The following is a 70,464-nucleotide window of genomic DNA, read 5'->3' as shown; positions in this document are numbered from 1 at the left end:
GAAAAGAAAAGAAAAAAAGCAGAGGGTGCTGGTAAGGGTGAAGGACAGCAGAGTAAGAGGAGGAGAAATAAGGGAGAAAAAGCAAGTGTGTGATGAATGGGTTGGTTTCTGCTGTGGTCAAGCGGGGCTTTATCTTGCCAGTCTTCTGAGACCCTGGGATACACGCAGGATGCTTCACCAAAGGAGGGGACGGGGCTGGGCCATTTACCTCCCTATCCTATAGCTGGGATGGAATTCAGAATGAGGGCTTTACTCTTCGGAATGCGCACAACACACATGAACATGCACTCGTGCTTGGCTGCAAGAGAGAGATTGTCTACTTCCAGGATGTCCGCTCAGTGCAGGAGAAGACATGGTAGTTGAGGAAGATGAGACGGCGCCAGCAGTCCTTGCTTGTTACAAAGTCTAGAAGTTCCTGTATTGTAAAGCAGTGTCCTTACATCGCTAAATCTGTCCTTACACTTCCTAGGTGTGTGCATTTCTGAACTCAGTTTGTTTTATCCTGCCTGCATTCAGCTTCCTGAAAGGCATCCAGAGGCATGGCATCTTCAACAATGTCAGTGTGGTAACTCTTCATGAGTCAGAGAGCAAAAAGGAAAGGGGAGGAATGAACAGAAAAGAGAAAGTCAGACACACAAATTGGATGAAGCAGAAAAGGCTACACTGCTACCTTATTGTTCTTAGGGTTTTTGGGTTGTTTTGTTTTGTTTTTTTCAAGACAGGGTTTCTCTGTATAGTCCTGGCTGTCCTGAAACTCACCACGCTGGTATTAGTCTTAATGGAAAGCCACGTAAACAGTTCTGCTGGAACTCCTTAAGCCTTATTGACCTATGACGCGAACTTTTGGCTTAAAGATACTATGAACTTACCGAATGTAAAAATGTTTTTAAAAAAACAAAACACCTTATGATCCTGAGAAGGTATAAAAACTCAGAACAAGCCGGGCCGTGGTGGAGCACACCTGTAATCCCAGCACTCTGGGAGGCAGAGGCAGGCGAATTTCTGAGTTCGAGACCAGCCTGGTCTACAGAGTGAGTTCCAGGACAGCCAGGGCTGTACAGAGAAACCCTGTCTCGAAAAAACCAAATCCAAAAACCAACCAAACAAACAAAAAAAAAGACTAGTACCTGACTAGACATTCATTATCTGTTTTTAGCCCCCATAAGTTTATCAGAAGTTTAAAACAATTTTTCTGTCATAAATTAGCATGGTTTTGTCAAGAAACAAATCATAAGAAAATTTTGCTTTGTGTCTTATTATTTTGGAAGTCTTGTATAGATAAACTAGCCCATCATTTATTTTCTGGCCTTGCATCTACAATAAATTGCCCATTCCAAGTTTATGACAGTAGCCTCATTCCTAACCTAGAAGGAATGTTTTCCTTGATCATAAATTTGTCCCAAGCCTGCTTTCTTTCCCTAGTGCAATTAGCCTGTGTCACATGAAGGTTCACAGAGTTCTATTTGCAGCTTTTATTTTGTAGGGGGCTTGAGATTACTTGTATCAATTTAGGAGTTCTATATAATCGTTACTAGGAATTATGAAGTCATCAATTCATCTATATAGCATGAAAGTACATTGATCTTCAGGAAATCTATCTAATAGCATGGGCTAATGCCCAGGAATCAGTAGGCTTCATAGTGGCAGGAAAGGAATATCAGCACCAAGAAGCAATCCTGGGATGAAGTCTCTGAGGATCCCGCATCCCAGAGTGTACCCACTGCAGCCATGCAGAATGGTTGGCTACCTCCAGAAAACTCGCTTGCCACAGCCTTTCCTAGTGGCTTCTGCCGCCTGTCTGTACAAGTGCCTCGTCACAAGACAGCCGTAGAACAGCAGTGCTACTGGATTGTAAAAGTGGTGAGAATACCAAACACTGTTACTCTTTGCCTCCTTTTCCTCTCTCTAAATGACCACGCCTCTCCCCTAAGAGACTTTAGGGAAATTATCAGAACTCTACCACTAAGGTCAATCCCGGGCTTTGGGGAACAGCCAGTGAGTATCTGCAAGTCTCCCCTGACTTGGTGCCTCCCACCACAGGTCCCTTAATGGGAGATTGTACATGCCCTGCCTCTGGAACTGGAGGCAGCTTTTCCACCTACGGAAAGATACAGTTGTGCTTTTACAGGCTCTGTGGTACCAAAATAGAATTATATGAAACACTATCCTGACTGGTCCGGCCAAGGGCCCCTTTCTGCTTACTTCATGAGGCAGAATAAAGAAAAACATGAATATCCATGGATACAGGAGCAAAGTCTCCATGAGAGACATGATCCTAAGGAATCTACAGCTTAGCATCTTGCTTCACAGCTTCCAGCTCTGACCTGTGACCACTCAGAGGGCTGGCATTCTATTGATAGTAGCAGGATGGATATGGCTACCTAGGATGTTAAGAATCCTTGTCAAGCCAGGAGGAAGAGTACACCTTTAATCCCAGCACTTAGGAGGCAGACGCAGGTAGGTCTCAGTTCCAGGTCAGCCTGGTCTACAGAGTGAGTTCCAGGACAGTCAGGGCTACAAAGAAAAACCTTGTGTCAAAAAACATAAACAAACAAACAAACAACAAAATCCTTGTTAATACACAGCTGAAGTCTGGGGTTTGAATGCTGGCCCCAGGCTCTCTGGTTGTGTAGACACGCCCTCTTCATGTAGAACACATCCTGTGTGAGGACTACTCCCTCTGTCTACCCTCCAACTTCATCTGTGCAATAGCTTTCAGTCTTGACATCTCAGGCCTCTCAGAAACTTTTCTTTAACATCACTAAGTATGAAGCATGTCCACTCTGACTGATTCCATGCCTCGTTCTGAGAGGCACACGCTCTTTCCGTTTTTTGACGACTGTTCTACTGTTTCCTGCATACAGACTACTTTTTTCCCCTTAGATTTGTTGTTTTGTTTTGCAATAGGGTTTCTGTATAGCCACCATTATCCTGAACACACTCTGTACACCAGGCTAGCCTTTAACTCAGAGATCTGCCTGCCTCTGCTTCCAGAGTCCTTGGGTTTAGAGGCATGGACCACCACTATACATAGGGCAGGACACAGACCCTGAAATCACTGTGTTTTGTTTAAGCTCTGGTTGAAGGGAGAGTGAGATTTAATCAGGTACTCACGGAATTTTCCGCTTAAGCTTCCTGGTCATACAGCCTGGCAAGACAGTCGCAGAATGGCTGTGAAGAGACAACCTCCTCGGCCTGGGGTCTGGTTTGCATCTGTGCTACATAGTGGGCCATGAAGAGAATCGTGTCAAGTCATCTGAACCGAAACTGGAAGAGGCTGTTTGTCATTCAGCATGTATGTGTGTCCCAGGCACTGTGCTTGGTGCTGGGAATGCAGATAAAATCTATCCCCTGAAAAGACCTGACCGAGCTTGTGTGGAGAGGCAGCCTGTGAGTAGTGGGGGCACACCATGTCAAGTGTCAGGATACAGGCAAGAATAAAGTGACGTAGGAAAACTCGCTGGAGAGTCAGGGGCAAGGAGAGTAAGAGAAGAGCGAGCGTTTTCTAGAAAGACACAGTGAAGAACACTAGATTCAGCGGTCTACCCACTCATGAGGGGAGCACAGGGAGGAAAGTCACAGTAGCCTAGCAGTCAGCAATGATTTATCTGTAGGGAAAGTATGTGCCAACAAATGATCATAGGTACAGTGGTTCGCAGTCACAGAACCCTTAGTCTCTCGCAGTTCACGGGGTGGAATCTGGGACAGAATCAGGTTTGTAGCAGGACCACGCTCCCTCCATGGGCCCTTCCCTTACTCCACAGCTGCTGGTTGGTGCTGGCATTCTTTGGCTTGTGGCTGTATTTCTCCAAACCCCTACCTCTGGTGTCGCCTTGCTGTGTCTGTCTCCTCTGTCTTTAGCACTGAGCTAAATATGAGACACATCTCTAGTTCTGGCTGCTATTAAAACACTTACACCGGCAGAATCCTTTTATCATTCACAGCTCCCAGGGACAAAGGCATGGATGTCTTTTTTTTTTTTTTTTTAAGATTTATTTATTTATACATAAATGCACGGTAGCTGTCTTCAAACACACCATAAGAGAGCATTAGATCCCATTACAGATGGTTGTGAGCCACTATGTGATTGCAGGGATTCAGGACCTCTGGAAGAGCAGTTGTTGCTCTTAACCACTGAGCCATCTCTCCAGACCAACATGGACGTCTTTAGGGGTCACTTTTCAGTTTACCACACTATGAGAGGGCTTACTTAGTGTGCATGGTATATGTTTGTGTACACGGTATATTAGTGTGTGAGCGTGTGTGTGTAGGCTTCCCCTTCAGAGCTTCTGAAATACTCTGTGATGGTTTGAATGCTTGGCCCATGGGAAGTGGCACTATTAGGAGGTCTGCACTGTGGAGCTGGGCTTTGAAGGCTTCTCTGATGCTCAGGCACCATCCAGTTCAGAAAAGAGCCTCCTCCTGGCTGCCTGCAGAGAACAGAAAACAGTCTCCTGACAGTCATCTGATCAAGATGTAGAACTCTTGGCTCCTCCAGCAACAAGTCTCCCTGCATGAAACCATACTTCCCATCACGATGATAACGGACTGAACCGCTGAACCTCTAAACCAGCCCCCAATTAAACGTTTGCTTTTAGAAGAGTTGCCTTGGTCACCCGAGCGGTGGTGGCACACACCTGTAATCCCAGCACTCTGGGAGGCAGAGGCAGGCAGATTTCTGAGTTTGAGGCCAGCCTGGTCTACAGAGTGAGTTCAGGACAGCCAAGGCTACACAGAGAAACCCTGTCTCCAAAAACCCAAACCCAAAACCAAACAAAACAAAACCCTAAGATGCCCCCCCCCCCCATTGACTTTGGCCTCTTAAACACGCTGCCAATCATTCCTCCCCCCCTCCCTCCAGCCCAGCTCCAGTAAGCAGCCACTGGCCTGCTCACTGTTTTCATAGATTTGCCTATGTTGGACATTCACATAATTGGCCATCAACACAATCTTTTGTTAGGACAGTGCCATCTAAGGCAAAAGAAACTAACCCTTGGTATTTGCCCAAGAGTGAGCCTGATGGGTTTGTTCTGAAGAGGCTGTCCTCTATTAGTTCAACAGCAAATATGGCATGGCTAAGGAATAGGGAACTCTTGCTTAGTGGTCTTTTAAAGGAGTTTCACAATGGAAGAACTTGTTTCTCTGACTCAGAACAGTACACAAAGCCACAGACAGCTGTTCTCAACCCATGCTCACATATTCTCAATTTTAAAGAGAAGGGGGTATTGATTTCAAGCCTTTGCTGTCTACTTACCACAACTTGCACAGTCTCTCTCTCTCTCTCTCTCTCTCTCTCTCACACACACACACACACACACACACACACACACACACACACACACACAGTTTTGAGTCAGGGGCATGCCTGGGCTATGAAGGGGGGGATGAGAAACATGGTAGAAGATCAAAGCTTTGCAACTAGCTAAGCTTGCAAGAGATGATTACACCTCGAGTATAAGCTGTGATAAGATTGATGACCTAGTTTTCCTTAAAGGGCAGTTGATTCTGATCAGTCTGAGTACACAGTATATAAACAAAATGAGCACATGGTTCTAAGAGACCTCAAAGCACACTATGAACTTGGTCCCAGCTGGGCCAAAGGCTGGTTTCTAAAATGCAAGCCACTGCGGGAGGAAAACTCTGAGAGGCATTTCTCAGAAAAATCATCCCCCCATTTGCTTACTGACTTCCTTCTCTTCCTGTGTTTTCAAAAGTCATCCATGTTGCATGGTTGAATATTCCCTTCCTATTGTAGATATGCATGGGTATATTATACTTTGTTTACCCATCACTTACTAGCCACTGGACTATTTATACTTTTTGTCAATTATAAATAAAGTTGCTATGAACATTTGTATACTTTGAAAAATGGATCTATAGTTTTGTTATTGGTAGAAATCTGAGTAGATTGAATTGTCAGGTCATTATGTATTTCTGTTTTTTAACTTTTGGGGACCAGCCAGCCAATTTGGTTTCCCAAGTGGCTTTCTCATTCGATGTTTTTACAAGCAGTATGTGAGGAACTCAAGTCCTCCAGACCTTCAGCAGCAGGTGTTCCAGCTGTCAATCACAGCTAATCTTGGGCGGGCCAGGGAGCTTCCTGATTGTGCTTTGGCTTGCATTCCTGTAATGACTGATGGTGCTGGCACATTTTCATGTGTTTACTGGACATCTGTGTATCTTATCAGATAATGTGTCTATTTATTCAGAGTCTTTTTTATTCAGAGTACTTTGTCTATGTTTTCATTAATTTATTTATGCACTGAGCCTTTGTCTATTTTAAAACTTGGTTGTCTTTTGTTTTAGAAGAAGAGTTTTTCCACATTCTGGACACAAGTCCTTTGAGATGTTTTTACTTTTGTGTTTGTGTGTGTGTGTTCTTTGAGCACATACAGAAACTTTAAATTTTTATGAAGTTCATTGTATTCTCCTTGTCTCTGTCTGTCTCTCTGTCTCTCTGTCTTTGTCTCTCTCTCTCTCTTGAGACAGGGTGTCTGCATAGCCTTGGCTGTCCTGGAACTCCCTATGTAGACTACCTTGGCCTCCACCTCAGAGGTCTATGTGCCTCTTCTCCTGAGTCCTGGGATTAGCGTGCACTACCACTCCAGGCTCACTTTAGCTGCTTGTGGTTTTTTTTTTTGTTGTTGTTGTTTTGCTTTTTTTTTGTTTGTTTTTTGTTTCCTTTTTTTTATTCGATATAATTTTTTATTTACATTTCAAATGATTTCCCCTTTTCTAGCCCCCCACTCCCTGAAAGTCCCATAAGCCCCTTTCTCTTCCCCTGTCCTCCCACCCACCCCTTCCCACTTCCCCGTTCTGGTTTTGCCGAATACTGCTTCACTGAGTCTTTCCAGAACCAGGGGCCACTCCTCCTTTCTTCTTGTACCTCATTTGATGTGTGGATTATGTTTTGGGTATTCCAGTTTTCTAGGTTAATAACCACTTATTAGTGAGTGCATACCATGATTCACCTTTTGAGTCTGGGTTACCTCACTTAGTATGATGTTCTCTAGCTCCATTCATTTGCCTAAGAATTTCATGAATTCATTGTTTCTAATGGCTGAATAGTACTCCATTGTGTATATATACCACATTTTTTGCATCCACTCCTCTGTTGAGGGACACCTGGGTTCTTTCCAGCATCTGGCAATTATAAATAGGGCTGCTATGAACATAGTAGAGCATGTATCCTTATTACATGGTGGGGAATCCTCTGGGTATATACCCAGGAGTGGTATAGCAGGATCTTCCACATAAAGCCAGACACTCTGAAGCTAATAGAAAAGAAACTGGGGAAGACCCTTGAGGACATCGGTACAGGGAGAAAGTTCCTGAACAGAACACCAATAGCATATGCTCCAAGATCAAGAATTGACAAATGGGACCTCATAAAATTACAAAGTTTCTGTAAGGCAAAGGACACCATCAAGAAGACAAATCGGCAACCAACAAATTGGGAAAAGATCTTCACCAATCCTACATCAGATAGAGGGCTAATATCCAATATATATAAAGAACTCAAGAAGTTAGACTCCAGAAAACCAAACAACCCTATTAAAAAATGGGGGTACAGAGTTAAACAAAGAATTCTCACCTGAAGAACTTCGGATGGCGGAGAAGCATCTTAAAAAATGCTCAACTTCATTAGTCATTAGGGAAATGCAAATCAAAACAACCCTGAGATTTCACCTCACACCAGTCAGAATGGCTAAGATTAAAAATTCAGGAGACAGCAGGTGTTGGAGAGGGTGTGGAGAAAGAAGAACACTCCTCCACTGCTGGTGGGGTTGCAAATTGGTACAACCACTCTGGAAATCAGTCTGGCGGTTCCTCCGAAAATTGGGCTGCTTGTGTTTTAAGTATCTTATGTAAAACAGCATTGTCCAACCCAAGGTCAAGATTCATTCTTTTTTTTTTTTTAATTCAATATATTTTTTATCTACATTTCAAATGATTTCCCCTTTTCTAGCCCCCCACTCCCCGAAAGTCCCTGCTTTGTAACCGGCAACTCTTGCTTTTAGGACTAGAGACCATTTGGCTTAGGCTTTGTTTGTTATGAGGGAGGAGCCCAGCTGTGGTGTGAGGGAGGAGTCCTGCTATGGAGTGAGAGAGGAGTCCAGCTGTGGAGGGAGGAGCCCAGTTGTGGAGGGAGGAGCCCGGCTGTGGAGGGAGAAGCCCAGCTGTGGAGTGAGAGAAGAGCCCAGCTGTGGTGTGAGGGAGGAGCCCAGCTGTGGTGTGAGGGAGGAGTCCAACTGTGGAGTGAGGCAGGAGTCCAACTGTGGAGTGAGGGAGGAGTCCAACTGTGGAGTGAGGCAGGAGTCCAGCTGTGGAGTGAGGGAGGAGCCCAGCTGTGGTGTGAGGGAGGAGTCCAACTGTGGAGTGAGGGAGGAGCCCAGCTGTGATGTGAGGGAGGAGCCCAGCTGTGGAGTGAGGGAGGAGTCCAGCTGTGGTATGAGGGAGGAGCTCTGCTGTGGAGTGAGGGAGGAGTCCAGCTGTGGAGTGAGGGAGGAGTCCAGCTGTGGTATGAGGGAGGAGTCCAACTGTGGAGTGAGGGAGGAGTCCAGCTGTGGTATGAGGGAGGAGCCCAGCTGTGGTGTGAGGGAGGAGCCCAGCTGTGGAGTGAGGGAGGAGTCCAGCTGTGGTATGAGGGAGGAACTCAGCTGGGTTCTTTTTCACACGGATATTCAAGTGTTTTAGTACTATTTATTGAAAGAATATGTCAAGCATTTGACACCATCTCTCTCCTTTTCTCCTCATAAAACCCTAAGGATTTATGTTGTTTGCTTTTTTTGTTTGGTTGGTTTTTTTTTGGATTTGGTTTTTTCGAGACAGGGTTTCTTTGTGTAGCCCTGGCTGTTCTGGAACTCACTCTGTAGACCAGGCTGGCCTCGAACTCAGAAATCCGCCTGCCTCTGCCTCCCAGAGTGCTAGGATTGATTACAGGCGTGCGCCACCACCGCCCAGCGTTTGTTTGCTTTGTTTACTTATTCTATACATGTAACTACTGTTGCAGTCTTCAGGTACACCAGAAGAGGGCATCAGATCCCATTACAGATGGTTATAAGCCACCATGTGATTGCTGGGAATTGAACTCAGGACCTCTGGAAGAGCAGTCCATGCTCTTAACAGCTGAGCTATCTCTCCAGCCTGGATTTATGTTCTCATTTCCTGTCACAGATAAAGATACAAAATCATAGAAAGATCAAGGAGCCTGCCTGTGGCCACACAACTGATAAGTGGTTCTTAACTCGTATTAACACTTAACTCGTGGTCCTCTGACCCCAGACACTATTTTATTCTTTAAAAGGTTTTATAAATACTTTGTTCCCCTTTTTAAGAAGGATCAAAGCATTCACACTTTGGTCTTCCTTCTTGAGCTTCATGTGGTCTGTGAATTGTATCTTGGGTATTGTGAGCTTTTGGGCTAATATCCACTAATCAGTGAATGCATACCATGTGTGTTCTTTTGTGATTGGGTTACCTCACTCAGGATGGTATTTTCTAGTTCCATCCATTTTCCTGCAAATTTCAAGAAGTGCTTGCTGACAGGAGCCTGGTATAACTATCTCCTGAGAGGCTATGCCTGAGTTTGACAAATACAGAGGTAAATGCTTGCAGCCAACCATTGGACTGAGCACTGGGTCCCCAATGGAGGACTTTGAGAAAGGACTGAAGGAGCTGAAGGGGTTTGCTTCATAAGAACCCCATAAGAAGAACAACAATATCAACCAACCAGACCCCCTAGAGCTCCCGTGGACCAAACCACCAACCAACGAGTACACATGGAGGGACCCATGGCTCCAGCTGCATATGTAGCAGAGGATGGCCTTGTTGGACATCAATGGGAGGAGAGGCCCTTGGTCCTATGAAGGCTCGATGCCCCATGTAGGGGAATGCCAGGGCAGGGAGGTGGGAGTAGGTGGGTGGGTAGGGGAGCACCCTCATAGGAGCAGGGGGATGGGGGATGGGATAGGGAGGTTTTGGGGATGGGGACCAGGAAAGGGTATAACATTTGAAATGTAAATAAAGAAAATATCCAAATCTTTTTTTTTTAAAAAAAAAAAAGCTTTTATAAATGATAAAGCAACAGTGTAGAATGCCTTACTGAAGAGAATATGCTTTCTAGAAGGAAATGTTTAAAGAGAGAAAACTGATAGGCAAGCACTGAGAAAAAGAATCAACAGAGGCAGAGAAAGGTTGCATGTATCCTTATTGTTTCATAGAAACAGTGGCCTTTAGACAGTCTTATTTTATACACACCGTTTTTTAACTAGGATGACTGATTTCTTGACTTTTGTATATGTAATTCACACAAAATTCCCCATGATAGCACCAAGGACACAGAATTGAGGAAGAATACCAATATTTGGTCTTGGCAAGGAGCTGCGTCCGTTAGCATCGCGTTAGAAAATCATCAGAGATCAAAAGACTCTTTCCAAGAAGTGTGTACACCAATACATTCATTACACAAATTGTCATGTGCTGCATATTATCTGTGTTTTTCACATTGCTACTGTTTTGTTCTTTCCTCATTTCCCAAAAGTGGTGAAAAAAAAAAAAAAAAACTCAGTACAGACCGCCATTGTAACCATCTACTCTGAGAGTAGGAACTGCATATTCCTTTCCCGGTACATAGCTTGCTAATGTTTTTTAGGTGAATAATAAAGAATGAATCAGCAGTCATGGGAACACTCTGGGTAGAAGGTTAGCTTTAAAACAGTTGTGCAGGATTCTCCTAGAATCTCAGGGGACTATTTGAACAAAGGTACAAGAGGCAAATGGACTCTGGTGTAAATGTTCACATATAGCCCTTAAAGCAGCCTCTGAGATCAGCTCTAAACAGTTCCTCTTCTCTCTAGCAGAGGGGCAGCCTGGTCTCAGAAATTCCACCCAGTTGGGCAGTGGTGGCTCACGCCTTTAAGCACTTGGGAGGCAGAGGCAGGTGCACTTCTCAGTTTGAGGTCAACCTAGTCTACAGAGTGAGTTCCAGGACAGCCAGGGCTACACAGAGAAACCCTGTCAACCAGGAGAAGAAGAAGAAGAAGAAGAAGAAGAAGAAGAAGGAGGAGGAGGAGGAGGAGGAGGAGGAGGAGGAGGAGGAGGAGGGGGGGGGGAGGAGGAGGACGGGGAAGGGGAAGGGGAAGGGGAAGGGGAAGGGGAAGGGGAAGGGGAAGGGGAAGGGGAAGGAGAAGAAATAATAATTTAGTTCTACATTTGTCAACGGTGTGGAGCACAGTGTGTGAAAATGTGTAAGTAACTGACTCCATGAGATAAGCAGGCAGGGGACAGAGAAGTTGCCTGAGGATAGAAGAGGGAAAGAAGACTTTGACTTGAAGGCTTTTCTGGAGTAAGAACTGTGTGTGTCAATCCTGTGGCCTGAAAGGCACTTCTCCCCACTGCTGCAGGCTGTACCCCTGCATTTAGAACCTTGTTAGTGGGTGGCTGGCTGGCCACAGGGTCGTTATCTGATTTGGGTCCTACATCAATTCTTGAATAGAAAAACTGCATGAATACATCGACAGGACACTTGTTTTCCTTGTTTTGAAACAAAATTCTCCTGTATATTTAATATCTTGAACAGATTGGTATTTCCTCTGGGATAAATTGGTATCCTCTGCCTGGGTCACTTAGCATGAGTCATAGCCCTAAGAATTTCAGGACCCGGAAGGCCATATGTCATCTTTAAGTATTTAAAAATTAAAAAGGTAGCTAGCTATAATATCAGCAAACACACACAAAGCTTTTACTTGATCAAAAATTGGCAAAGTATCAGAGATGGATGAAATTTGATCAGTACAAATCGTAAAGATAAATTCCATTTCAAAATAAAACATTTTTTTTTTTAATTTTAAGAAATCTTTTGGGCTGGAGAGATGGGTGGCTCAGCGGTTAAGAGCAGCAGCTGCTCTTCCAGAGGTCCTGAGTTCAATTCCCAGCAACCACAGGGTGGCTTCAACCATCTATAATGAGATCTGATGATGCCCTCTTCTGGTGTACAGGTGTACATGCAGATAGAGCATTCATACACATAAAATAAATTTTAAAAAATCCTAACATATTCAAAACTCTCTATGGAAGATAAAGGTAAAAAATGTAACAGATTTAACACATGCTAATAAACTAAATTGCTTAATAATAATAATAATAAAAATAAAACTGAAAGTTGTTTACTTTTTGGAACTGCAATTTTGATTTTTTTTTTTTGTAATTTTGTAATTTTGATGCTTTTTGTAATTCGGTCTGGTGTGTCACGAGTTTTGTGAGTTCTGCCTAAACCTCCACGTTAAGAACAATGTCACACAATCAAATATCCCTCAACATTTGTGTGCTCTGTTGTGAAACACTGCACTGATCTGAGCGTACATCTGGAACCCTAAATGTCAGTGTGACAAGAAGACAGGAAGCAGAGGCTCAGCCCTGCTGCCAAGCACAACACTGCTCTGCAAGGATCCCCTGCATTCGAGGTATCTGAGAGGCAGGACCTGCCAGGGTAGCTTGCCTTTCACCGCTAGTCCCATGCCTAGGTAGTGCCCATATTGGAGGCGGGTGGATATGCCCATGTGGTAGGATGTCTGCAGTATTTGTGGTGCAGGCCTCAGTCTTCAGTGCCCTGGGATGGAGTTGCCTTTGGCCTCAAGACTCTAAGACAGAATCAGTTGTTGGGACCAGTTATTCAAAGCAGGATGCATCGTGTTAGTGGCTGTACCGTCCGGGAGTGGAGTGTGAGATCTCAAGTAACAGGTGAGTTCACGTGTCTATTAAAACATCTGTGGGTATGTGTCTGTGGTTTGCACGTCTCCTAAAGCACTGCCCCTAGCAGAGCCCTGTCCTGCCCTGCCTTTAGGGCTGAGACAAAGGAGACGGCTTTTTAAACCAAACGCTTATTTCAGCGAATACAGCAGATAGAGACGGGAGCGGAGGGTGGTTTATGCTTTTCACTCAGCTAACACCACCAAGCCTTGCCGGTCGTCTGGTCATGGTCGTCTGGAGTGTTAGTCTATTTGCTGGCTATTAAGTTTTGGAGCTGCAGATGATAGAATGAGATTTTCCCTTTGTTTATTCAGTCAATAAGTATTTGTCAAGCATCCTGTTCTCCAGATGTTATTTGTGAAGATCTCACATTGGAGAGGTAACAGATTGGAACGGGTATGATAATATCACGGGGAGTGTGCAGATGTGCTTAATAAAAAAAGTGCTAGGAGCAAGCAGGGCCAGAAAAAAGGGGAAAAAAGTGCTGCCGGCACACAGAGAAAAGAACCACTAATGTTAGTGTCATGTGGTGGTTTTTTGTTTGTTTGTTTTCCAAGACAGGGATTCTCTGTGTAACAGAGCCCTGGCTGTCCTGACGACAGAAAGTCACCTGTTTCTGACTCCTGAGTGCTGGGGTTACAGGTTTGCACCACCATGCCTGGCAGGTGGTGTTTTAGTTGGGGTTTTATTGCTGTGAGAAGACACCAGAACCAAGGTGACTGTTATAAAAGAAAACATTTAATTGGGGCTGGCTTACAGTTCAGAAATTTAGTTCATTATTATCATGCCAGGAAGCATGGCAGCACACAGGCAGATATGGTCCTGGAGCGGGAGCTGAGAGGTCTACATCTTGATCTAAAGACAGCAGAAGACTATATACCATACTGGGCAGAGGTTGAGCATAGACCTCTAAGCCTTCCCCCTAGAAGTAGTGACATACTTCCTCTAGCAAGGCCACACCCACTCCAACAAGGCCACACCTCCTAATAGTGCCATACCCTCTGGGCCAAGCCTTCGCACACGGATCTGTGGGCCCATACCTATTAAACCACCACAGGTGGCTGGAAAAGGCATTGGACTGGGAGAACAAGGACAGCTTCTATTAAATGCTAACTAAATGCGCCACCCCACCCCCTCCAGACCTGTCTACGTAGTCGTGCTCTCTCTCCACAGTTTGGAAACCATTGTGCTCACTTTACAGAGGAAATCAGCTGGGAATCAGAAAGACTAAAGTGCTACTTGCTCAAGGTTATCTAAGTGGCAAACGACAGACCTAGAGTTGCGATTCCCAGATCTTCCTGACTCCAGTGGATGGCTTTTGCACTGGGCTCCGACGTTTGACATGTAAGAACTCACTGGAGAACGGGGCAGGTAAGAGGCATCCCGGCAAAGGCAGCAGCACCTGATCTTAAAGGTCTTATACAAGTGAAGATAATATGTGGATTCTCCCCACAGCATTTCTACTCTCCTGCAAGGAAAAGTGACCTAGTAGGTGTTTCTGAAGTTCCTCTGTGATCTCCTTTCCCTTTTTTTTTTTTAGAAGCAGGGTACTGAATCCAAAGCCTTACTTAATGCTAGGCAAGCATTCTCTCACTGAGCTACACCTCAGACTCAGCGCTTTTTCTGAACCAATTTAATCTTAACATAGGTGTTCCAGATATCTCTGGTAACCAGTGTGCAAGGTGAGCAAATTTCTGTCCTGTCTGGAAGATCTATGACTTCATATGAATTCTGCTCTACAGCCTCAGTAGTGCTACAGACCGAAGCAAAGCTTTATGGAACACAAAAGTATTCATTCTCCTCACCATTCGCCACCTGTTGTCAGGCGTTGTCCCAGTCACACCTCCCAAGCCATTTTCCTTAGGAATTACGTAGAAATTGCTGCTTTTATGAATACACACAGTTATACTGCTACAGCCTGTTGCACGCTGATTGTTCCACTTATTTATTTATAGATCTGCGATGTACATACAACCACCAGCGGATTAACTTCAACATCCGTGAGTAAGTCTGCGAAAGGCCTCCGTTCTTCTAGGCCCTGGCACATGGTGGTGCTGGGCGCTGGAACAGATCTGTGAAGCCCGGGGGCGCAGCCAGTTTTCACCCCAACTCTTCCCGCTCCGCCCCCAGGTGAACCCTAGGAGCTCGTTCAGGGGGCGTGGCTGGCGCGGGGCAAGCGGGCGGGCAGGTGGGCAGGTGCCTGGGCGGGGCGCGCCGTGGTTGGCAGCGGGCGGAGGGGTGGCGGCTGCGCACCCGGAAGAGTGGTCGGACAGTGGAGCGATCGCCAGAGGCGGCGGACCGGGCCCTGACATGGACAAGCTGAAGAAGGTGCTGAGCGGCCAGGACACCGAGGACCGCAGCGGTCTGTCCGAGGTGAGTGCAGCCGGGGACGTTGGCGTTTCTTGGAAAACTGCCGCGCTCTCCTCCCGCCCGTGGTGCCGAGCTCTGCCGGGACACAGCCACAGGTGACAGCGCAGGCTCTTTGTGGAAGGCGTGGCTCCCGAACCCTCCCCAACATTCCTTCTGAAGGGCTTGAGGCTCTGAAGCAAGACCTCAGAAATCTGTGGAGTGGGAGTGTGGCCTCCTGGACCCCGGCCCCGACCCTGCATTCCAGCCGGACCTGCCAGGGAGAGCCCTTTGGAGTTGGGCGAGGCCAGCGGCCTTTGTGGATCCAGGACTAGTTTAGATTGTGGGGTGTGAGATCCAGACCTTATGCATACTGCTTTTGTAATTGTAAAACTCTGTGAACGCCTGATAACAGGGACTTACCCTGTCTCTGAATCTCCAAGGCTACTTCCTAGACTATAGAAACCCAGCCCGCCCCGAGACCGCCAGTGTGTTTGTTTTATTAGTAGGGCTTTAATGGCTTTGAAACTTGCCTACTAAGGCCCTGTGGGCCAGAGCCACTCAGAATGTCATATTTTAGGTGCTTTGGAAGTTTGTTTACATTTCCTTTCTTGAAAACAGAATTATGTTTTACTTGATGTGTCCTTAGCCCCGGTTTCCCCTTCTGAGAAAGAAGATGCTATACCCCTCTCCCCTTGGAAACTAGAGCCTCTTTAATGTTTACTTGTTTCTCTTGTGCTTTTCCCAACATTCTACTCTCACCTCTGTGGCTGATTTTGGTCTGAGTTTTGTCTTTGCAAAACCACAACTGCACCTCGAAGAGAATAAGAAATTATTTTGAAGCCAAATATGAGTGACCATGACCCCAGGACAGATCCAGGTTACTACAAATTCAGTCTTCCAACATAACAGTTTGATAAGTTCTTAGAGTAACAGAACAGACTAATAAATTAAGGTACTTTTCAGATCAGTGGAAGCAGTAAGTAGCGTGAAGGAATCTCAACTGCAGCCGTGAGAGGCTGGCTGATGGCATTTTAAAACTTTGTTGCCGAGCAGTGGGCGGTGGTGGCACACGCCTGTAATCCCAGCACTTGGGAGGCAGAGGCAGGTGGATTTCTGAGTTTGAGGCCAGCCTGGTCTACAGAGTGAGTTCCAGGACAGCTAGGGCTACACAGAGAAACCCTGTCTCGAAAAACAACAAACAAAACAAAACAAAAACCTTGTTAAATTAATACATGCCAAGATTTTTTTTCCCAGTAGTCACAGGTTGGTTACCCTCTGTTACATCAGACACAGGTGGGCAAGAAATGACAGTTTCCGGGGGACTAAGGATAGTCCAAGATTAGTTGCATTAGCCTCTGGAGCTGCAACTTACCTCTGCATATTCATTAAAATTCAAATCCGTGATTTCATGTTTCATTTTTTTTATTAAAAATTCTGGCTTTTTGTAAACTTTCATATGAGAAGAAGCACCCCCACCCCCAAAGCCCCAAAGACTTATCTTTACATTGTCATCTTTACATTGTCATCTTTACAATTCTGGCTTTTTGTAAACTTTCATATGAGAAGAAGCACCCCCACCCCCAAAGCCCCAAAGACTTATCTTTACATTGTCATCTTTACATTGTCAAGCTCTGTGTTACTTCTACAGAGCTTATCTTTACATGACAATAAAATTCCTTCCTTTTATTGTCATGTAAAGATAAGCTCTGTAGAAGTAACACACTGTTGTATAATGTTGGGGTCTTAGGGGAGACTTGTGGTGGGTACAGTGTTGACAGTGAGGTGGTGTTCATCCTGAGCAGTGGGCAGGCCTTCCGGAGTGAATAGTGTAGAGACATTTGAAAACCAATTGCCTAGTCGCCCCTCTCCCATCCTTCTCCTCTTCCTAAAAGGTGAACGCTTGGATACCATGAAGTGCTTTGATCTCCACTTTGTTACATCTATTTTTAAAGATTGTGGCTTCACTCTTGTTTGAAAATATTCTCGGCTTCCTCTTTCCTAGTAAGATTCCTGTTGTTCATCAGTCATTGCAGGCCTTTACAGGTTTTGAACTCCAGGAAATACTTTGTAGCGAATCTGATTCCTCTTGGGCATGTTTTGGCTTGTTAATCACTTACTAGGTCCCACCTCCCTTTAAGTACTCACTAGTGTGGTCACACTTTCTATGGTTTTGAGCCCGGAAAAAACTGAAGGATTCTGTGGTTAAGTTCCCGTTTGTGAGGTTAGCTGGATGGAGACAATTTCAAGTCTTTTCAGTTATATCATCTGGAAGAAGTTACCAGAAAAGTGAAACGTTTTCTAATTTATTTTAACTGCCAACCGAAAGAGTGTGAGTACTTCTGTCTTCTGTCTCTCCTGGGTAGCTGTAAAGTTGGCAGGACCCATACACACAAACAGCCTTATGATCAGAGTCTTCTAACTAACACCCTGTCTTCATAATTACCCCTAAGTATTGGTTTCAGTGGAGTCCTTTCTGAAAGAATAGGCTTTCTGTTTTCTGGAAAGGGTTCTTGGGACGGGGAAGGTCTGAATGGTGTCTGATCATCCCTCCCAGGAATCCCACAGCATTCCTTCCTTACCGGCTGCCTGTCTCACCTCCCTGGGCAGTCAGTCCTTAACTCCAGCTCTCAACGCTAGTCTCTCTTTCTTCGCCATCCTGGAGTCAAAGGGACCTTTGTGCCTGACGGCCAGTCAGACACTCCCTGCACATTCTGTCTAGGTACTGTTTTAGCTGTTTTGATTTTCGAAAAAAGCTCTGTGCTAGCAGGGTTTCCAAAAACAACAGCTTAGAGAGAGATTTTTCCATCAAGTGAATTCGCTTTCTAAAGTTAACAAAAAGTACTTTCCTTTCATGGAGTCTACTTAGAGGAAGTGGGATAAAAGCTTTCTCCTCTTTCCCTGACAGAACACAGTATAGTGGGAAACATGGTGAATTATCTCTGTTCCCTACCCTAGCTCCCTATCCCCAGTAAAGAAAAGGGAGCATTTGGATGAGCATTTGGATGGGGTCATCTTGAGACATTTGTTGAACCAAGTGTTACTCTTGTCTGATGGTAGAAAGCAGAGCCATACTTTTTGGCAGAAATGCTTTCTGTTGCAATCATTTTATTTTATTTTATTTTATTTTATTATTTTATTTTATTTTATATTTTATTTTATTTTATTTTATTTGTTTTGTTTTGTTTTTTTCCAGACAGGGTTTCTCTGTGTAGCCCTAGTTGTTCTGGAACTTGCTCTGTAGAACAGGCTGGCTTTGAACCGAGAGATCAGTCTGCCTCTGCCTCCTGATGGGATTGTTTGCTGCCACCACCTCTAGCACCTCTATTGTCCACTTAAAGGGCCGCTGCTAATCTCCCAGTCAGTTGGGAATCAAACTCTGGTCCCGCCTGACAGGTGGGGATAGTCATCAATATGGTAACAGGATCACTCTTGTCAGTAATTTTAATGTCTTCCAAAGCATGAATCTCAGTGTCTTGCTTAGATTCTGGAGTGTTACGAATACCAAGGCTAATTCAGTGTTGAATCTTTAGAGTTTATCCTCCTAAACAGAAAAAGGTTGAACTCTCGGAGCGCGTGTGTTGGCGCTGGTGACCCTCAGGCGGTTTATTCACTGCTCAGAAACTCCTCTCTTCCTTTCCATGGCGTGGTTGTTTCCACCATGCACAGTTGGGAATAGTGAGAGCTGCTCATGTCCTTCTGCTCTTGGTAGGAAATTAATTACCTGAGTTAGTCAGAAGAGGTCTAACTTGATTGTCTAGGGCCCTGTCAAGCCTGGTAGCAGCATCCATGGCTACTTTAGAGCCTTGTTCAGGTCATGTTTAGGCAGCCTTGTTAGTGAAACTTCAAGGGTGTATGTAGCTCCTGACATTTCTAGAAGACATACTCTTGCAGCAACCTGCATGATCCCCTGGCTTTTAAAGTTTTCTGCCCCTTCTTTCGCAATGACCCCTGAGCCTTAGGTGCTGGAGTTGTGTTGTAGACCTATTAGTTGGGACTGGTCTCTACAACGCTGTAGAGAACTCAGAAATCCGCCAACACTGTTGGTTGTGGTTTTATGTAATGGTGAGGGGTGAGTACTACACTTACCTGTGGGATAAGGACAAATGTTTGGAATGAGTTAGGGAATATGTTGCACACCCCCTTTTTGAGGTTCTAGAGATGGAACCCAAAATCTTGCTTATGCTAGGCAAGTACTGTATCACTAAGCTACACCCTTAGTCCCCCATTCCTAATGTGCCTTCTCTTCAGGGTCCTACTCTGCCAAGTTTCTAGAGATGCTCAGAGGGTGTGTGTGTGGGGGGTTGGGGGGCATTGCAATGTCAGTACCTGCGACTCTATACTCCTTTTTGATGACTTAAATACCTTTCTCCTGGGTGGAGATTAAGCCTTTTGCCTTTCTGCACAGTGCCTGTCACACCTGGGGAGACTCTTCGTCATCTCTTCCAGCTTCTGGTTTGGCAAGTTGGAAATAGGTCATTGAGCCAGGGCCAGTCAGTCAGGGCTGAGGGAGTGGTCCTGCTCACCTGCTCCCTCCCTCAGCTGGGTGATAATGGAGTAGGCAGCTTTACCCCCTTGGTGAGGCTGTGCTGCCTAGGGGAGCTTGGGTGTGTAAATGCTGACCTGGCTCTGGTGAGTAGTTTGATCTCTTAGTTGCCGACTCCCTGTGCCCAGCTGAGGGCAGTGAACCCTCTTGTGTTTTATGGAGAGCCTAGAAAGGCCTCTAGTACAGACCTGTTATCTTCCATATGGAAAAAGGCCATTGAGATCTGCTCTCAAACGTTTCTATTTTAGTAGAGTTCTCTATGAAATTTTGGCTTCCCTTGAACTGGAGCAAGCATTAATCAGGCCAAGAATGGTAGAGAATCGAGAGGAATGGGTAGTGAGTAATTGGCTGGGGGGTGACTGTGGGTGGTTTGGCTATTGCTAGCACAGTGGAAGAAAGATTAACTAACAAGGACGCGTCCTGGTAAGTATGAGGTCCTTCTCTCTCTGAGGTCCTGGAAATGTCGCATGGACTTCAAGGGTGGTAAGAGAGATAAGAGAACATGACCAATGTCCAGTCCTCACCTTCATCTTTCCCATGACCCAGGCCCTGCCTGGCAGAGCCCCGCCCTTCTGTTTGTAGGCTTGTCCTGTAGTAAAGGCTGTGCTAAGGTCAGCCTCTGCCAAGTCTCTGCCAAGGATAGGAGGGAGGGCATAGCTCATTAAGAGCTGTATGCGAAGGCTTCGTGTAGCGGTGAGTGTGTAGGAATCCACACCCCCCTCCTTCATCCTCCCTTTCTTCCTTCCTCCCCTCCTCCTTTCTCTCTCCCTCCCTCCCTCTGTTTTTCTTCTTTCCTTCCTTAGTTTTTTTGTCATGTATGTGTGTGTGTTATGGGGGGCAGCACTCATATGGAGGTCAGGGGTCAACCTGCCTCTCGTACCTTTATGTCGTGTCCAGGGAGGGAACACAGGTCGCCAGGCTTGCCCTCCAAGCCCCTGTCCCCACTGAGCTATCTCACTAGCTCGAAGCACCATATCTATTGGCCATTAAGACCATTTCTAAATTAATCGTGTTTTGTTTGTTTGTTGTTTTCAGTCAGTGTGTGTGGATGTATATAATTGTCGTTTTGAAACTGCAGGTTGTGGAGGCGTCGTCGCTAAGCTGGAGCACCAGAATCAAAGGCTTCATAGCATGCTTTGCTCTGGGAATCTTGTGCTCGGTGCTGGTAAGATTTCCTTCCCTCCGTTGCTTTTATCTAGTTCTCTGCTGTAGCCTTCCCTTTTGCCCAGTTACTTTTCTCTTTGACACTTCATTAAATTGAGTGGCTAAGCGGGAAGGGAGGGAGGAGGCAGGGAGGGCCGCGGTGTGGCTCTGGTGGGAGGGGGTCGCTGTGCTCACGTGCACATGTCCTCTGCTTCCTTCTTAGGGTACTCTCCTGCTGTGGGTGCCCAGGAAGGGACTCCGCCTCTTCGCAGTGTTTTACACCCTGGGTAACATCACATCGATTGGGAGGTAACCTTTTCCTTTTCTCCTTTCTTCAACCGTGCTATTTATTAGAAGATAAAATCTCCTTTGTATTTGAGGGAGGAAGGGAGAAGGATGTTCTGTGTTTTTAAGGATCCGGAAAGAAAGCAGATGTTTGGCATGTATCACATTCCTATCCTCTTATTTCAAAAGCATCTTATGTCGTGTTTATCTGTGACACCCCTGGGAGAAAGCAAAAATGGCGTCAGCAGTGCCTTGTATGAGGGAGCTGTGGCACAGAGCATTGGAATACTTTCTCCCAGGTACACTGTGCGGCCAGCCCTCCCTGTGTGGCTGTCACTGTCCCCAGACTGAGATGCAGCTGCTGCTTCTGAAAGGCCTCCCCAGGCGAGTGGCCGTGAGATTGGCAGCCGGTGGTGAGGCACATGATAGGTACTTTCCAGAGGAGGCCACTCATTCTGCCTTCTTCAGGTGCACGGAGACTGGATTGAGCTCGTTCACTCTGTCACTTCCACTGCACCTGTGCACACAGTGCTTCTCATGGGCAATGCTGGCCTGGCCCTGTCAGAATGCACTTCAGGAACCCAATTGGGCCATCTTTCCTTCCCCTTTCTTCTCCCTCCCCCAGATTTCTATAAATAACTTCAGGGTCCTGTGGGGAAGGGGATCCAGGAGACCAAGTTTTCCCATGTGTCATAATTACTCAGCATAATTATTCCGTAGCTAATGTCTTTTCTTACCTGGCTTTTCCCCTTGTCTCTGTGGTTGTTTGCCCCTGACTGCTTGATTTTGGGCCTACTGGGTAAGCACTGTGACCCGGCTCAGAGACTACAAAAGGCAGGCACAGTGGAACAGACTCACCAGCCACCCTGAGAGACATGAAGCAGTGACACAGCAGATAATGGGAGAGGCACTCTGAGAGGGCTGACTGAGCAGCAGCCAGTCAGGGGCGGTTTCTCACAGAAAAGGAAGATGGACTGCTCTCAGCTCTGTCCGCCTCCTCCTTAAGCAGCTACTCCATCCTTCTCTGTTGGCGCTCTCCACCCCTCTTCTTGCCCCTCTCCAGACTCTTCATCTCTGGCCAGGGAGCCTTTATAGTCCTCTGTGTGACTCCCTGCTCCTTCTCTGCAGATGGAATCCAAATGGTGCTCCTGGAATATCTCCAAGCATCCCTGTGCTGCTTCTCAGGCCGTGCTCTCAGTGTGCCATCCTGCCCACCTCTTTGCTCCCCAGTTTGGTAGATAACTTGCTCATTTGTCAGATCCTGGCTCTAATCTCATCTAGAATATGTGCATGCATGCATACGTGTGCATGTGTGCATCTGCTGACTGCTGCCTCCTTCCTGGAACTGGTACCCTCCCTCTCCTCCTCTGGGGCTCCTTCTGTCCTGTCTACTTATGTGACAGCACAGGTTGCAATGACTTGTTAACACTGTGTAAAACACTTGTCAAGGGCTGCCCACGTGTGTACCTCACCTGTCCTGGTTCTACCCAAACTCCAGCACTGTGCCTACCGGGCAGAGTTAGGTGGGTGGTGGAATGTATGATCTGGCTTTATTTTATTTTATTTTATTTTATTTTTTATTTTATTTTATTTTATTTTATTTTATTTTATTTTATTTTATTTTATTTTTTAATGAGCCAGGGTCTCTACATAGCTTTGTTTGTTCTGGAACTCACTACATAGACTAGACTGGTCTGAAATTCACAGAGATCTGCCCGTCCGTGTGCCACCATACCCAGCTGGTCTTAGCTTCTCCAACCTTGAGTTTTTAGTAAGATGCTGGCCCTCGGTGATGTTGCCCTTGAAGCTTCCTCAGATACTAGCTTTTGTGGGTTTGTTTTGTGCCTACAGTGTGGGTTAAATGTGTAGTCCAGCGTGATTATACATGTATGTTGCCTACTCCAAAAGAGCTTATCGTACTGGGGCAGACCATAGCAGAGCAGAGGGAAGCAGGGAAAGGGCATTATTTTTTGGTGTTACGAGGGGTTTCTGACCTTACACAGATTCTATTTATACATGTGTGCCTTGGGTCTCCTTCTTACTCTGTTAGGTAAGAAAATCTCTGAGCCTGGACACTTGAGCTCAGAAAATAGCTTACCTTCAAAGAGGCAGACATATTGTAAACAACAACAAACTTTTTTGAATGCTCAATAGTTAATGTCATCTGCTGTTGCTTGTATTGCGTGTCACCTGTAAGGAGCTCCCACTGTTTGCTACTTGCACGTTTCTTTGGGCTCCAGGAAGTGTGACTGAAGCCTGGTGCCTGCACTGGGTGTGTTGAGTGTGTGTGCTTTCCCTGTGACCAGTCTTCCATGAGAGAGCTCTCACATTCCCTTCTTACGAATCACACAATCACACTGTGGGGCTTCCTGAGTAGAAGTGGGCGGAGCATTGGCGCTTTGTCTTCCTATGTGATCTTGGATAGGTACAGTAACTGCACTCAGAGTTGTTGAGGGGACGAAATGGGCACTGTGTGTACTGGCACTTAACGGGCACACCAGCAGCCGTAGTGATGTTATTAAACTCCCTGAGCCTGGAAGGCGTGCTCTTTGTTTCTTAAGTCTGAGTCTTGGTTTGCTTCTATGGGTAGGTAGTCAGGGAGGCAAACACCTTTCAGAGAGTGGCGTGCAGTGTGGAGAGTTGTTCTGCAGCAGACTCGTGCACTTGTGCCCTGCTCTTATATAGTCGGGTGGCCTTGGTTATGTAACCCCCTGGGCCTTTTCTTCCTCTCTGACGCGAGTGTACTAATTGTCCCTACTTCAGAGGTCCTTGATGGATTAAATGAGGGCAGTGCACGAAAGGCCTGGAAGCTCAGACTAATGCTGCTCCTGTCACTGCCAGGGGAGCTCCTGGGGAGGTGGCCGCCGTGCTCCTGTGGCTCGTTCGCTCTCTGCGCTGCCCACCTGTAATGGCGTGTGTTTGCCTCTTAGCACCATCTTCCTCATGGGGCCAGTAAAGCAGCTGAAGCGGATGTTTGAACCCACGCGTCTCATTGCCACCATCCTGGTGCTGGTAAGGACGCCGCTTTCCTCCTAGGCTTGTAGGGGACATCGTGTCCTTCCTTTCCCCGGTTTACCCTGGGAGTTAAGCATGGCCTCCTGCATAGTAGGCAAATGCTCTGCCACTGAGCTGCACTCCTTTTAGTTTTTCTGTTTGGGACAGGGCTTCACAGGTTGTTTCGATTCGCCTGGAACTTACTGTCCCCCGCCTCACTCTCCAGAGTGCTAAGACCACAGGCCTGTGCTGCCGTGAATGGCTGGAAGGTTTTATTTCCATCCCGGGAACAGAGACCACATCTTTCTTTTTTTGACCTGATTATCCATATAGCTGTCAAAAGCTTTCCAGACCGCAGTATCTAGATTCCTAGCATAATCATCAGTGTTGTGGGATTTGAACTTGATCAGCTTGAAATACTTTGAATTTTATTTTTTGTGCCTCTCTCATTCATTCATAAAAGAATGTTCTCCAAGGCCATGACTGTATTTGCCGATTACACATGTCCTTTCAGAGAACAGTGATGGGCACGGAGAATCTTAGGGCACACTGATTAAGGGATTATAGGTGAGCAAGCAGAAGGGCACAGTAGGCACCTGGAACACTTATTTTTATTTTCCAGCTTTCAGATATAGATGGCCTAACAAGTGTGTTGTGGAAAAGCTGTCTTTTCCATAAAGGAAAGGACATACACAGTGCAGTGTCGGGTGACAGGTAAACTGATAACAGGCTTCCTGGCTGTGAGGCTGGCATCTCAAGTTGACCTTTGTTCTCAGACACCTTTCCTCAGGAGGCTAGAATTGACAAGGCTTAAATGGCAGAGGTTTGTGGTCAGCTAACTTCTGTCTGGAATGAGAAGGTTGGTGGTTGAACGACCTGTCCAGAAAGGGGCACTCGTTCATAGACACACAGGGAGAACTTAAACATAGAAGCTCAGCTTGCTTTTCTTCAGCCTGAATACATTTTTTATTGTTGAGTTGGATTTCTTTTCCTGACGTGGTGTTTGGATGGGTTAACCGTTTTTTGAACTGCAGTGCATTAATGAGTGTTTTCTGTCTCTTTCTAGTTGTGTTTTGCACTTACCCTGTGCTCTGCCTTTTTGGTAAGTGTGAATTTTAGTCTTCTGTGACCCTTCTGGTTTATAGCCCTTGTCACACACGTTCCAGTAACTGTGCCATTTTTCTCTAGTGGAATAAAGGACTTGCACTCATCTTCTGTATTTTGCAGTCTTTGGCCTTGACGTGGTAAGTGACATCACAAGTGGAAGTGTCCCTTCCTTGTCCCCAGCCCTGCCTCTGGCTCATGGAGGGAAAGGAGGGAGAACCCATGTGTTGTAGGTGGGAGAGTTAGGAACACCCAGAAGCTCTTGAGTTGAAGATCTGTCACTATTGCAGCAGAAGGCAGGGGTGTCAGAAGCCAGCCAGCTGATGCAACCCACCACCAACAGGTGGCGTTAGCGGTCTTGAGTGGTCACCAGAGGCCAGGAGCTCATTTGTGGCCACAACATTTTTGCTGAGCTCACAGTTAGTTGTGAGATGTACAAATAATACTGAGCTACTCATGTCTGTTAAGTGCCTGACAATGAAGTTATTATAAGAACTTCTAAAAAGAGACCAGGAGTCAAACAGACACTACCAGGGGAGGATGCTGGTGAGAAAATCAGTGATTGTGATGGAATGCTTCTGTAGAGAGACACAGAGGGCATTGTCAGCAGGGCCAAGGGAGCGGGAGCTGGCCAGTGAACACCCATGGGGTGTGGCGGCAGCGTGCACAGGAAGCCGGGCTCCGGGGAACTTAAGGTGAAGATCAGGAAGTTGGAACTCAAAGGCCAGTCTAGTTAAAGGGTGACCAGAGACATGGCTTTTTAAAGCCATGAATGGAACTGTCGATTTTTGGTGATTTAAACCTTTGTATAACATCCGGGGGTGGGGAGGGGGGAGGGGTGGTATGTGTCTAATCTGAAGTGTTTCTGTGCTGCTCTGAAAGGTTAATCCAGGAGTAACTGACGTCTGGCAAAGTAGTTTCTGTACAGTGTGATTATTCTATTTGGGATAAAATGTTGCCAGGATACAGAGAAAAGGGAGGCCAGTGGGCATTCTACATAAACTTCTCCTGGTTATCTCGTTAGTAGAAATGGATCTTGAGAGTGCAAACTTGATCTAGTCTTCTTTTTGGAACTTTGAACTTAGAAATAATCTGTCAAACTGCCTTTCAGAATTCCATATTCACAGGTAAATAAGCGTGTGGACTCGGAGAGTGGGAGGGGTCCAGAAAGGTGGCGCCCGGTTTTACTGTGAGACACTTTTGCCGGTAGATGTTAGCAAGGGCCTGGCTTCATGGCTTGCGTTTATACTCTGGCTTTCTTCTGGTGCAGAAATTGGTTTCTACATATACATGGTTCCTTCTCTAGCCAGTCCCAAGGAGTCAGCATTCCTCTGGGCTCAGGAAAATGGTGATTCCCTTTGAGCTGATTATTGCTTGCCTTGTGTCTAACACACAGGGCAGGTGTCTGTTGCCTGCATAGTTTCTCTTAGAGCAGCGTGCCTTGGGTTCTCAGGCACTGGAAGCGTTGTGCCAAGCTATGTTTTCTATTTCTTTGTTTTTAATTAGTGGGAGCAGGATAGAACCCTGCTCACCCGGGCTGAAGTTACATTTCCCTGAGAACTTATAAAGCATTGGAACACAACTATTGAGGGTTTTATTTCTAATTTCTGCAAATAGAACTCTGCTGTCATATGGGCACCTGGAGTCTGCCTGTTTTAGGTGGTCACTACTGGCTCATGTGGTTAGACAGGGCCACTCGCAAGGCTAAGGTCAGAGGGTTATAGTCGTGTGGGCCCCTTATTCCCCTCTGCCACATAGCTACGCACAGGGCGGGCACGTGTTTATGTAAAGGGCGGGCATGCGTGTGAGTGCACCCACGTCGGGATCAGTCACTGGGTGCTTTCAGAGCCTCAGGAGCTTTCCACTGGGGATTTTCCACAGCCTCCGTTCAACTCCATCTTTGGTTTGTTTTTCTTTGTAGGTATAGCCTTTCCTACATACCGTATGCAAGGTAAGACTGTGCATTTGGATATAGAGTTTCTTTGATTTGTGAACCATGATGTGTTTACATGGGGCTCTTAATTTTTTAAAAAGGTTTGTTTATTTATTTTTTAATGTGTATTTTGCTTGCATGTATATCTATTCACCATGTGTGTGCATTTTCTGTGGAGGTCAGAAGAGGGGGTTGTCTCCCTTGGAACTGGAATTAACAGATGGCTATAGGCTGCCATTAGGGGTGCTGGGAATTGAACCTGGGTTCTCTGGAAGAGCAGCAAGTGTTCTTAGCAACTGAACCGTCCCTCCCAGCTCCTGATATTAGTTTGGAGATTTTAGTTTAGTTGCAGAGAATGCATGCTCTTTATTTCTCCTTACTGAAATTCTTTGAGCTAGATAGGCACAGTTCACACATCTGTTTTATAGAGCAGTATGGTAAGAGCCACATGTCCCCTGATCTCATTAGTGATCATGATTCAGCTAGTGATGTGTTGGCCAGACTGAGTTCCTGGTGTTTGGGGCATTCTCCTCTGATGGAAAGTATTCAGATGCACATCAGTGTTCCTTTAATCTGGAGCTTTGAGGTGAGGATTTGAAAGTGACCAATTTAAACAAGAGCTAGGAGGTCCCTAGTGTTTGCCTGTTTTCTTACATGGCCTCACTCTGAAATTTTTTAGAAGAGTCTAAAGGGAAAGTAGGGTCAGGACCCTAGGGGAGCAGTGTTTCCTAGTTAGTGAGCTGGGAGGCCCTAGACCACCGAGACTCAGAGGAGACGTTGATAACTGGAGTGGGTGGGGCTGGCTCATCCCTAGAGGCCTAGGAGTTCGTTACCTAACCACTTTTGATGGTGGGCTTTTCACAGTTAGCCATAGGACCTTTGCCTCTGATTCCATTCTAATGAAACCACTTAATTTCATTCTTGTTGGTCATCTACTAAATAAAAATATTTTCCATAATTGTGTTGAGGAAATGAAAGATTGTGCAGGATCTGGGGAGGAGGTATGGGTACAGTATGTCTTGTACACTCCAGCTCTACTGCTGATTTGAAGGTGTTTTGGAGTGAGGCTAACAAGCTAATAAAGTGTACTTTTGTGCTTGGGTCCCAGGAGTATAACAGTTGTGAAATACTGCCTTTGGGGCAGGGAGAAACTTATTCTGAGAAGAATGCAGGCAGGGATGTCCCAGGAGTTAGCTTGCTATCTGAAAGAAGCCAAGATCTTCTATATCTGAGCATTTAGTGAAGTATTTATCAGTTTGGCAACAGTTTGACCATATTTTGGTGCCTAAGCTACCTACATAATTTACTAGGCCCGGTGAAAATGAAAATGTGGGCTCTTGCTGGGTGTGTGGTTCATGCCTTTAGTCCCAGCACTCAGGAAGTAGAGGCAGATAGAGTTTGAGGCCAGCCTGGTCTTCTGAGCAAGTTCCAGGACAGCCAGGGCTAAGATATGTCATCAAGGCATTAACCAGAGTGGACCTTTCTAAGCACAGAGCCTAGTGTAGTCACAGATACCCACAAAACTGGAGTTATTCGGCGTCTTTCCTCAGGGCTTCTGAGTTGATGAGGATGGACATGTTCATGTGATGGAAAGGATATAATTCTTTTTGAGCTAGTGAGCTTTATTGAGCTGGATAGATGTTTCCGTTAGTAGGGAGGAATCACAAGGGGAGCTAGCTCTAAGTGTGGCTTTTAGAATAGGTCTTCCCAGTGTCCACAGAGCAGATCACACAGCTGTAAAGGTTTAAGACAAAGTGAGTTTGTAAAGTAGGTTAAGCAAAATGAAGTGGGCTCCTCTGCCCAAGTTCCCAGATCTGTGGTGTGCTGGAGGAAGGAACTTGCTTTGGCCATAAGCCCCCTACTTAACTGAATACTCCTGGGACTTTAATATGTAGCAGACCTTAAACAGAGGCTTTCGCTAGAGGCATTTTAGATTAAAAACAAAACATTTATTTTTTAAGACATTCTCTGTGTAGCCCGTGTAGGCCTCAAAATTAGAATCCTTCTACCTGGCTTCGATGCCTTGCGTGTTCAGGCAGTTGGACTCACTCACCTCATGTGAGCCCTGAGTTCACCAAGAACAGTGTCAATCCCGGGTGAGCGTGAGAGCGGAAGTGTCCTTCACAGCCGGGCGTAGTGAAGAGAAGGGCCTGCTGGGACAGAGCAGCTATCCGCTGAGCACCCGGTCTCTGTGTACCTGAGGTACACTGAGTCCCAGGCAGCATGTGGGTACCGCTCAATGCCTGCACACGTCTCCTTGTGCCAGGGGCCTGAAGATGGTCCTTCACAGTCTTCCGCTGCTTGCCAGCAATGAAGAACAGCCCTAGTGACTACACCTTAATGATGTCACTGTGTTCTGTGATTGGCTGCTCTGAAAATGCAGCAGTCTACTTCCTGATTCTCTGATAGTCCATTCTCTCATTATGGTAATAATTGTCATTTGCTACCTGCCTATTCTTTGCCATGTACTAGCCTCTCATGAGCAGTCTGCAGGTTAAATGGCCACACCCCAACTGACAAATGAGGAAATTTAAGAACTCCAGCATGCCCAGCATGCCTAGGAGAAAATTGCTAAGAAATGGTGGTGCTGTAGTTTGGTGGAGCAGGTCCGACCTCACTATTTCCCCTCAGCAGCAGGGTACCCTAGGAAATGCTCAAGAAAAGCCTTTGAGTGTTCATGTCCCATTCATCTTCATGTTTTTCCTTCCTAGGGATGCTGTGAAGAAGTGCTTTGCTGTGTGTCTTACATAACGCTCTGCCAGTGTGCCGGAGCGCTGTGGAGGAGGTTGGTGGACGGTTCTGTAACTGCCCTCTGCACCGCCTCACAGACACGCGCCTTCTACCTGCAGCGTGGTGTGGCTTGCAATTTGGAGGGTTGCCTGTGGGAGCAATCATGAGTCCAAAACCCTAATGTCTGTAACACAACACGAGGTTCTGTGGCTTGTGTAGACAACTCTTCCTGTGACCAGTCTCTGGAAGGTATTCCATCGAGTTCTCACAGAACAGTCTTTGATAGCAGCGGAGCCTCAGGAAGCCAGGAGCCGCTGATTCCCAGGGTGTCAGCAGGGCCTGGAAGGGTTTCTGTCAGAGCAGCAGGAATACAGAGTTTTGAAGATTTGCCCCTCACCAAGAACACCATTGCCACAGCCCCACACAGCGTTTTCCCTGGTGTTTGAGAACAAGTGATTCTGCCTGTCCTAAGACCCTGGAGAGCCTGCCCTGGATACACTGTTCCTTTGTCTTCTGAATTCAGCTGGCTATGAAATGTCTTTTTAGTGTTCAGTGTGGACTCTTTCTCTTGCCCTCACCTCCTATGTCTTGTGACCTTGTGACACTGGTTAATTGAGAGTGAAGTAGTGACCTAAAATGCTATTTCCTTTTGAACAAGAGCCACTAGAAAGTGAAACATTCATGTTCCTTGCTTTGTTTATTTGCCTTCATTATTTATAAATGTTTACTTTCCGTTCTTTGCTGGAGTAGGGATAAGGAAAGTCCATGGAAGAAGACAGATCCCTCGTGGGCCAGCAAGAAGCAGGCATGCCTACCAAGCAACCTAAGTGCCCCAGCACTGGCACGCAGCCCGCATGGACACTGGCAGCCAGCCTGCAGGTGGTCATGCTGCTGTCTAGCGCCTAACCACACACAGCGGTCTTGTGTTGGGATCTTATCTGGTCCTCATGAGAGCTCTGTGAGTTGTCTCACCTGCAGTCAAGGAACTGAGGCTCCGATTAGTTTGTGTATCACCTGGAGCTCCAGCTGTGGCCTGACTCAGGCTCCATTATGATGCTGAATCTCCTGGCATGGCTCTGCTCAAGCCTCTGTCATCTCTCATAACTGTTCCTTTCATCCTCCTGGCCTGTATCTTTTCTGATTTCAGCATCTGTGTCACTTGCACTGTCCCATGCTCTACCATTCTGCTTTTTGGCAGCTTACCTCTGCATCTGTGGGATGGCTAGCATCCCATGGTCCTTTTCAGCTGTTCAGTGAAACATCATCAGTGCCCTGTCTTGACAACTTGAGGTCCTGGCAGTCTAGGTTTGCCCTTTGCTTGGGCCAGCTGTTCTACCTTGACCTCTGTTTTGTCACCACCAGACCACAGGAGGTAAGCACTTGTCTCTGTGGCTGTGTCCGGTTGCTGAACTGTGGCTAATGACTCTCTTTTCTTCTGAGATGGAGAACTGTGGATAGACTGATCAGGATCAGGGCAGGGGGAAGCTCAGTCTTTCCAGATTCCTGCCATGCTGCTGAAGGCATCTATGAGATCTTCAACTTGTCTTCAGTCAGGAAGCAAAATTTTATGCTACCTTCTGGCTGTGTAAGGCACATTCATGTCCCAGGAGCCTTGGAGATCAGTTCAGGTCTCAGAAGGGCTCAGGTGTGAGAAGGGCTGTTGGGGAATTTAGGGACACCTGTGGTTTCTAGCTGACACGAGGGTAGGGTCGTTGCTGCAAGCTCCAGCCACTTTGTAGTCATGCATCTAAAGGGCTGGCCTCCTCCGCCTTTGTGGGTGACTGGGCTTGAGCCCAGATATCTTTTGAAGATGTTAGCAAGGCTGAATAGCATAGCAGTGTGGATGTGGGCTTAGAAAATAAGCAGATCCAGATGTGAGCTGTGGTCCAATCACATCTGGTTGAGTCCTTTGACGTTGCCTAATGTTTGGTTCCTCAGTTTCACTGTTTCACAATAGCTGGCTGGCAGATGCTGCTGGCTCACTGGAGGATGCCAGTGGAGGAGGATGTATCAAGTGCTTGGCACAGCAAGCTGAGTCTCCACAAACTAACTGATGAGTGCAAAGGGTGACAGGATGGGTGCGTGCCCATTAATTTGTTTAGCATATTTATTTCTGTGTCCATTACTATATACGATATGCTGTCTCACTGAATGGTCACAGTGACTGTCAGGCAATGGATAACTGCCTTCATCATCATAAAGTAGTAGTGGCCTCAAACTCTCACCAACAGGGGCATCAGTGAAGAGGCTCTAGGTTGGGATCAAGTCTTAGATAAAAGACTTTGGCCTAATTCCTGCAGCCGGTGGCCAGTTTGCCTCAACAGCTTGAGTCTGGATGACTGTCTTCCAGTATCTTCTAGACTCGCAGAGTTTTCTTCAGTTGCTTTATTCCTTGGTTGTTTCTGACCCTGGCTTTGTAGGACTATGGAAAGAAGAAAGCCACTTCAAATCTGCTAAAGTCTCCTATCACACCAGCAGCATTGATTAAAAGCAACTTAGTGAGGCTGACGTGGAGAATTAGCCTCCGCCTATGGCTGTTGGCAGTGTCTGTTTCTTCTCCCCACCCTTCATTCTCCCCATTCACCACCCAGTAAGCAGGGCATCCCTGTGTTGCCAAGTGATGGAAACTATGGCGTGATCACTGTAGAGGAATGTGGTCCTCAGCCAGGCTGTGCTTCCAGGTGTGGGCGGCATCTGGCCCCATGCTGCCTGGAGTGCTGCAGTCTGGAGTGCTGCCCTGAGAACACCACTGTGCCTTCTGGACCAGGAGAGGAGCTTCGGGCCCTTTGACTGGTCCTCCTCCCTCTACTCCAGGCTGACTGTTGGGATGCTGTGGGGTGGGGGCCTGCTCACTGAATTCTCTCTCTCTCACTGTCCTTTTCCACAGACCAAGCTCTAAGGGAGCCTTTGTCTCTGCCGCTCTTCTGTGTGGCTGCTGTTCAGACACCAGCTCTAGGCATCCTGTCTTGGGGAAGGGCGAGGTGCATTCCCAGCATGCCGTCGGAGATGTCTCAGTGCTTGGTGTCTGTACTCTCATGGTGACTTTGTGGATCATGTCTTAATTACCACCTCCCTTCCACGTGGTCACTGTAGGCTGAGAGAACAAGAAATGAAGTCATAAACTGCATTCCACATAAAATTACTTTGTAATACTTTGGTTAGAACAAACAAGAGTGGGGCAGTATCTGAAACAGGGCCGGGCTGGTTTGGCTTTTGTTGTTGGTAGCCCTGTGAATGACAGGTTTTGCCGTGTATGAGAGGAGGCTTGGTGGACTGACTTGGTCCGTCAAGGTGCACTCATGGCTGTGGATTCCTTTCCTGTGTGTGCCCTGCTACCTTTCTGACTTTACTCCCCCTGTTCCTGTCTCAGTAGAGTCAGTTACATACATACCCTTTGCATTTACAACCTAAAACTTAGTTAATTAAAAAAAAAAAAAATCAGTGTTTAAAGCAGTATAAAGATGCCTGCTAGACTTTGTGGCAGTTTTGTTTTTAATGTTCAAGTTATTTTTTATAAGTTTAAATAATGTGCTATAGCTTATAGATAACATCCTTTTAAAAGTGAATGAACCTTAGCTGAAATATTGCAAATAAACATTTCCCCTAGAAGTCTGAATTACTTACGAAGTTTTATTAGAATTTCTTAGGGGGTGATCTTAAAGTACCTGCCAATTCATTTTTTTTTTTTTTGCTTTGAGATTTTGTGTGTTTTTAGACTAGCAAAGGGGGAACGCAGTGGGGTTTGTTTAATCCCACTTCGCGCAGGGTGGGGTGTTCTGTTTTGAGTATTTCCAGCCCTGCTGTGACATATGAGAGGCATTTAAAATTAGCTGGGAGCGGAGCTTTCATTCATCCTAGCTGGCAACATAAAGTCAGATCCATTGCAGCAGGAGCTGGTGACTGACGCGGCAGACTTGGGGATGTACACAATGACTTTCTGCAAACTGGCTGATCTGGAATCAGAAAAAATAGGCCCAGTGTATAGGAATTCTGTTGAAGATGAGAAGCCAGCACATGGCGTCATGACAAGTGCTGAGGTATGTTCTCAGACTCATGCCATTGCATGCACTGAGTGCTTGCCTAGCATGCATGGAGCCAGGGGCTCAGTCCCTGGAAATGCATGCACTGGCCACAGTGGTGAACACCCATTAGCCCAGCATTTGGGAGGTAGAGGGGGAGGATCTAGAATAGACCCTATCTTAAAAAAGAAAAAAAAAATGAAGTCTGGAGTTTGGGCCAATGCACATGGCTCTGTCTATTAAATGTTCAAAAAAAATTTTTTTGTTGACTTTTTCACTGTGTTTGCTTAACTTGAACATAGCAAGGGAAAAAAAAACTACAAAAACCCTCCCTGAACTCCATCCTTGTAATTCTGATTGTGAAGTTGCTAGTAAGGATGTGCAGAAGTCAATGATGAAGGCCCTGGCACCCCTGTGTAGGCCCTGGGCACCAGGGCACACTTCCTAGCAGCAAAACCAAATCCAAATGCCTGTGGTGGATTTGTGTGTCTTGAGAACATTGTGCCTCTTCTAATACAGTGGGCTTTTAAAACACTTTGTTTTAAAGAAAAATGAAACCATTTTTATAATCGTGTAGATGTAGTTGATTTTGAATGCTACTGATTGTATAACTGAATTTTTATATACAAAAATATACTCTTGAGGATCTGGTTCATGTGTTTTCTTTTTACTCACTTCAAAGAGAAGGAGTGTTGCTGGAGAGAGCTACCTCTCCCTTGCACAGTTGTTTTCTCCCTTTTCTTTTCTTCAATAAATGGTAGCATCATGATCCTTAACAAATCTGGTGTTGTCTCTTACTCATGTCTGTTTCTCTGGAACTCACTGAACCAAACAGCTGTAAGATCATGTCTTAGTGTATAGTACACATTGTAGGTATGTTTAACCTCCTACCTGCTCCCTTTGCCCCATATATACACACACAGTTGCTATATTGGTTTCTTCTCAAACGACTGAGGACCACCGATGTTCATGCCTCTCTAACACTGAAGACAGTGTGACCAGTGACCCCGTGCTTCCACTGCCGTGATTGCCCATACCCTCAGACCAACAGCCAGATAATCCATCCCGGAAGGAAGTTGCTTATCGGGTATTCCATCCTGGCAGTGTTAAAGGTAACCAACATACACGACCACACGGCTCTTCAAAAGATCACAACCTTCCATCTACTGAATCCTAAGATGCTAAAATGGGCAAAGTGCCAGGTAAGATTTGTGAGGTTGCTAGTCAAGAAACGACTCAGAAGACAGGGAGAGATTACGGCTGGAGAGTAGGAAGCAGCATGAAGAAGAAGATCAGCAGAACAGATGAAGAGAGCAGAAGCCTGGAAAAGAACTGTGTGGGGCAGAGATAGGATGTTAAAATCCTGAAAACCAAAAGCCAAAGCCAAAAATGTTAGAAATGGAAAACTCCACAAACTAAAACCAAACAAAACTGGAAATGCCACAGATTGAACCAAGCAGAAAATGAATGTTGGTGTTGGAGCCCAAGATTGAAGACATACTTCATCTAAATGTCAATAAAGAGAAAAAAAAAAACAGGCATGACTGCAGGGTCCCATAACTTGGTAAAACCAAGATACCAAACCTAAGAATCTATAGGATGGAAGAAGTATAAGTAAACACTGAAGGCATAAAAGGTCTATTCGATGAAGTTATAGCAGAATGTCTCCAAATCTAGAGAAATAGACATCAAACATAAGAGACATTTGAAAAAACCACAAATTTTACAGGAGAAACTTCTTCACAATAGTCCAGATAATAAAAACACAAATGCTAGAGTTGGTAGGGGAAACACCAACCCACCCACAAAGGCAATGACAGAATAACAGCAGAGTCCTTGCCAGCAAATGTAAAAGCCAGGAAAACATCTGTTTCAAGCCTAGAAAGTAGGTAAGCAAGACCGCTATAGCTGAGGCTACTTGAATGAGAAGTGTCCCTGTGGGCTCCTGTATTTGAAGACTTACTTTGGGGTGCTGTTTGGGGAGGTTATAGAACTTTTCAGTCCTAAAATGTAGGAGGTGGAAACTTGCTGGAGGAAGTATATCACAGGGGCAGGCTTTGAGGGTATATAACCATTCCACACTTCCTGCCCTCTTTTCCGGTATGTGAAGGAAGGTTTTGTGACTAGCCAGCTTCCTGTCCCTTCTGCCATGCTTTTCCAGCTATGATAGACATCTAGCCCTTTCACACCATAAGCCAGAATAAACTTGTTTAATTGCTCTTGGTTAAGGCGTTTTGTCATTGCAATGCAGAAGTAACTATCACACCCTTTTAAAGTGATGGACAAATAGGACATTTCAAGACAAGCACAGTTTTTTGATCATATCAATCCAAATTATAGAAATACTGTACACAGAAAGAAAGTCTCAGTCACAAGAGCACAGGAAAGAAATGTCACCAGAGGAACTGGAAAAGGAGAGCTATCAAGGAGTGTCATGTCCCACACAGTAAAAACTAGGAATCATGCCTATAGAGAATAAGGTAAAGCGCCAACAGTCCAACCAGAAAGACATTCAATAAAATTACAGAAAATAAATGGGAGGGGGATAATATTTGAAATGTAAATAAAAATAATAAAAAAGAAAGCAAATGTATTTAAATAGTAGTCTCTTAGTCTAATAAATTTAGGAATTCAGAGACCCAGGGTTGAACCAAACACCACAGGCAAAACAAAACAGACAGAAAAAGAAAAAAAAGAAAGGATTCCTAAATGGTGGTGTGCGTATGGCGCCTTGTCCAGCTGTCATCAGAGAGGCTCCTCCCGCAGTATATGGCGGCTGATGCAGAGATCCGCAGCCAGGCATTATGTAGAGAGGGTATCTTAATTGGAGACCTCCATCAGACCCTTCCCTTCAGAGAGTCAGAACTGAGGAAGAGGGGGAAGAGAGACTGTCAGGGGAAATAGAGGAAGTGGCCAGGAAACATGGCCACTGAGTTAGTTATGTAGGGCTCACATGGGCTCACCCTGACTGAAGCGGTGAGCACTCGGGCTGTGTGCTGCTCTACCAGGTCTTTTGCCTCTGTGCCACGGATGTTAGCTGGTGTTTTTGTGGGACTCCTAGTAGTGGGGACAGGTGTGGCTCTGACTCTTGCCTGCTCTTAGCATTCTTTACCTCCTGTGTGTTACCTTGTCCAATTTAATTAAATAAATAATTTTGGAAAATTAAAAAAAATTACAGAAATTAGTAAAGCTTTCCTAATAATAACCTTAAATGTAAATGGCTCCACCTTTCAGTCAAGAAACACAGGTTGATTAGCATGATCAAAAAATTACATCCAACTATTTGTTTTCTCCAAGAAATGAGCTACATTGATGGCTACCCATCAACTCCGGGTCAAAGAATGGGAAGTATCTATAAAGGGTATAGAAGCCAAAAAGAAGCTGGAGTAGACACAAACAAAAATGAGAAGAGATAAGCAAGACCATTACATATCAATAAAATGGACCAAGAAGTTATAGTAATTATAAGTAGATGTGCATCCAATATCGGAACTCCTAAGTTACACAAGAGTAATGGACATAAGAGGTCAGGTCCTAACACATTGATAATGGTTTCAGTGTTCTAGTCTCCAGACTGATAGACCATCCAAACCAAAAATCAAAGAAACCTCAGAGTTAAACATAGGTTAAATGGATTTTAACAATATTCTAGAATATGCCAAACAGATATTAGTAAAGCTAATAAAAATACACATTCTTCTCAGCAGCCCGAGAGCAGCATATTCTAGGACATGCAGCAAATAATAAGACATAAGATAATCGAAATAATTTCTTTAGTATCGTAGAAGAATAAGACTACAAATTGGGGGGCTGGAGAGGTGGCTCAGCAGGTAAGAGCACCGACTGCTTTTTCAAAGGTCACAAGTTCAAATCCTAGGACCCACATGGTGGCTCACAACCATCCCTAAAGAGATCTGACTCCCTCTTCTGGTGTCTGAAAACAGCTACAGTCTACTTACATATAATATTAAATAAATAAATCTTAAAAAAAAAAGACTACAAATCAATAGTAAGAGAACCTATACAAATAGAGTAAGCAATAATTTTCTGAATGACCAGTGGAGCACTGAAGAAACTATGGAGGGAAGTTAAATTTCTAGAATCAAAGAAAAACGAAAGGACAACTTGCCAGAACCTTGGGGATACAGCTAAGGAAGTTCTAAGAGGAAAGCTTACAGCAAGCGATACATGCTCACATTAAAAATCCAGAGAGAACTCAGATAGACAAAAGTCAATGCAAACTCAAAAAACAGTAGACAGCAAGAAATACTAAAGATCCGGACAGAAGTAATGAAATGGAGAAAAAGACAATATATAGAATCAATCGAACAAAGAGTTGTGTTTTGAAAAAATAAATGGGGTTGACAAACCCTTAGCCAAACATACGAGAGAGAGAGAGAAGAGAGAGAGAGAGAGAGAGAGAGAGAGAGAGAGAGAGAGAGAGAGAGAGAATGAGAGAGAGAGAGACCAAGTCAGAAAATTAGAGCTATAAAGGGAGAGATAGCAACAGATTCCATGGAAGTATGATCACTTAGTACTATTTTAAAGACATTTAAAAGCAAACTTGGAAAATCTAGAGAAATGAATATATTCTGAGATACACATGACTTACTAAAAGTAAGTCAAGAGGACACCGTAAAAAAAATTCCTAACAGGCAATGAGACCGAATCAATAATGAGAAATCTACTCACAAAGAAAAGCCCTCAGAGCAGACAGACTCACTAGTGAAATCTGCTATACTTAGGGAAGAACGAACTCCAACACTTTACAAGCCACTGTATGAAGGAACTGTACTAAACGCATTCTACAGAGATGATATCCTCCAGAGACTAAAGCTAGGTAAGAACACAACAACAGCAACAACAACAACAACAACAACAACAAACCCCAAAATTTCCTATGAACATACATGCAAATTTCTCAATAAACGTTTTGCAGATTGAATTCCAGAACACATTAAAACCATCACACACATGACAAAGCTACTTTCATGCTAAGGATGTGAGTTTGTTTCAATGCATAGAGATTGTTGTATAAGTAGACTAAAGGGCAGAGGTTGCTTGATCATCTCACCCAACGCAGAAAGGGCCTTTGACAAGATTCGACATCTTATCATTAGAACGCCCCAACTAGGAATAGAATGGACACACGAGCTTTCTAGCTCCAGCTCCACCTCTGGAGTGCTGGGATTAGAGGCCTGGACCACCACTCCAGGCTTCTTTTGTGGTTTTTAGTGGAATGTTTTTGTAATTGCTTTCTCTAGTTGCTTGGCTTGGTAGTGCTGCTGCTTCCTGGTCCAATCCTGATTCCTCCCTAGTTGCAAAATATATTCATGGTTGATGCAAACTAAGAATTTAAATATCAGTGTAGAGTTTGAGTGTTTTGGGTTAGTAAACCGTAATAAAATTGTCATAACCTGTACCTCCAGGCTCTGTTATTCTGCCTATCTTTCCGTTTACTTGTCTGTCTACACTGTCTTCATATCTCCTTCATGGTTTTATTTTGGTTATTTTAAAACTTATGTTCCACCTCTATTTTTTTTGTTTTCTTTGTTTTGTTTTGTTTTTTTGGTTTGTTTGTTTTTTTTTTTTTTTTGAGACAGGGTTTCTCTGTGTAGCCCTGGCTGTCCTGGAACTCACTCTGTAGACCAGGCTGGCCTCAAACTCAGAAATCCGCATGCCTCTGCCTCCTAAATCCTGGGATTAAAGGCGTGTACCACCACTAGCAGGCCTCTTTTCTTTTCTTTTCTTTTCTTTTCTTTTCTTTCCTTTCCTTTCCTTTCCTTTCCTTTCCTTTCCTTTCCTTTCCTTTCCTTTCCTTTCCTTTCCTTTCCTTTCCTTTCCTTTTCTTAGAATTTTACCATGTAGCTCTGGCTGTCTTGGAACTTGCTCTGTAGACCTTGAACTCATAGAAATCCTCCTGAGTTTGTCTTCCGAGTGCTGGGTTTAAAGGCATGCCTGCCCCCCCATTCCCACTCCAATAGCAATGAAAACCATGCAGTATTGGAGCATTCTGTACTGATCACCCTGATCACTTCGTACATCCTTAACACATCCAGGCTCTGTGTTCACTACTCCTTTCTTCTCAGACATTTAGCAGGTTCCATTTTACTTTGACTCCGTTACCTCTTTCCAGCTTCTATGTCATTGTTTTCGAGTATTTTCATTCAACATGTACTTAAACGTACTTAGTCACTCAGCACAGGGAATGCACTTTTCACTGTTCTCTGCTCCTTCCGATTCCTCTGATGTTTAATTGGAGATAATTTTCCTTTCTGACTGAAGAACATGCCATATTATTTCCTGTAGTTCAAGTCTTGCTGGTGGCAGATTGTTCTTAAAACAAAACAAAACAAAAAGCCCATTCATCCATTTCTTCAATATACCACCTAACATAGAGAAGACACTTGAACTATTTGCTGAATAAATGAAAGTATGAATTTGTAAAGGAGTCTGAGCACAAGCAGCCTACAGGCAGTTTGTTTTTCTGTATATAAGACTGAAGTGTCTTTTGATGCCTCTCAAAGAGCTCTCTTCCCCGCCCCCCCCCCCCCCCCAAGTCTCATCATGCCTAGCCTCACTCGTTTCTTAGTGTGTGTATTTATTTTCTGGTTAGTCCCACAAAAGTATGGTAGATGATGATGACAACTGTGGGGGGTGTGTGTCAAAGTTCTCTTAGCTTTTTCACTTAGATCAGTTGAGTTTGTTTCTTTTTTAAAAAATTTGTTTTATGTGTAAGAGTCTTTATAGATGTGCATCATATTTGTGAAGTATCCACAGAGCCCAGAAGAGGGCGCTAGATCCCTGGATCTGGATTTACAGATGTTTACGAGCTTCTGTGTGAGTGCTGGGAACTCAACCCAGGTCCTCTGGAAGAACAAGAGCCCTCACCTACTGAGCCATCTGTCTAGTTACCAACACTTTTTGTCATTACTAGAGAGTACAGTGGATATTTAGAATGATGTTCTCATAGACATTTGGAAACTCAGTGCAAAAATAAAATTTTGTGTAATGTTTCTGTTGAAAACTAATAAGCATTCAGGAATCTGGTGAATAGTTAGCTTGCTGGCCACCTGTAAAATTTAACCTTTCAGACATGGAAAGGATGCATTATTGGTATGGGAGGTTATCTTTAAAAGCTCCTATGACATTGTATTGGAACTGACCCCAGACACTAATGAAAGGGTAATCCTCCCCAAATCACCCCAAAGCTAGTAATCTCCAGGGCTGTGTGTCAGTGATTAAAAAAGAGAGGTAAGAACAGCTGTCTTTTTGTTCAGTTTAATTCCGTCCATGTACCTGGGTGGGTGTTAATTTCCTGGTGGCGCTGGCTGAGGGAGAAGGAGGTGTTAGGTTTCTGCAGGGACTGAATGTGCAGACGTGGATTCTGCCTGGTGTGTGACTGGGAGCAGCACAGTTCTGTGGGGCTCAAGCTTGTGAGCTCAGGTTGCGTTCCTTTTAATTTCTGTCCCTTAAGTTGGACACAGGGGCCACTATGTGCCTTAGGACATGGAAGTACTATCAGGTGTCAGCCACACTGAACACTTTAATTAACAGCATGTCACCTCACCCCCACCCTCCAACAATGAGCCCTGCTGGGCCTGTGAGACAGAAGGCAAGTAATCAGGCAGAAGAGCAGCACCTCACCCTGATTTGATACATCTGTCTATCTATCTGTCTATCTGTCTGTCTGTCTGTCTGTCTATCTATCTTTGCTTATAAAAGAAAGTGTTTAGTTTGTAGCTTCTGATTCCAAAAGGTCAGAGACCCCGACCATCAAGGAACGTAGCACCAGGCAGGCTGGAGTAGTGGCTGAGAGCTTACATCCTTACCCACAAGCAGGAGACAGAAAGAGAGCTGCTAACCGGGAATGGTGTGGGCCTTAGAGTCAACGCAGCTATACTCTTTCTGGACTTTAGACCTATAGTAACTGTGAGATAGCAAAGGATGCCACTTTAAGCTCTACATCTGCAGCAAAGTTGTAAGAGAGCAACAAAGATAGTAAAATAAAACCCTACCGCAATCCGATGTATCTATCACTAATTCGACTTCCAATTCTCCATCAAGGTTACGGTGCATCTCAGTGAAGTCAAACACATTAGTCAATCGGCTCTGGTTTTATTTCATTGTCTTTTACGTTTATTCATTTGTTTTGAGAAAGGATTCCATGAGGATGAGGATGTTTGTGACTTGTTTCATTTAATGGAATATCCAGTTCCATCTGGTTTTGTAGGCTTTTATTCTTTTCATGGCGGAAGGGTGTTCCACTGTACATATGTGCCACATTGGAAGACATCCACTTATCAGTTATACCAACATCTCTATGTTAAAATTCCTGGAGAATCTAAAGGATGCAGGGGCCATACATATCTCAACATAATAAAAGTGATATACTGTGAGCACACAGCCAGCATTATGCTAAACAGGAAAAATCAAGACATTTTCACCAAAATCAGGAACAAGATAAAGACCTCTACTCTTTCGCTTCCATTTGGTACAGTGTTTGAACTCTGAGCTAGAGCAATAAGACAAATAAAGGAGATAAAGATAAATAGGAAAGAAGGAAGTCAAAGTGTCCTTCTTTCCAGGTGATGTGATTTTATGCATAAAAGAGCATAAAGATTCCATCAGAAAACTCCTACAGCTGATAAGCACATTCAGCAAGATAGTAGGATAAAAAATTAACACATAAATCCTAGTGACTTTCTTAAATACCAACAAAACTACACTGAGAAAAAAATTAGGAGAACAATTTTGTTTACAATGGCCCCCAAATAATCTTGGAATAAATATAAACCTAAAGACTTATACAGTGAAGACTTTAAGACACCGAAGGAAGAAATTGGAAATTGAAAAAAAAAAAAACACAGAAGAAGAAAAGACCTCCCGCACTCCATAGACCAGTCCCTTAAAATTGCAATGTAGTTTCTTTTTACAAATAAAAACATAAGCTTAAATTTCATAAGGAAACACAAAAACTCTGGCTAACCAAACAGCCCAAAACAATAAAACAAACAAAAACTTCTGGAGGTATCATCATCACAGATTTCAAGGTATACTATATTAGTAATTAAAAACCAGCATGGTATCAGCTTAAAAATAGACACACATTGATCAGTGGACTAGAACTGAGTTACATGTAAGTCCACATCCCTATAACCACCTGATTTTCAACAAAGAAGATAACAATATACATTGGAGGAAAGACAGCATCTTCAACCTAAGGTCCTGGATAATACACAGAAGAATGAAAAGGAGATCCTCGTCTGTCACCAGAACAAAACTAGATTCCAATGGATCAATACAAGCTGGATACTTTTGGTCAGACAGGGGAAGAAACAGGGAGAATGCTTCAACTTTTAGGCACAAAAAGGGGGGCTTTTTGAACAGGACCCCAATAGGCCAAAAATTGTTAAGGGAGACCTCATGAAGCCAAAACTTTCTGTACTGTAAAGGACATAATCATCTGAGTGAAGAGGCTGGTTACGAACGGGGGAAAGAGTGTTTTCTAGAGTATCTAGCATATATAATGAACTACAAAACCCTAAAAAACAAGAAAACAAACAACCCAATTTTAAAAACAGGTCATGGTGCTAATCAAAAGTTTTTTTTTTTTTTTAAAGAAAAATACAAATAGCTGAGAGGTATTTTTCAAAGTGTTTGACATCTTTAGTCACTGGGGAAATGCAAATTAAACTTTTTTTTTTTTTGAGATTACATCTTATCCAGTCACAATGGTTAAGATCCAAGGAACCCAATGTTCGCTGGTGCAAACTGATTCAACCACTGTGAGGGTTTCCCAAAACCTAGAACTAGATCTACCCACGGCCCAGCCGTACCACTCTTGGGTTCATACCCAAAGTATCCTAATGTTTCCTAATGTAGAGTGATTTGTTCGTCCATGTCCATTGCTGCTTCACAATAGGCTAAGAGATAAAAGCAGCATAGATGTCAGCTGATGAAGGGATAATGGAAATGTGGTGTGTTTATACAGTGGGATATTACTCAACAGTTAAAACCGTTTGTTTTGTTGTCATTATTTTAATAATGACACTTGTCATTAATAATGTACTTCTTGTCCACTTTGAATGTTCAGTCTGAAACTCCTCGATTTTAACAGTCTGTGACTCTAGCTTGATAATCCCTGTGTGATTAAAGTACCCAGTACATTTCTTCCCAGGGTATGAATGAGCATACCAGTGCGACTGAGAGACTTGGTGTTCCAGGAAAACTGACTCACTCATGGCTATGTCTTGAATTAGATCTTAATATCTCTTTCATATTTCTCTGCTTGCAAAATGGCGTTGATCACTTTGGATAAAATTAAACTGCATTTACAAATAATTTTATCACAACAGTAAAAAAAAAAGCTGGAAAGACAGAGACAGAATGATCCCTGGGCTATATCTTATTTCACTCATATTCAAAATATGACCAACCTGGCCTTGTGAGTGAACCACAGGTCCTGGTGGAGACCCTGTCTCAAAACAAAGTGAACAGCTTCTGGAGAGTGACATCTGAGGCTGATCTCTAACCTCCAAGTGCATAGGCACATAGGGACACCCACACAAACATGAACACACATTCATGCACACACACACATGCGTGCACATGCAGGCACAAGCATATTTTTATTTACCAGGTTTCATGGATACAATTGGATTTATATATTTTGTTAATAAATATCTCAAATAAGAATTAAAAGAAAAAAGAGTTAATTCTGCTGTTGTTAGAAGAAAGGTAAATCAGTGCCTCTGCTTGATAGGAAAAACAACCTAAAATAAACAAATAAATAGGAAAAGGAAAAGAAAAAACGAGATTATGAAACTTGTGGGCAAATGTATAGAACTGGAAATAATCATTCCAAGTGAGGTAACTCAGAGTCAGAAAAACAGATGTCACGTGTTCTCTCTTGTGCATGCTAGCAGATTTCTTAGTTTGAGGCCAGCCTGGTCTACAGAGTGAGTTCCAGGACAGCCAGGGCTACACAGAGAAACCCTGTCTCAAAAAACAAAACAAAACAAAACAAAAAAGTGCATGCTAATTTTCAGGCTTTTGATACGTGTATTCAAACTGGAATACAGAGACTGGGAAACTAGTAAGGGGCTTGGGACCCCTGTAGGGAGCAGAGATAGGGTGAGGTGGTATATAGGGGAGTGGGGCCTTATAGAGCTAGAAGGATTGGGTGGGGAGAAATATGGGGGTGGGGTAAAGGAGGGGGCATGGGGAGGGACAACTAACATGAAAGACATTTGAAAAGTCAGGTGGAAGCCATAATATAGAAGCTTCCTGAAATATATTCCTACACGGAGTTGGAAAGATGGCTCAGTGGCTAAGAGCACTTACTGCTTGTGGTGGTTGGAAAGAGCACGGCCCCCATAGACTCCTAGGTTTGAATGTTTGATTCCAGTTGCTGAACTACTTGAGAAGGTTAGGAGGTGTGGCCTCCTTAGAGGAGGCGATCCCTGGGAACAGGTCTTCAGATCCCTATTTCAGCCACACCTTCAGTGTACCTTTTTATTATGTGAGGTGCTATAAGCTCTGTGGGTCAGGGTGTGGTTGTCTTTTGGGTTATTATATAACCTACCACATTTTTCCATTATAAATATGTATAGAATTGAAACATCGATTTCCAAATAAAGTGTGGCTCTGCCTGAGTCCCCATCTCCCTCAACTTCTCTGCCTCAGTAAATGGATGAATTCATTCATGTTGGACTTTGGTTCCCTCATACCAATTCAGCACTGCCCACATTTTCCCCTTCACCAATGCATTCTACTACTCTGCCCTCCTGCAGGTCCCTGCCTGGCCCTGGCCATGACTGACATCTTGAGTCCCCTCTTCTGTTTACTCTTCTCCCAAGCCTTCTCAAATAAGTCTTTCTACAGCACAGCATCTAATCAGGATCCCTGTCTCACCGGGCACAGTTTCCTCCACCACTTCACCCTTTTGCATAATCTTTATTTTCTTACCGTGGTTGATGACCAAACTACTTCACGTCGCTTCTTTCCTTATCAGATTGGCAGTTCTACAAAGATATCACTTCTTTATTGTGCCTGTGTAGCGCTTAGTAGGTACTTAATTCGTGTTTGTCACTCTCCACATTTGGACTTTCCCCCTAAGCTTTCTGCTTTCATTTTCCCTTTGTTCTGACATTCTTGTTTTCTTTTTGTAACACCAAGATAAACCAGCACCCTAGGCTCTCCTGGGGGTTGGGGTGTTCCAGATGTCTTGGTGGTCTCCTTAATGGTTTCTACCCTCCCGTCCAGTCACACTGTGCTAAATCTTTAGGAAAAGGAAATGTTTCTACTAATTGCATCCTCGGAAATAGGGGGATTCACTCTGGAAGGACAGCATTGGCCCTGGCTATCCAAAAAAGAGAACCTGTCTCACCATGCACAGTTTCCTTCCACCACTTCCCCTACCAAAAAGGAAGCCTTTTTGCATCAAAGGTTAGCATCATTCAGCCTAATGATGTAAGAAGTGGATTCTCACTCAGGAGGTGCAGAGTTTTTCTTAGAATAATTCGGTACAAATTACTTTCTCCTTTCCTTTCACTAGGACTGGAGGTAAGAGAGTCTAGGGATCTGTATTCTAGGGAGGAAGATCAAAGTTTAAAGCTCCCCTGTTTGCTGAAAATGGAAAGGACCTTTGAGGTGAGCGGGTTGTGAATGTGGGTGGGAACAGTCAGAGGGGAAGTGACAGAGGATTCCCTAGGGCAAACAGGTCCTTGGTTCTTTTCCTCCTGACTTCAGTTCACTGAGTGTAGCATACAGGAAAACTTTCTTTATTCTCAGGTCTTGTATCTTGGCACAGAGCCCTTCCTCACCTTCAGCATAGACAGCTCTCATCTGCAGGGCTTCTGTGTCTGTTCAACTCGCTAGATCGGGGTGGAGGGAGCTCAGCTGACTACTCTGTCAGGACAGCTTGCTCAGACAGCAAGTTTGTTGCTCCCCCACCAGCACCCCCCTTTCCTATAGGCGCCACATGCCACAATTTATACACAGGCATGATTTGGCTGATTGTTGCGGCCCAGGCCTGGAATAATTTTAATTAACGGGAAAATGGTCCTCAATACACCGATTAGACCTCTTCAGGTACAACAAGATAAAAGCCTGATAATTTGGATGGAGTACTCTTCTTAAACGTCTACTGTAGGCAGGGCAGCCAATGGGAAAGCCAGGCTGACTCCCACCTGATCCAGTGAGTAATTAAGAGAGCGCTTTTCCTTCTCCACCTCTCCCCCTTCGCCTCCCTGCTCCCCAACTGAAGCTTAACAGGTTGGTGGTGTAATTTGGGGACTTTCAGGGGTGTCACACTGGAAGCTTGAGCAAGAGCCAAGGCACCTTCTACTCCCAGACACTGACCAGCTGGGGTTGAAACGCTGGCAAGAGAGGAAGGAGGGCGCTGGAGTGAAGTTTGAGAGGGTCTCCAGCCATGAGCAAACTGGCCACACAGAAGGCTGGCGAAGGCACTGTGTCTCGCCTGCTTAATGTGGTGGAAAGTGAGCTTCAGGCAGGGAGGGAGAAGGGAGATCCTACAGAGAAGCAACTTCAGATCATCCTCGAGGATGCTCCCCTCTGGCAGAGATTCAAGGAAGTCACGAATGAGATGATCGTGACCAAGAACGGCAGGTGAGTGTGACTGCGGCTCACTTGTGCTGACAGAGAAGGTAAGACACCAACCACACCTTTAGTAGTGAAGAGGCCGCCACTCCTCGTGCAGAGGCAGCAGGCTCTGAACATCTTGAAGACAGTCTCAGCTGGCTGTCACTCAGCCAACTTACTTTCTTTGAGATCATCAGAGCAGTGGAAGATGAAGGCCACTTGTCTTACGCGTGTATTATATAGGGAATTATTTGGTGGGGGAGCATGCCCCCTGCACTGAGGAAGTGGACTCGACTGTCAGAAACTAGTATTAATTTTTGACTGACTGTGTCCCCTGGAGCAGACCTGTGCTCGGTCCTGTTCACATAATGTGAAAGTTGATTTTATTTGGAGACCCGAGAGTTTGTTCTGAAGCACAGCAAACCTGTCAGATGATTTCGACTAGTTGAAGTTTGGGTTTGAAAGGGCCACATTCCCTATCTCTGCCTGCTTCCTTGTGCATGTTGAGGGAGAGGGTTGAGTTTCGATTGTGTGTTCCCCATGGTTATGAGTGTGGGAAAGCTGGCATAGCAACAGGGAATGAAGCCCTAATGTCTCAGAAAAGAGAAGTTTTCTTCTTCTGTTCTCCCTGCAAAGAGTGGGGACTGCAGATACCGCTCCCTGCTGGTATTTCTCAGATTCTTTGAAGCTTAGCCTGTTCAGGGGCTTTTGAGGGAACATTAAAAGCTTGCACTTAGCATGCAAATATTTTGGAAGAGACTCTCACTGCTTGCATACTCATCTTTGAATATCCATAGACTCAAAAGTGCCTGAAGGACATTTTCAGTAGTGTTGGTTGAGCCGGGACTCTTATTCTGACACCTTGAGAGAGGTTTTGCTTATAGACAAAAGTTGAAACCAGCTGAACCTCAGGCTGGCTTTTGTCCTTGAGAAAAAGCCTTCAATTCCTGGTGTCTTAGCTTTCTAATTCTGAATAAAACACAACACCGAGAGTGACCTATCCCATGTACAGCTGGGAGCCTTATGAACCTGAGAGCCATTGCAGGACAGTAAACTGTGTTGTGAGTCAAAGTTAGAAGGTAAATGCGTACATTTTATAAACTGCAATTACGGTAGCAAAGATATCAACCTGTATAAAAGTAACATTTTTTTCCTTTCCAAACAGACCCCCCCCATATGTGTACTATACATTTTATTGTTTAGAACATTTGAAAATGTAATTTTACATGTTTCTTTTCTTGATATAAGATATTTTTAATTTCCAAGGACTACCCGGCATTCGCAAGTGGTTTGGTCCCTGTCAAAGATGAGCGCAGATGCACTTGTGACTCTCAGCTGGTTGTGTGGGAAGCACCCTGCGTGTGCTGGGCTACTGGGTCACCACGCCGGTAGCTACATCCCATTATTTGGCCATCAAAGTGGCACTGTATGACACTAAATAAGTACCACCAATAGCTGAAACAATGACCCAAGTATTTTAATAAAGGCAATAGGCTTCTCAGAGGCATTACAAAATCCAAACTGATAGTAAATTAGAGCAGAATGTACCTTTGCCACTTGAAAAGAGTGTTTCTTAACCTTTAAAAAAAAAACCTCAGCAAAATTTCTTTTGGTATTGAAAGTTTAAAGTTACTTGTGTGTAACGTCATTCCTATTAATTATGTGAATGTGTGTGTGTGTGCGCGTGCGCGCACAAACAGTGTACTTGTGGCTAAAGTAGTTCTTTGCTGTGAATGAAATCTTTTTCTTAAACTATCTTACCTCTGGTGAGCTTTTGGGGTTAAGATTTCCGCAGTGCACTTTAGGAGAGGAGGGGCTGTGAGGGTATTGACAGGGCGTGCACAGGCCCTGCGTGCACTCTCCTTGGGTTTTCAGATGAAGACTTACTTTGTTTCCTTACCACAGATCACAGTTTTTTCCAGCTCTATCTTCTCCTCCCTCCTCTCATTCTTCCCTCCCCCACCACCATCTCTCCCCCATGTCTCCTTCCCCATTCTCCTCCGGCGTGTCTACTCCAGGTTTCTGCCTTCCACGCAGGGCCATCTCCCCAGCAGGTGGATCAGCAGTCCTTCTCCAGGGGAAGCTGCTTTACCACCTGGCCCAGAGCACTACCAACTTGTCGAGTTCCCAGAACCTCCGTTTAGATCAGTGAGCTAAGCCCTGAACACTTGAGGCCGAATGAGAACCTTTTCTCCTCTTTCTGCCTTGCTCCCACTGCAAATTAAACAAAACAAAACAACAATAACAACAACAACACCCACACTCTTAGCCATTCAGGTCCGATAAGCTTTCAGATGCAGTAGTCACTACAGCACTGCTGCCCGCCTGTGCTTGCTTTCACCTCCATCCTTAGGAATTTGTTAGGTGGCAGAAAAGAATTCAATCCTGAGTAAATCTCTTGTAGCTCTTTCCTTCCCCCTCCCTCCCTCTTCCATCCCTCCTTTCCCTCTCCCCTCTTTTTTTACTTTCCTCCCTCCCTCCCTCCCTCCCTCCATCCCTCCCTCCCTCCCTCCATCCCTCCCTCCCTCCCTCCTTCTCTCCCTTTCTCTTTCTTCCTTTATTTCTTTGCAGTACTGGGGATTGCTTACACACATCCCAGCCTTCTCTTGACGGGCCTCACTAAATTTTCCAGGCAGGCCTTGAACTTCCTTAGAACCCCAGGTTGGTCTTGAGGCATTTCTCTTGCTTCAGCCTCCCAAGCAGCTGAGACCGCAGCCTGTGAGCTCAGGTCCAATGCAGTTGTTTTCTTTATCTCTAAACATTTTCATCTGAGAGGCGAGTGCTGTACTTCATGTATATATTATGCAGTTATTTGCCTTGTACAGATTTTAAGAATTGGAAGGGTTTTCTCACATGTCTGGTACCTACTGACCATCATGAATGGGGCAGGGAGTGGAGAGCTGAGATCTGTTGCTAAGTAGGGGGTGCTGGGATGGCCAGCTCCGGCTGGCAGAGTCCAGTGAGGGCAGCACCAAGGAGGAAGAAGCAAGGGGTGCACCTAGGGCAGGCTCATCTCCGTGTCTGAGCAGCCTGGGAACTCCTTTCTCTACTTTTTACAATTACAAATTATATCATAGCCATCTGCATGATCTGCTTCTAGCCCGATGCTACCTCTCTCTTTTCCTCTGATTTATATGGAATTGACAGCTGCAGCCGAGCTCACGCCTGCTTACTCTCCTGTATTGACATTCATGTGCCATGTGTTTCATAATCATACAACATACATGCACATGAACATACACATGTGTACACATGCATGTGCATGTACATTGTATGATTATGAAACACATGGCACATGGTACACACACACCTCAATACCGACAGCTCTAGTGAACATCTGATGACAGTTACTGTTTGGCGAGCAGAGTGAGGAAGGTGTTTTTGATCAAGGCCTCCTGAATGTGCCTTGGACTCCACCTCTCTTCTCCCCTCCTTACAAAGCCTGCCTCATCTCCTCCCCTCATTGAAGCCCTCTCTCCTCCTAGGCTCTTTCAGCAAGGTTATCTCCCAAGATTCTGTTGGTGAAATAAAAACCGGATAGCTAGCTTCACAGTGAAACCAAAGCCAGGTTTGCAGGTAAAACTCAACTCCCATCACCCATCAGTTATGGTGTCTAGGGACACGTTGCTCAGTTTGTCACATTTCCTCTTTCTTCTCTCTCTACAACCCTCTTTTTTTTTCCCCTTTGAAGAGACTCTCTTTCAAGGATGAATTAAGTGCTGACGGCTTGCGAGTTAGAGGCTGATTCACCATAGACTTTTAAACTCCTCAAAGACTCTCGACCCTCTCTGCTTAGTCAAGCTTTGGGGGAAAGTGGAAGGAAAAAGATCACTTTGGATAAAAGTGGATTTCATCCCTGATAGCAAAGCCTTGCCCTGAGTGATGGTCACGGGTGTGGAGATGATGTGTCAAAGGTCATTGTGGGTCAAGACAAAGAAGGGGACAGGGAGATGAGACGGAAGGAGGTTAGCTCGGCTAAGAGGGAGGCCTTGTCCAGTTCTAAGACCCTTGGCAAGCTGGCATATTTACTCAGTCCTCATTGCCCTAAGAGCAATTAAAATTACGTGTTATCGCCGGGCGGTGGTGGTGCATGCCTGTAATCCCAGCACTCTGGGAGGTAGAGGCAGGCAGATTTCTGAGGCCAGCCTGGTCTACAGAGTGAGTTCCAGTGACAGCCAGGGCTACACAGAGAAACCCTGTCTCAAAACCAAAATTAAAAAAAAAAACCCAAAAATCAAAACAAAAAAACCCAAAATTACATATTATCATTTGGTTCATTCACAGATCCATCTCAAAACTCAGACTAATTATAAAGTTCATGGCAAATGGAACACTAACGGTTATAAAACAGTTGATCATTTGATCATTTTTCATATAGGACCTCCTTCCACACTTCTTGATATTAGTTAAAAGCATTACTGTGTGATGTGGTTCATATAACATACTACTCATCCACATAAGGCACACAGTTCAGTGGGCTTAGCACATTCACAGAATTGAGACTCCCTCTCCACAATTAGGACATTTTCATTATCTTCCCCACCAAAGAACCTCATATCTTTTAGCCATTACCAACCTACTAGTCTACTTTCTGCCTCTGTAGATTTAGCTATTCTGGTCATGTGATTCTTTGTGAAAATGTTGACACTTAGCCCAGGATTTTCAAGGTTCACGTATACAGTTCATGCACACAGCAGTACTGCAGATCTTTTGTGACCAAATAAAACCCTATCAAATGGATGTAATGTATTTTGCATCTACTTATCATTCAGTGGATCTGTTTTTGTAAAACATACCTATAGTCATGTGTTTCCATCTTTCCTGCATACATACAAACCAGGAGTGGAATTCCAGATTAACTTGTAACCCCATGTTTAGTCAAACAGACCATTTTCCAAAGTGACTGTACCATTTGAAACCCTCCACAGTGCTGTGAGAAGATCTCCTGTCTTCTCCATCCTCAGCAACATTTTCTGTGTCTTGCTATTCAACTGTGGCTATCCTTGAAGGCACGAAGTGGCATCTTACTTGTATGCTTTCAGGATGGCTAGCGATATTGAGTATCTACTTGTGCAGTCGTGATTTCTTTACAATATCAAGTTTATCTCTGACTTTAGAAAGAAGGAGGAAATACCATTATGGGTTTCTTCTTCACACAATAGAGCTTCGAGGCCAAGAGCAGGCTTCTATATGAAAATACCCAGTGGGGTGTTCCTTCTTTTTGCCCCTGCAGGTAGATACAGCTTTTTCTTTCAGTCTCTTGGCTGCTAGATTTATTAGAACCTTTGCACCTTTGTACTAAAATAGGGGCATAGAAACATTTCCTTGTGGAGAAGGAAGACTTAAATGAGGTGTAAGTTACTCTAACCCCTGTGCATATGGTGACTATTATCATTGGAAGTGATCTTGCATCAAATTATCTTGTTAATGGTAAGTGAGAAATATACAAAGACTCCCTGTGTTTGATGCCATACTGTCATCCTGATGTCACATTGACGTCTTGAGCAGCTGCATCATTCTGTCCTGTGAGTGTGGGGAATAGATATTCCTCATATTATCTGTGTCTATCTGTCTATCTGTCTATCTATCTATCTATCTATCTATCTATCTATCTATCTATCTATCATCTATCTGTAAGAGAGGGTCTTATTATGTAGCTTTGGCTGGCCTGGAACTCACTATGTAGACCAGGTTGGTCTTGAACTCATAGAGATTCACTTGCCTCTGTCTCCCAAATGTGACTCTTCCCTTTACTTTGCCACTGCCACTAACTACACTCTATTTGTGTGTGTGTGTGTGTGTGTGTGTGTGTGTGTGTTTATAATGTAAAACAAAGTAGAACAAAACAAAAACAAACCCCAAATTTATCGCTTTAGGAGAAGCTTGGGACAAGAAGACAGAGACCATTTGCAACCATACCTCCCATTAATAAGAAACCTTCCCAGCTGTTAGAACAAATTTTTGGTCTCTATGTCATTTATCTAACAGCCCCGTTTATCTTTCTTTGCAAGTGACACTTTTGTAATCCGTAACTCCTCTTGTCTACACTGGGCCAATACTATTAAAATAATTGAAAACATTAAAACCCACAGAGAAGAGGAATAGTTAAACCTGATATCAAGAGAAATCAGTGGAGAAACCCCTTTCTACTGCTTCTCTGAAGGAAAAAGGCCAAAGAAATGTCACATCCTCAGCCTTCCTGGTGACCTGAGAAGGAAGTCATCACAAGGAGAGGCGTGAAGTGGGACTCTCTTCTCAGCCAGGAATGTGGGAGGACAGTGCATTATCTGGTGCATTTTCTCCCCTACACATTTTATTTGATGCATGTAGTTAGTCTCATTTATTGATGCTCATGTCACAGCGGGACAGTTTTATAATGTTGCAGGAACTCAGTGAGCTGACTCTTGGGAAGTGTTCATTACGACACCCAGTGAATGCACCAAGCACTAGCAATCTGCCCTTAGACTCACGGCCTCTATCTGGCCAGTCCTGCTGCCGTTCTAGAACCTCACCTTGGGTCACTTTGGACATTATAAGCACATGCGTTATCAACCCTGACCCTGGCTGGCAGGAACCATCTCTCCCTGCTTTTCCTTCTGGAAACAGAAAGTCTAGGGAGAGCTGGGGATTGAGTGATGGCTTATGTGGTTTCTCTTTGTGGCTGCTCAATAGGCAATAGGATCAGAAGTGAAATATTTAGTAGAGGTGAACATTGGCACTGTGTAGAGGGCAGAAGAAGGATCAGTGAATCCATATTTACATCACCCCTCCCGTTCAGCCTGCGCATGGGTATAGGGAGACTCTGGGAAATCTGCAGGAAAGGAACTCTAACCGTCCAGCTGGAATCCCTGCTTCCCCTGGCTTTACCCTACTGCCACCCATTCATCACCTTTACTCACAACCAGGGTTCTGTGTGAGTCTGGAGAGAGCAGGTCTGTAGCATTAGGACGCAAGGTGTCTGACGCTGTCTGAGAATGTGGCATCTGAGGACATACTTGTCTGTATGTCCTTCTGTATGAAATCACCAGACTGATGGTCTGCAGATTTTAACACTCAGAACAGTACTTTAGAGTCAAACCTCAATGTCAACCATGCTCCTAACAGGAGGCTCTGGTAAAACAGTGCTCCGGGCTGCTGTCTATGTAGTCTCCCTCGCAGAGCATTTCATGGAAGGTCTCCTCAGAGGTGAGAGGCCTCTGGGGCCAGGAGGGGAAGGTGTCCTCTAAGATCCCTTTGTGGCTGTTTCTGACTTCTTTCAGACGGATGTTCCCTGTCCTGAAGATTAGTGTCACAGGCCTGGACCCCAATGCCATGTACTCCCTCCTGCTGGACTTCATCCCAACCGATAGTCACCGCTGGAAATACGTCAATGGCGAATGGGTGCCCGCAGGCAAGCCCGAGGTCTCTAGCCACAGCTGTGTCTACATTCACCCCGACTCCCCCAACTTTGGGGCTCACTGGATGAAAGCTCCTATCTCCTTCAGCAAAGTGAAGTTGACCAACAAGCTCAATGGAGGTGGGCAGGTACGCGCGGCCTCCCCACACACCCATCGAGAAATATCAAGGGTGCATTTAGGCAATTAGAGAGGTCCTCACCAGCCTCTCTGCCCACAGAGTCCAAATGTAAACAGGAATAAACAGCTCTTAATTGGTGCTTCAGTTTTTAATGGACTTCCCGATGTTAAGAGAACGAGAGTGCACTAGTTTACTTAATCACTGGGCTCTTTTCTGTTTTGTCTTGTGTGGTGCTTTTTACCCAGCCCAGGGAGGGAGATGTTTGTGGGTACCAGGGTTTTGTTTTTCTCTCCCCCCCTCCTTTTTTTTGGTGTAAGTGGTATGTTGGCAACAGACAAATACCTTAATAAAAAGCTGCTCCTAAATGAAATAATTACTTCTTCTGCTTGGGCATTATGATAATTATCAATAGAATATTGAATCAGCTTTGCGATTCTTCTTTTTTTTTTCCAGAAAAAAAAATAATCCAAACAAACCTTAAATAAGAAAGGTTTTATTTAAAATCTCCAATTAGAGTAAACACGATGTGAAGCCTTTCTCCCCTCCATTTCTGCGGCAGGTTGCAAATCCAGCTCCCTGGGTTAGGCAGTCACTTACTTTATAAAATGCAGACTATTGATGGGAGATGGGACTTGGAGCAGAACTGGCTGCTCCTCTCTCCGGCCCTCATATTTGGCTGGTGTGTGCCGAGCCTGTTCTAAGTCTGTGCTAAGTGGCGGGGACCGTGGGAGTTCATAGTTTAGGAGGCAGAAGTAATGTCATCCTGGGCTTTGTGCTAGCCAGAATGTTCTTTATTAAAATGGAAATTTGAAGGTTAGTTGTCCTTGCCCCGGTACATCTCACTGCCTGAGGCTTTCAATAGCCTCTCATTTAAATCGCAAAGGGTACATTTTGGCTAACCCTCTGGTGTCAGAACTCCTTAGCCTGTAGGGACTGTTAACATTTCGAGTAACTGGGATTCTTCACATATGAACAAATATATATTTGAATGGATCGAAATATACATGGTTGTGCTGAACATAGAGGAATCAAGAAAATGGAAGCTGGAACTGGAGAGATGGCTCAGCAGTTAAGAGCACTGACTGCTCTTCCGAAGGTCCTGAGTTCAAATCCCAGCAACCACATGGTGGCTTACAACCATCTGTAATGAGATCTGATGTCCTCTTTTGGGGTATCTGAAGATAGTTACAGTGTATAGATGGATATATTACATATAATAAATAAGTAAATCTTTTAAAAAGTTAAGAAAAAAAGTAGCAACAACAAAAGAAAGAAAAAGAAAAGGAAAAGAAAGAAAGAAAGAAAGAAAGAAAGAAAGAAAGAAAGAAAGAAAGAAAGAAAGATAATGGATATGGAAAACTTAAGAACAGATTTTTCTGGGCTGTCTGCTTCTGACTCCAGTGTGAGCATTAGTGCAGTGCTTGCTGGGAGGATCTGAAAAACATCTCTCCCTTCATCTGACATAGGAATTCATGTGTGTGTCTCTAGTCTGGGTGGGGTGCTGAGCTTGGGGGGAGCCCAAGGTGTCAACTGTGACACAGAGTTGCTTTGACACAGGGCTTAGCTTTGCTTTTTAAAACCTTTTTTTTTTTTTAAATTTCTCCCATTTAACAGATCATGCTGAATTCTCTGCATAAATACGAACCTCAGGTTCACATAGTGCGAGTTGGAGGCGCCCATCGAATGGTCATGAACTGCTCATTCCCGGAAACTCAGTTCATCGCTGTGACTGCCTACCAGAATGAGGAGGTAAATGAGCATTTGTGTCTGTGCCTGTGAACACAAGTGTGTGTGTGTGTGTCTATACGTGTGCACACATCCCCCCTGCCCTCCCCCATGTATGATGTGTATGACTGTTATGCAGAAGAGCTTGTCAGAATTGGTGGGAAATCTTTTTATTGCAAGCAAGACTGAATAGAATTTAGAGTCTTGAGGACTCAGACACTCAAATCAGTGGTATGGCTGAACAGTGAAGTGTGAGGTGTGTGTAGAGGCTCCTATGCCTGTCTGTCTGCCAAAGGCCCATAGGTTCGTCAGCTTTCTGTCACTACTACCAGTATAGAAGACAATACAGAGAAAGGCTTACCTTGCCTTACTGTTTTGGAAGCTCCAGTACAGGTCTAAGGGCCCCCTTTACTGTTATGGGGGGCAGGACCTCCCAAATTCTTTCCAAGGGCATGTCTCAGTGATCTGAAGTCCTCTGACTAAGCAAGTCCCATCTCCTCAACATTCCACCAGCTCCCAGGGGCGCCAAGCCTTCACACATGGGCCTTTGGGACACCTTCAAGATCTAGACTATAGCAGCCCACAAAAAGTAGCCTCTCCTGGAGCCGATAAGACTCAGTTGTATCGTGGTATAAAACTGCCGCATCATAGCGGAAAACCGGAGTCTTTGTTGTGATGACCTGAGGAGTGGGGATAGGCAGGGTGGCGGGCAGCTTCTCCTCTGTTCTGGAGACTGTGGGGTCCACACATGTGTCCCCCTGCGGTTTTTAAGAGGCTATCTGTTCTGCTTGCCAGTTTTCTCTCTCTGAGCACAGCCATGTCTTTTCTTTCTTAGTAACTCAAACATTGACTGAGTTTTTAGAATTCCAAGCCTGGCCTCTCGATGAACCGCTCTGAGTCCATCCGGGTCTCCAGGGGGCTGTTAGTCCTGAGAATCACCAGGAACAACTGGGCAGCACTGGATTCTTCTTGATTAAGTTTAAACATGAAAGATAACATAGGTTTATTTAAAAAACACGCAACGATGGATAGCGCAGTGTGTGCAAGGTAAAAATAAGAAGCAAAGGGCAAAACGCACTAATTTTTTTTCTTTCTGCTTTTGGAAGCGCACTCTTTATGGAAGCTATAATGGCCATTGTTAAAGTGCCCCCTCCTCATTTCCTCATTTGCTATGATATGTATGGAGATTTCTTCATAGAGATTTCATGTAGAGATTTCTTCACATAAATTGAGTCATCTTGTAAACATTAGCTTGGAAGTTTCTTTCTTTCCTTTTTTCCTTCCTTCCTTCCTTCCTTCCTTCCTTCCTTCCTTCCTTCCTTCCTTCCTTCCTTCCTTCCTTCCTTCCTTCCTTCCTTCCTTCCTTCCTTCCTTCCTTCCTTCCTTCCTTCCTTCCTTCCACAACTCTATGGTCTATAGTGGATCTCTTTCTATGAAATTACAGTCAGGCATATCTCTTTTTTTCTTATAATAATTCCAGATCTATGACATTTCATGCCAATCGCCTCCTGCTCCCTGCAGAACTTAAATTGTTTCATTTTTCTGTTATATATTACTCTGCAGTGAGTACACTAGGTAATCTATCATCATTTGCTCGGGTAGTGAACACCTAGAGAAGGATTGCTCCACATGAGGAATGTGGAAGATTTTAATAATTATGCCAAGTCTGTCCCCCCAAAGGGCATCTCATTGACAGCCCTCACATAAAAATGGCCCTTTTCTCCTTGGCAATCTGATAGGTTAAAAACCCAATAACTTCTGGCTGCTTTAACTCGGCCCCTTGGGGGATGATCTCTAGAATCTGCAGTGTTTTGTTTCCCAGGAGGCCCTGCTGCTCATCGGGTAGGGAACTGGCATCTTGGTTTTTGTAGGTGAAATGGTGTTGCAGACCTAGCTCAGGGCAAGAGCACACAGAGTACGGAGCTGCTGTTTTATAAAATAGCCCAGGCTCTTGGCAGAAGCCTGGCTGTGGGCCAGCAGGAACAGGAGCTCCCACAATACCCCCAACCACTGCTGCTGTCCTTCAAGGTAACACCCGCAGCCTTTTCTCCATTTCTCTCTGGGTGGAGTCAGAGTCAGTATGGCTTTTGCGACTGTGGGAAGTGTCCCTGTTCGTCTGCCCTCCTCTCTGTGGCTTGGCTCTCAGCCACTGGCTCCTGTCATTCCTGAGTTGGGGGATACTCAGAGACTTTTCTTGGCCACAGGTGCTAGACAGTTCTCTCTGAACCACCTGCCTGGCAATGGTGACCCTTTTAGCAAACAGCCCCCAGTCTGACTTAGCCACTCCTTGAATTTGAGCATCCCCTGGAGATGAAGGTAAGGCATGTAAAACCTATGTGCAGAGCCTCCATAGGCCCACAGGTTTCCCTGGTTGTTGAGCGGGTATGGGGCTCCCGGGGCTTCAGGCTCCTTCACTTCCGGCTCCCTAATGTCCACCCAACCTCTCCAGGCTTAACCTAAGAGAAACACCAGGGCAGGTTCCCGCCCCCCTTTTCTAGAAAGAGCTGGACGTTTATACTTTTTTTCCCCCACAGAGCAAGTCATAGGTTCTTGCAGACATCAATATTTTGTCCAGTATTTCTTCAAAAATATTTGCTGGATATCAGCACATGCTGGCTCTTATCACAGATGCTAGAAACACTGCAACGAGCACAACAGGTGCGGATGGACCTCATTCTCATGGCACTTATGTACCAGTGGGTGGGAGATGAGCACAGATACTCCCCCTGCTTCCAGCTCCTCCTCCAGCTCTGCTTCTGTCTCTGGCTGTCTTTCAGAATGTCTCTGTGTCTCTGTCTTGATCATTAAGACAGATGGAGCTGATGAGAGAAAACACAGACTTGGAACTGTAAAGTTTTGCATTTTCCCTTTTCTTTATAAGAGTTTAATATTTTCCTCTCATTATAAAAGCTATGTAGTAACAGACAGATGCATGTAATGGTATGTCACAGCATTCTGTCCTGTTCACCAACTGAATGGATTTCGATGAGGTACAGGGATGGTGGATGGGAACGGATGATGTGATTTTGCATTTACATGGCCTGGTGGGTAAGTGGTTACAGGACAACAAGGGACTTGATGCTGAACTGAACAGTGTAAACAAGATGGGAAGTACTGAGATGTGCTGCCCACTGACAGGGAAGGGAATCCTTATGGCAGGGCTCAGGGATTCTTGGATGGGAATGAAAGCAAGGAATGGAAAAGGGGGAGCAGTCTGCTAGCACTGAGGGGCTCTCCCGATTCTGACGCTGCGCCCACCTTGTTCACCTGCTTGCTTTGCACGTGGCTCACCATTTTCACACCGCCGTGCACCAGTCAGTGCAGGGGTGAACAACGAGAAATGGGGAGGGAGTTGTGACTTCACAGCCCTTCCCAGGGGATACAAGGGCTCTGTATCGCAAGGTCTCACTAATGCTTCTTGTCTTTGCAAGATAACAGCTCTCAAAATCAAGTACAACCCTTTCGCCAAGGCCTTCTTGGATGCCAAGGAAAGGTGAGTGAGATTTCAGTCAAATCTCGCCAGCTGAATTCTGCAGATGCAAGGCTTCTTGAGCAGAACTGGCGCTTGCCTTGTCTTCGATGGAAATACGCTGCAATGTCAGGTTACCAAGGAACAAACTAAACAAAATTCAAACCAAGTCACAGGTGTTGTTCCTACAGCAGGTCCTAGAGGTTCAGGAGAGCAGTATTTTATCATCTTTGTTTTACCGTGGATTATTGAACACAACCACCTTAAAATGTGATTTAGATTTTAAATAATTTACTCCACACTTTCCCCAACTTTTAAGAATATGTATGATACTTTATTTTATTTTATCTTCAAGACAAGGTTTCTCTGTGTAGCTCTGGCTGTCCTGGAACTCACTCTGTTAACCAGGCTGGCCTCAAATTCACAGAGATCCTCCTGCCTCTGCCTCCTGAGAGCTGGGATTAAAGGCATGCACTCCACCAGCCTTATTTTATTTTTCTGAGGTATGATCTCAGGTAGACCAGGTTGGCCTTGAACTCTCTGTGTATCTGAGGATGAACTTCTGATGCTCTATTTCCCAAGTGCTGGCTTACAAGCATGCACCTCCATGCTCTGTGGATGTGGGACTGGGACTGCAGCTTGAACGTAGTGCACGCTACACAGGCTTTCTGCCAGCTCGGCTATGATCTCCACCCCAGGAGTGCGGTTCTAACGATCTCCCCCTTTTGCTTCAGATGGGATCTCTTATGACCTCATAGTGCCCACTCTGCTGCCTCTGTCCCTGGAGTAGCAGCATTACAGGCATATACCACCAATCTGGCTTTCCATTTTGTTGTTGTTGTTGTTTAGAAAAAAGTTATCCTTAGTGCAAGAAAAGGGAAAAAATGGGAAGCTCCTATTTTTCAACTGTGAGGAGAAAAGTTAGAGACTTTTGGGGGCATGACTGGCGATCTACCATTTTGGGTGAATGTCTCACTAACTCCCCACATTTCCTCTCCATGGAAGGATAAAATGACATAGAGCAGTGCCCCAGTCCATTTTCTACCGACAGTTCCTGACATACAGCCAGAGTCTCTTTTGGATTGTTCTGATTTTACTGACCATGCTTCGATTGTTTTCACTTTTTTTTTTTTTTTTGAGACAGAATCTCACTGTGTTACCAAAGCTCATCACAAACCCCTAGACTTAACAATCCCTCCTAGTTATCCTTCGTAGCAGCTGGAAGTTCTGTAAGACTAGACCAGTCTTTTTTTTTTTTTTTTTTTTTTTAAGATTTATTTATTATATGTAAGTACACTGCAGCTGTCTTCAGTCACACCAGAAGAGGGCGCCATATCTCATTACAGATGGCTGTGAGTCACCATGTGGTTGCTGGGATTTGAACTCAGGCACTTCGTTAGAACAGTCAGTGTTCTTAACTGCTGAGCCATCCCTCCAACCCTTATTATTATTATTTTTTTAAGATTTATTTATTACATATACATCATTCTGCCTGCATGAATACCTGCAGGCCAGAAGAGGGCACCAGATGTCATTATTCATGGTTGTGAGCCACCATGTGGCTGCTGGGAATTGAACTCAGAACCTCTGGAAGAGTAAGTAGGCAGTACTCTTAACCTCTGAGCCATCTCTCCAGTCTTCACTTACTATTTTTTAGTATCTAATCTCTCCTTTTCCTTTTAAAGGTCATCCTTTTAAAGGATGGGCATTTTAAATGCTATGCCACAGGAGTTTGTTCTGTTCAATATTTGAGAACATTTTGATGCAGTAGAGGACATATTTGGATAATCTTTTCAGATAACAGAAGTCTTGAAGAACAAGTTGATCCAGGATGTGACAAAATCTAGATCAAAATAGATAGTAGCAATGTCATGTTGGAAAGAGTTCAGAAACCTTCTGGGCAGTGGTGGCGTATGCCTTCAGTTCCAGCACTAGGGAGGCAGAGGCAAGTGGATCTCTGTGAGTTCGAGGCCAGCCTGGTCTACAGAGTGAGTTCCAGGACATCCAGAAGAAGAAAGAAGGAAGAAAGAAGGGAAGGAAGGAAGGGAGAAGAAATGTGCAGTGTTTCCCATAAAGGGGCGTCGGTGGATCTACTGTATTGTATACGGAATTGTCTCAGAGCCTTGTGCAGAGCCTAGCTGCTATTATTACTGCCTGAATCTTGTCAGGCACCTAAAAGAATCACGAAACCAATCAAGTCAAAGTAAAAAGCAATGGCTGCAGGGGGAAGGTGGGTTGCCATGGTTATGGAGACACACCAGTGCTTCTGGGAAGGTGAACTCAGGGAGAGCAGTAGCTTTGACTCTTACTTCAGGAAGTTTATCACCCCCTGCAGACAGGCTTATGTGCTTTATGCTGGACTGGAGCCAACGCTGTGACTTTTGTTACTCTTTCAGAAACCACCTCAAGGACATTCCAGAGGCCGTGTCTGAGAGCCAGCATGTGACCTACTCTCACTGTGAGTGGAGTGGACAGGATGTGGGACACCTGGGGTCACATGGGAGTCGTCTCTTGCTCCTTTTACTGTCCTGACTGTGTAAGGCCTAGTGAGATCTGTCCCTCCATAGCTTATCTCTCCCACTCTGAGGCAAGTTTATGCCCTATCCAGAGTTCTCAGGGAGAGGCTCAAGTGCGTAGGCTGAAGAGGCCCAAGCAGACCTTAGTTAGGTGGGAGCCTTGCTTGGAGGCCACACCTGCTATGCTCTCTAGGTCTCTGTAAGAAAGCGCTGTAACAGGCGCCCAGTTACAGTGAGGTGCTCAGCAGGCTGCGGTCTCCAGGGTTAGGACTGAGCTGAGCTGACTGGAGGGCAGGGAGAGCATGGCCATCACACCTGGGATTCTGAGGTAGCATTGACATTCCTGGTGGTACCGCTTTATCCACACCCAGCACAGCAGAGGCCTCGTGGCAGAGGCAGGCTTCTGAAGCGACCATGTTAACCCTAGGGCAGACCTGGGAGGAAAGTTGACCTTCTGACACACTCTTTTTTTTTTTTAGTTGAAAATAGATTTTTCTCTCATCCAATACAATCTGACCACATTTTCCCCTTTCTCCACCCCTCCAAGGCCCCCCTTTTCTTTCTCTTTCCCCTAGATCCACCACCTCTCCATTTCCCTTCAGAAGGGAGCAGGCCTTTAAGAGACAATAACTAAATACAACAAAACAAGATTCAGTAAGACAAGACAAAAGCGTTCATATTGAGGCTGCAAAAGCCAACCTAATAGGAGGAAAAGAGTCCCAAGAGCAGGCACAAGGGTCAGAGACTTCCACTGTTAGGAGTCCCACAAAAACACTAAGCTAACAGTCATATACATTTGCAGAGGACCTGGTGCAGACCCATGCAGGCCCATGCTTGCTGCTTTATTCTCTGTGAGCCTATATGAGCCCTGCTTAGTTGATTTAGGCATTTACTAGGCCAAACCAAACCAGAGTGTTCCACTCCCAACCCCGAGACCACTGAGTTTGCCCTGTAATGTCTACACCTGGGGATGTTAGCTGAGAATATTACGGCTCCTGAATATTCAGCAGCCTGAGTTTTTCTGGCTGATGCAGTCTTTCATTCAGATACTAGAGGATTGCTGAGAATGAATGACCCCCTAATGTCATGTGACAGCCACACCCTGTCCAGGCCCCAAACTGCAAGGCATCTTCTGTGCAGCTGTGTCTGTAGAGTCTGGCAGAGAAGCCACCAGGAAAGCCTTTTAAAGGGACTTCAGCCAAATGATTTCTTGCTTAGGTTAGGATCTGTGTGGATCACCCCTTCTCAATATTCACAAGCTGTAATATTCTCAGCAAATGGTCTTGGGGTTGGGAGGGGGGCGCTCTGATTGGCTTTGCCTAGGAGACACCTGAGTCCTGATTCTCTTAATCAATGTAGAGAAGTTTTCAATCTTCTTTGAAATGTCTATAATTTTAATCTAAGAAACAGACTGAGAAAAAGAGAGGAAAAGCACACAGATTCCACACGTGCGGGAGCGTGAGGGCCAGAGAGAAAATCTGAGACCCGAAGAAAGAGCTGCGTGGTTGAAGGTTACACAGTATGTTAGGTCACAGAGAGCACCTCAAAGCTTCTGTGGGCGGGGCAGGGGAGGGAGATGATGACACTTTGGGGAAGGCTGAAGAGAGTAAGCAGTTCCATTCTGGAGGTCAGGCCGCACCGCTGTCACCGCTTCTGAGGAATCTGTGATGTCCTGTGAAAGCCTTTTGGGCAGCTCTAGATAAGACCAGTCACAGGGAGCCCATGGGAAGTGTGCACACTACTGCTGCTCAACTTACACATCTAGATCTCCCCGCAAGGATGGTTTTTAGAGCTCTTCTTATGGGGAAGGTCCCTGAATAGCTACCTCAGAACATAATAAAAATGTACATTTGGGGGTAGGCTATTTTGAGTTCCTTTACCATGTAGAACTAATGAAGACCACAAGGGGGATCAGGAACAGTTAAACCCACCTGTGTGGCATGAGCTTAACGCATGCTTTGTTTACGTCTACGAGATTTCAAGCAGAAGATCTTCAGCCACTACTGAAGAGCAGCCGGGGTCCTGTCTAGTGTCTAGTGTCCATTTCTCATTTCAACTCAGAAGGCTTCTTGTTTCAGTGCTGACACTACTACATCTGTTTTGCTTAGAAACCCACTCAAAGTGGGGTCCCCTGGCCAGAATCTTCATCAACCATATCTATGATGTATTCTGCAGGCTTCCAAAAAATTTCAGTAAAAAGTTTGTTGTGCAGAGTTAGCTCCTTTTCATTTTCTGTGCTCTCAGAATCCTGTTTGTAGATTCCTGCCAGAAGGCATCATTTTCCCACTGGGTAGAAAAGAAAGGGAACTTTACTCCTCGGTGTAACCACATTAAACAGCCCTAGTATGTATCTGCAGTCAGTGAGTCACACACACATCTAACATTTCCTTAAACAATGTTTACTTTAATTAAGCCAGAATGACGTCTGCCGCCTGATTTTGGTGTGGAAATCTCTGTTTCCTTCTTGTCTATTTTAGTGGGAGGCTGGATCTTTTCTAATCCGGACGGCGTGTGCACAGCAGGAAACACCAGTTACCAGTATGCTGCGCCTTTGCCTCTGCCTGCCCCCCACACACACCATGGCTGTGAGCACTACGCTGGCCTCCGGGGACACCGGCAGGCTCCCTACCCGGCTGCCTACATGCATAGAAACCATTCTCCCTCAGGTGTGTGGGTCTACTAATTAAACCCTTGGGCATGGTGGTGGTGGGTACACAGCTGGTCAGAAGTACCTGAAGATGGAGTTCTTTTCATCTGTAGTACACACACACACACACACACACACCAGCTGGTAAAAAGAAGTACCTGAAGATGGAGTTCTTTTCATCTGTAGTACACACACACACACACACACACACACAATGTATGTATATATTTGATAGTAGAGTTAGTCTTAGTTTTTTTTTTAATTGATCCCAGGGCCTATGCATAGTAGGAGAGTTTTATATAAGCGGGCTGCAGTCCCAGCCCGGTCCACGATCTCTAGTGTGTATGAAAGGCTTTGACTCAGGGTCAGTGTGCTGGCAATTTTAGGTTGATGTCTGACGCTAAGTCAAGTCGTGGGGTCTGAGACACTCATCCTGTTGCCTCTCAGGGCTCTGCCTTACCACTGTGTTCAAGGACTCTGGGCCCAGTGTAGGAGATTTGGTGGGAACCCCTCTGAAGCACTGTAGCCCCTGCTGTTCATGCCTTTGATTGAGCTGGAGTCATGCAAACTCAACTTCTATAATTTTTCAACCTAATTTTTTAAAGTCGGTATTGTTAATTTTCTTCATTGACTGGAGTCTTGTCTACCTTCTGCATGCTCAGAGCCCTCAGCATGTTAGATTTGTTTAAAAACAAAACAAAACAAAACAAAACAAGGGGATGAAAGCAAAGGTTACTCTTTAATTTTGATTATTCATGCACCAAATAGTTACTGAGGACCACTTATGTGCCAGATTCTGTTTAGGCACATGATGGTCAAATACCTCACCAATATGGAGATTCCTGTTCTAAACATGCGTGAGCAACACTAAATACCACAAAAGAGTAAAGTGCATGACATGGGGAACGCCTCTTTCCTCCCAGAGCATTGTGTTTGTCACGCAGGCAGACATGGTGTGGAGAGGTAGCTGAGAGTGCTACATCTGGATTCACAGGCCTCAGGGAGTGACAGTGACCTCAAAGCCTGATCCCTAGTGATACACTTCTTCCAACAAGCCGCACTTCCTCCAACAAGAACATAGCTCCTAATAGTACTACTACTTATGGGCCTATGGGGGCCATTTTTATTTGGACCGCCACAGATATACAGTAATACACACACACACACACACACACACACACACACACACACACACAGAGAGAGAGAGAGAGAGAGAGAGAGAGAGAGAGAGAGAGATTTTATTATTATGTTCAGACAAATCAGCATTCATTTAAAATATGAAATAGAATCTCGCTGGGCAGTGGTGGTCCATGCCTTTAATCCCAGCACTTGGAAGGCAGAAGCAGGCATATCTATGAGTTCAAGGCCAGCCTGGTCTACAGAGCAAGTTCCAAGACAGCCAGGGCTACGTCTCAAAAAAAAAAAAAATTCTCTTAGTAAAATTTCAGAACATAATATATTGTTATTATTTTGAGATAGTGTTTCACCATGCCAAGGCTGGCCTTGAACTTCTGATCCTCCTGCCTCCATCTTCAAGTTCTGGGACTACAGTAGTGTACCTACATGTCTAGTTTCCACAGTACCGGGGGATCAAATCTTGGTTTTACTCACGCTATGTGAGCGCTCTGCCGACTGAGCTCCCCCTCAGCCCACCACACCACAGTCATTTCAGTGCGCATGCGTGTGCTAGATTTCTGGACTGACTCTTCTGTGCACCGGCCTACTTTCCTCGTCTCCCCTCCCCTGGTACTGCTATCCAGCCTCTGCTTCTCCGTATCCCATGTTTCTGTAGTCTACACGCAAACGAGGCCGTGCAGGGCCCAGTTCCTGTGAAAAGACGCTTCTCTTGAAAAAGATCAAATCTCTGGGATCTCTAATGAGAATAGAGGTCAGGACCTGAGAAATATCCTTTGGGCTTTGGCATCCCTTGGGCTATGTTTGAGGGATGCTGTTATGGTCCGTTTTTGAAGGGTAGTGAACACGATGAAGGGGTCAGGCAGGTGTGCATTGCACAAGGCAAAGTGGCCTCCCTCCCCCAGCCTTGTGGAAAGTTATAAACTTTGGGAAAGTTATGAACTGTGAGTAGCACCTGGGTTGTAGCTAGCTAGCATTTAATAAAGACAACCTTCCTATTGTCTGTGTACACCAGAAGTGCCAACAAACTGTTGTGCCTGTGGCATAAGCTGCAGTTATATTCTGCTTTGAGATAAAGCCACGGTCCACTGTCTTTACACGTTCTGCCAACTGAACTGTTGTTCTCTCCCCAAAGTGAACTTGATAGAAAGCTCTAGCAACAATCTGCAAGTTTTCTCGGGACCTGACAGCTGGACCTCCTTATCCTCCACACCCCACACCAGCATCCTGTCTGTTCCCCACACCAATGGGCCAATCAACCCAGGGCCCAGGTAAGAGCTACGCCAGGAATGCACTCACGGGGGACTTGGGAGACTGCACGGCTTCCAGGATGCATCCCTTTAAGTGACTGTTGTGACACTGAGCTAATGGGAAGCGAAGGTGACAACGGGTGGCTCTTTTGCTGCTGGAGAAAGGGGGGTGGGCAAGTCCCTGTTCAGTGATAAGCTCTTACTTTTGTGGCCACAGCATTTATGGGTTAGGACAGTGATGTCATTGGTCCATCTCTCCAGGCTCTGGACCAGGGAGCAGAGTTGAGAGGTGGCGAGGCTCTGGGATGTAAGCCTGGTAGAAACACCATGTATGGAGGAGCACTGTGGGCTTGGCACTGCATGCAGCAGTCTCTGTGGCATGCGGAATTGTTTCTTCATGTTTTTGAGGATGTAGAAGGAGGGACTCAGAGAAAGGACCAAGGTCACAGAGCTAATGGGGGCAGAAGGGTCACAGCCAAGGCTTCTGGAGGCAGTGTCCTGCTGGTCTGTCACACATTCCCTGCCTTGGCCAGAGAGGAACCAAGTCACAGCTCATACAGTCCAAGTCCCTTGCAGTCACAGTTTTAGCTATCTTAGACAGTTGGGAGGGAGTCTCAGAGAGATGAAATGCTCTTTGAGTAACTTATTATGAGCAGGGTCAAGACAAAAATCTTGCCCGTTTTTTTTCTCTTTATTATATCTATATATTTCATGGGGTCGCTTGGATTTCTTCAGAAATAGAGACATAGTCATTGCCAGAAATCCTCTTGGGAATATCACTGGCAGCCCCTCTCCACAATGAACAGCGTTTCATTGCTGAAGTGTCATCACCGATTCCCCTCTCTCCGTTTCTGCAGCCCCTATCCGTGCCTGTGGACCATCAGCAATGGAGGTGGGGGCCCCGTGGCCTCGGGCTCAGAGGTGCACGCCAGCACCTCAGGAACGTTTCTCCTGGGGAACTCTGCCGTCACTTCACCTTCGTCTCTGCTCCCTACCCAAGCAACCACTTCAGCTGGGGTGGAGGTCTTGGGTGAGCCTTCACTGACCAGCATTGCTGTGTCCACCTGGACAGCCGTGGCCTCGCATCCCCTCCCAGGCTGGGGTGGACCGGGTGGACCGGGGCGCCATTCCCCCTCTCCACTGGATAGTTAGGCGGGATCCTTGGAGCCGCTGCCAGCAGAGAACGGTCTGTGTGTATGTGCACGGTGACCTCCTTGCTGACTCCAGGGAGTTGAGCAGCAGGGTCTCTTCACCCAGAGGCCTGGAGGGGTGGGGTGCACGGGGATGCCCAAGGCCTCCCGAAAGTCTGGGTGATGCTGACGCTACTACTTGTGTCTCCCACCATTTCCTGTGGTTCTCCTGCTCTCTCTGAGTTCACTCATCTTCACCATGCTTAGGTTCTAACATCATCTTTGTCTAAGTACCCTCCTTGTGCCCTGCCCCTTACTCTCAAGCGGTTCTGGGAAGCCTCGCTCCCTTTTTTTTTCTGGAGTCGGTGCATGGTGTTGAGGAGAGCTCAAATTCTGCCCGTTGAGGCTGCTGCTTCTTCGCTTTGCGCAGCCTTGGAAAGAAGGTGTGGCCCTAAGACCCGAGCTGGCTTCTGCGTTGAGACCTTGAGAAGCCGAGAGCCCCGGAAAGTTAGTAAGCTAGTGCTAAAGCCAGTCCTCGTGCTGTTCTCAGAAGTGTTCGGAATTCAGGGACGGCAGTTGAGCTCTCACTGGCTTATAACCAGTGGCTCCTGTTGTCTGCAGAATGAAGTTCGACGACCCCATATTTTAAAGACAGCCTCTACCATTCAGCGTTCCTCTGCGCTTCTGGCTTTCATTCCGGGTAACCTTTTAGCATCCTCCACTCAAGGCAGACAGCTTTCCTTGCTCTGAGTACTTGCTTCCTGCGCTGGAAGCGTCCTCTCTCCCATCCCACCTGGGTGAATTGTACCAGCTTGGCCAGGACTGGTTGAAAGGCCACTCCGCTGTCAATCACCTGAGGTGATGCTTGTTTGACTATCTCTGTCCCCTGCTTTCCCGCCATTTTTACCTCAGGCATAGAGTGCACCTCATTCTGCCTTATATTTCTGCAAGTGTATCTGTCTCCCTCATAGACTGTAAGCCTCTTGAGGGTGAGAGCTAGCCCTCCTCATCGTGCCCATCGCCCCTGGTACTGTGCCTTGACTACCGTAGGTGCCCAATAAACATTTGCTGAGTTGAGTTGGCGTGACGAGTGTGTTTGCCAAAAGGACTGCGTGGAGCTGATTGGGAGGGAGAAATCTGTCACTAGCCTGTGATACAGCCTGAGCAGTTATGTACAAACATAACTCCTTGTGTTTCCTGTGCTGGGATCCCCTGGGACACATATAGGAATATAGATCCCCAGGTACACCCCATATCTGTGGGAATAGACTCTCTGGGCTGAGATTCAGGAATCTGTATTCCAAAACCCTGGGAAGTAGTTAAAGAACCAAGCAGGAGACCATTTATTTCAAACAGAGAAGGAGAATGGGGAATATTCAGGTCCCTAGTTCATGAATTTCAACTTCTACCTCAACCGAGGTCATCGCTACAGTCAGTGAGCACAGCTATGATGTCACTCCTCTCTCCTGCTCTTACCCACTGCTGGCTGTGCTCATCACTGTAGGAGTGCGCCATCAGACCTGAGTGTTTCACACATTGCCATCAGACTACACTGACTGAGCAGTTCTCAGGCTGCCGCTGAGAGAGCCCCAAGCTCTACCACAGCGGAGGCCCAGCAGTCCT

The 70,464-nt window shown here is 45.3% G+C and overlaps 2 protein-coding genes across 4 annotated transcripts; both read left to right on the top strand.

The window, feature by feature from the left end:
- Window positions 1-14,987: 14,987 nt before the first annotated feature.
- Window positions 14,988-34,619, top strand: Sft2d2 (SFT2 domain containing 2). The gene is made up of 8 exons (XM_052200281.1): window positions 14,988-15,123; window positions 20,721-20,807; window positions 21,009-21,094; window positions 24,001-24,082; window positions 25,131-25,166; window positions 25,253-25,308; window positions 27,090-27,119; window positions 29,813-34,619. Exons 1-8 carry the CDS (start codon window positions 15,061-15,063, stop codon window positions 29,850-29,852), a joined length of 480 nt encoding a protein of 159 aa, XP_052056241.1. The 5' UTR covers window positions 14,988-15,060; the 3' UTR covers window positions 29,853-34,619.
- Window positions 34,620-46,320: 11,701 nt separating this feature from the next.
- Tbx19 (T-box transcription factor 19) lies at window positions 46,321-69,918 on the top strand. Of its 3 annotated transcripts, none has more exons than XM_052200825.1 (8): window positions 46,321-46,504; window positions 54,715-54,979; window positions 56,585-56,719; window positions 60,127-60,188; window positions 62,561-62,622; window positions 65,158-65,346; window positions 67,597-67,732; window positions 68,569-69,918. In XM_052200825.1, exons 2-8 carry the CDS (start codon window positions 54,719-54,721, stop codon window positions 68,861-68,863), a joined length of 1,140 nt encoding a protein of 379 aa, XP_052056785.1. In that variant the 5' UTR covers window positions 46,321-46,504; window positions 54,715-54,718; the 3' UTR covers window positions 68,864-69,918. The 3 variants fall into 3 exon arrangements, with proteins under 3 accessions (XP_052056785.1, XP_052056784.1, XP_052056786.1); XM_052200824.1 differs by lacking the exon at window positions 46,321-46,504 and adding an exon at window positions 46,545-47,482; XM_052200826.1 differs by lacking the exon at window positions 46,321-46,504 and adding an exon at window positions 46,546-47,051.
- The last annotated feature ends 546 nt before the right edge of the window (window positions 69,919-70,464 follow it).

Source organism: Apodemus sylvaticus, chromosome 12 (assembly GCF_947179515.1).
Source record: "Apodemus sylvaticus chromosome 12, mApoSyl1.1, whole genome shotgun sequence".
Lineage (NCBI taxonomy): Eukaryota > Metazoa > Chordata > Mammalia > Rodentia > Muridae > Apodemus > Apodemus sylvaticus.
This window is presented reverse-complemented; position numbering and strand designations above follow the sequence as displayed.

What these genes read in the sequence shown, in the direction of transcription:
- Tbx19 (XM_052200824.1), top strand. Translation starts at nt 47,286, where the DNA reads ATGAGCAAACTGGCCACACAGAAGGCTGGCGAAGGCACTGTGTCTCGC. An exon ending in CTGCCTACCAGAATGAGGAG is followed by an intron (nt 56,720 to 60,126) that starts GTAAATGAGCAT and finishes TGTCTTTGCAAG; the next exon opens with ATAACAGCTCTCAAAATCAA. An exon ending in CCAATCAACCCAGGGCCCAG is followed by an intron (nt 67,733 to 68,568) that starts GTAAGAGCTACG and finishes CCGTTTCTGCAG; the next exon opens with CCCCTATCCGTGCCTGTGGA.
- Sft2d2 (XM_052200281.1), top strand. Translation starts at nt 15,061, where the DNA reads ATGGACAAGCTGAAGAAGGTGCTGAGCGGCCAGGACACCGAGGACCGC. An exon ending in CAGTCTTTGGCCTTGACGTG is followed by an intron (nt 25,309 to 27,089) that starts GTAAGTGACATC and finishes TTTTCTTTGTAG; the next exon opens with GTATAGCCTTTCCTACATAC. An exon ending in TCCTACATACCGTATGCAAG is followed by an intron (nt 27,120 to 29,812) that starts GTAAGACTGTGC and finishes TTTCCTTCCTAG; the next exon opens with GGATGCTGTGAAGAAGTGCT.